At 43.7% G+C, this 62,253-nt stretch overlaps 1 protein-coding gene across 1 annotated transcript; it reads right to left on the reverse strand.

Moving 5' to 3' along the window:
* Window positions 1–40,898: 40,898 nt before the first annotated feature.
* LOC124653258 (putative cis-zeatin O-glucosyltransferase) lies at window positions 40,899–42,591 on the reverse strand. Its single transcript, XM_047192329.1, has one exon. The coding sequence runs from the start codon at window positions 42,548–42,550 to the stop codon at window positions 41,138–41,140; it is 1,413 nt and encodes a 470-aa protein (XP_047048285.1). The 5' UTR covers window positions 42,551–42,591; the 3' UTR covers window positions 40,899–41,137.
* Between the last annotated feature and the right edge of the window lie 19,662 nt (window positions 42,592–62,253).

Here is a 62,253-nt window from a genome sequence, read left to right on the forward strand (position 1 = left end):
AGGAGCGGGGCGCTAGGGTTTGGGGAGAGGGGTGGCCGGCCACTATAGGGGGCGGCCAAGGTGGTGGCTTTGGTGTGTCCGGCCCCCTCCCCTATGCCCCTCATTATATAGGTGGAAGCCCCAAGTGTTGGACTACAAGTCTCCGAATAAGACCCGAACCCAAAACCTTCCATATGGTGGGAAACCTTCCCAAGCTAGGATTCCCACTAGAGGTGGGAATTCCACCTACCATATGGGGGGTGGCCGGCCCCTTATGGGGGAGTCCACTTGGGACTCCACCCCACTAGGGTTGGCCGGCCATGGAGGTGGAGTCCCATGTGGACTCCACCTTCCTAGGTGTGTTCTTCCGGACTTTTCTAGAACCTTCTAGAACCTTCCATAGAACCTTCCGAATCATTTTAATTCACATAAAATGACATCCTACATATGAATCTTATTATCCGGATCATTCCGGAACTCCTCGTGATGTCCGGGATCTCATCCAGGACTCCGAACAAATATTCGAACTCCATTCCATATTCAAGTTCTACCATTTCAACATCCAACTTTAAGTGTGTCACCCTACGGTTCGCGAACTATGCGAGACATGGTTGAGTACTCACTCCGACCAATAACCAATAGCGGGATCCGGAGATCCATAATGGCTCCCACATATTCAACGATGACTTTAGTGATCGAATGAACCATTCACATACGATACCAATTCCCTTTGTCACGCGATATTTTACTTGTCCGAGGTTTGATCATCGGTATCACACTATACCTTGTTCAACCTCGTCTCCGACAAGTACTCTTTACTCGTACCGTGGTATGTGGTCTCTTATGAACTTATTCATATGCTTGCAAGACATTAGACGACATTCCACCGAGAGGGCCCAGAGTATATCTATCCGTCATCGGGATGGACAAATCCCACTTGTTGATCCATATGCCTCAACTCATACTTTCCGGATACTTAATCCCACCTTTATAACCACCCATTTACGCAGTGGCGTTTGATGTAATCAAAGTACCTTTTCGGTATAAGTGATTTACATGATCTCATGGTCATAAGGACTAGGTAGCTATGTAACGAAAGCTTATAGCAAATAACTTAATGACGTGATCTTATGCTACGCTTAATTGGGTGTGTCCATTACATCATTCATATAATGATATAATCTTGTTATTAATAACATCCAATGTTCATGATTATAAAACTAATCATCTATTAATCAACAAGCTAGTTAAGAGGCTTACTAGGGACTCTTTGTTGTTTACATATCACACATGTATCAATGTTTCAGATTAATACAATTATAGCATGGTATATAAACATTTATCATAAACATAAAGATATATAATAACCACTTTTATTATTGCCTCTTGGGCATATCTCCAACGAGTCTCCCACTTGCACTAGAGTCAATAATCTAGATTACATTGTAAGGTACCTAACACCCATGGCATTCTGGTGTTGGTCATGCTTTGCCCTAGGGAGAGCTTTAGTCAACGGATCTGCTACATTCGGATCGGTGTGTACTTTGCAAATCTTTACTTCTCCATCTTCGATGTACTCGCGAATCGAATGATAACGCAGCTTGATATGCTTCAGCCTCTTGTGTGACCTTGGTTCTTGTGCATTGGCCATGGCACCCATGTTGTCACGATAGATGACTAGTGGGTCCAATGCACTAGGAACCACACCGAGCTCTACAATGAACCTCTTCATCCATACAGCTTCCGATGAAGCCTCCGAAGCCGCTATGTACTCCGATTACGTTGAGGATTTCGCCACCATGCACTCGCTTCGAGCTTGCCCGAGCTTATCTGCAGCACCATTCAATATAAACACGTACCCGGATTGTGACTTAGAGTCATCGGGATCGGTGTTCCAACTTGCATCGGTGTAACTTGTTACAACGAGCTCTTGGTCACCTCCATAACAAAGAAACATATCCTTAGTTCTTTTCAAGTACTTCGGGATATTCTTGACCGCTGTCCGAGTGTTCCATTCCTGGATCACTTTGATATCTGCTAGTCAAACTAACAGCATGTGCTATATCCGGTCTTGTACATAGCATGGCATACATGATAGAGCCTACTGCCGAGGCATAGGGGATCTGACTCATCCTTTCTCTTTCTTCGCCGTAGCCGGTCCTTGAGTCTTACTCAAGACCTTGCTCAGTAACATAGGTAAGAATCCTTTCTTACTTTCGTCCATTCTAAACTTCTTTAGAATCTTGTCCGAGTATGTACTCTGTGATAGCCCTATTAGACGTCTTGATCTATCTCTATAAATCTTGATGCCTAATATATATGATGCTTCACCAAGGTCTTTCATTGAAAAACTATTATTCAAATAACCTTTTACATCGCTTAATAGTTCTATATCATTCCCAATCAATAATATGTCATCTACATATAATATCGGGAACGCTACGTGAGCTCCCACTCACTTTCTTGTAAATACAGGCCTCTCCATGACACTTGTATAAACCCGAAGTCTTTGATCACCTTATCAAAGCGTCGGTTCCAACTTCTTGATGCTTGCTTCAGTCCATAGATTGAACGCTGAAGTTTGCATACTTTGTCGGCATTTTTAGGATCGACAAAACCTTTGGGTTGTACCATATACAACTCTTCCTCAATGTCTCCATTAAGGAATGCCGTTTTGACATCCATCTGCCAAATCTCATAATCGAAAAATGCAGCTATTGCTAACAAAATCCTTACAGATTTCAGCTTCGCTACAGGTGAGAAAGTCTCATCGTAGTCAACACCTTGAATTTGTCGGAAACCCTTTGCGACAAGTCGAGCTTTATAGACGATAATATTACCATCGGCATCTGTTTTTCTCTTGAAGATCCATTTATTCTTGACGAGCCTTTCGGCTATCGGGTAATTCTACCAAAGTCCATACTTTGTTATCATACATGGATCCCATTTCGGATTTCATGGCTTCTTGCCATTTGTTGGAATCTGGCTCATCATCGCTTCTTCATACGTCGCAGGGTCTTCATCATTGTTATCCACAATCATGACATTTAGACAAGGATCATACCAATCTGGAGTGGCACGTTCCCTTGTCGATCCGCGAGGTTCGAGTAGCTATCTCATTTGAAGTTTCATGATCATTATCATTAGCTTCCTCTCGTTGCTGGTGTAGGTGGCACGGGAACATCTTCCGGCATCGCGCTACTCCGATCAACGAGTAGAGATTCTTCAATCTCATCGAGTTCTACTTTTCTTCCAGTCACTTCTTTAGTGAGAAATTCTTTCTCAAGAAAGGTTCCGTTCTTAGCAACAAAGATCTTGCCTTCGGATCTGTGATAGAAAGTGTACCCTATAGTTTCCTTAGTGTATCCTATGAAGACGCATTTCTCCGCTTTGGGTTCTAGCTTGTCCGGTTGTAACTTTTTTACATAGGCTTCGCAACCCCAAACTTTTAGGAACGACAGCTTAGGTTTCTTATTAAACCATAATTCATACGGTGTCGTTTCAACGGATTTTGATGGTGCTCTATTTAAAGTGAATGCGGCTGTCTCTAATGCATAACTCCAAAATGACAAAGGTAAATCGATAAGAGACATCATAGAACGAACCATATCTAAGAGAGTTCGATTACGACGTTCGGACACACCGTTTCGTTGCGGTGTTCCCGGCGGTGTCAATTGTGAAAGTATTCCGCATTTCTTTAAATGCATGCCAAACTCATAACTCAGATATTCACCTCCGCGATCGGATCGTAGAAATTTAATCTTCTTGTTACGTTGATTTTCTACTTCACTTTGGAATTCCTTAAACTTCTCGAAAGTTTCAGATTTATGTTTCATTAAATAGATATACCCATATCTACTCAAATCATCTCGTGAAGGTTAGAACATAACGATAACCACCGCGCGATGCTACACTCATTGGTCCACACACATCCGTATGTATGATTTCCAATAAGTCGGTAGCTCGCTCCATCATACCCGAGAATGGAGTCTTAGTCATTTTTCCCATCGGACATGCTTCGCATCTATCAAGTGACTCAAAGTCAAGTGATTCAAGTAATCCATCGGTATGGAGTTTCTTCATGCGTTTCACTCCAATATGACCAAGACGACAGTGCCACATATAAGTAGAATTATCATTCAATTTAATTCGCTTAGCGTCAATGTTATGTATATGTGTATCACTACTATCGAGATCTAACAGAAATAAGCCATTCTTTTCAGGTGCTCGACCATAAAAGATATTATTCATAAAAATAGAACAACCATTATTCTCGGACTTGAATGAATAACCGTCTTGCATTAAACAAGATCCAGATATAATGTTCATGCTTAACGCGGGTACAAAATAACAATTATTTAGGCTTAAAACTAATCCCGAAGGTAGATGTAGAGGAAGTGTGCCGACAGCGATCACATCGACTTTGGATCCATTTCCAACGCGCATCGTCACTTCATCCTTCGGTAGTCTTCGTTTATTCTTTAGTTCCTGTTTCGAGTTACAAATATGAGCAACCGAACCAGTATCAAATACCCAGGTACTAGTACGAGAACCGATGAGATAAACATCTATAACATGTATATCGGATATACCTTCTTTCTTCTTCTTGACAAGGCCGCTCTTCGGATCCGCCAAATACTTGGAGCAATTACGCTTCCGAGTGTCCCTTCTCCTTGCGAGTAATAGCACTCGAGCATCGGGCTTAGGGCCGGACTTAGGTTTCACGGGAGGCGTGGCAGCTTTCTTGCCACTCTTCTTGTTCTTGCCTTTAGACTTGCCCTGTTTCTTGAAGCTGGTGGTCTTGTTGACCATCAACACTTGGTGCTCTTTCTTAATTTCAATCTCAGCAGATTTTAGCATGGCAAAGAGTTCAGGTAACTCTTTGTTCATGTTCAGCATATTGTAATTCATCACAAAGTTCTTATAACTAGGTGGCAGTGATTGAAGGACACGATTAATCCCCGGTCCGTTAGGAATCACTATTCCCAAGTCACCGAGTTTCTTCGCATGCCCGGTCATGGCGAGCATGTGCTCACTAACGGAGCTGCCTTCTTCCATCATGCAGTCGAAGAAGTGTTTCGATGCTTCATAGCATTCCACGGCCGCATGAGTCTCAAAGATAGTCTTTAACTCATTGATTAACTCATGTGGATCGTGGTGCTCAAAACGTTTTTGAAGATCGGCTTCCGGACCGCACGGGATGGCACACCGAACTTGAGAGTACCGAGTTTTCCGAGTCACGTAAACATTCTTTACTTCATCGGTTTCGGTTTCGCAGGAGGGTCACCTAGCGGTGCATCAAGCACATATTGCGGGTTTCCGCCATTGAGGAAGATCCTCACATGACGGAACCGATCGGTGAAGTTGCTACCGTTGCTCTTAAGCTTTTCTTTCTCTAGGAACTGGTTAAAATTGATTGAGGACGCCATATCCACAACATATTTGCAATAGTTTAGACTAATGTTTATGATAAATTGAGTTCAAATTTTAATTTAACAAAATTAAAAACTATGTGAACTCCCACTCAAAACAATATCCCTCGCATTGTCTTAGTGATCACACGAACCAAATCCATCACACCTATGCCCGATCATCACGAGACAAGATGTAATTTCAATGGCGAACACTCAAAGTGTTCATCATATCAATCATATGATTCATGCTCTACCTTTCGGTATCACGTGTTCCGAGACCATGTACGTACATGCTAGGCTCGTCAAGGCCACCTTAGTATCCGCATGTGCAAAACTGACTTGCACCCGTTGTATGCACTTGTTGATTCTATCACACCCGATCATCACGAGATGCTTCGAAACGACAAGTCTTGGCAACGGTGCTACTAAGGATGAACACTTTATTATCTTGAAATTTTAGTGAGAGGGATCATCTTATAATGCTACCGTCGCGATCTAAGCAAAATAAGATGCATAAAAGGATTAACATCACATGCAGTTCATATGTGATATGATATGGCCCTTTTTTTTGTCTTTGCGCCTTTGATCTTCATCTTCAAAGCATGGACATGATCTCCATCATCAACGGGCATGATCTCCATCATCTTCGGCGAAGCACCAAGGTCAATGGCGCCGTCTTCATGATCGTCCTCCATGTAGCAACTATTACAACTACTTTGAAATACTACTCAACATGAAATTTAAAGACAACCATAAGGCTCCTGCCGGTTGCCACAATACAATAATGATCATCTCATACATAGTCATCATCACATTATGGCCATATCACATCACCAAACCCCGCAAAAACAAGTTAGACGTTCTCTAATTTGGTTTGCATATTTTACGTGGTTTAGGGTTTTCGAGCAAGATCCAATCTACCTACGAACATCAACCACAACGGTGATACTAGTGTTGTCAATAGAAGAGTAAATTGAATCTTCACTATAGTAGGAGAGACAGACACCCGCAAAGCCACTTATGCAATACAAGTTGCATGTCAAGCGTGGAGCAAATCTCATGAACGCGGTCATGTAAAGTTAGCCCGAGCCGCTTCATCCCACTATGCCACAAAGATGCAAAGTACTCAAGCTAAAGATAACATAAGCATCAAAGCCCACAAAAACATTGTGTTCTACTCGTGCAACCATCTATGCATAGACACGGCTCTGATACCACTGTAGGAAAACGTAGCATAGAAAACAAAAATTTTCCTACGACGAACACGCAATCCAAGCCAAGATGCAATCTAGAAGACGGTAGCAACGAGGGGATTATCGAGTCTCACCCTTGAAGAGATTCCAAAGCCTACAAGATGAGGCTCTTGTTGCTGCGGTAGACGATCACTTGCCTCTTGCAAAAGCGCGTAGAAGATCTTGATCACGGCGCCACGAACGGGCAGCACCTCCGTACTCGGTCACACGTTCGGTTGTTGATGAAGACGACGTCCACCTCCCCGTTCCAGCGGGCAGCGGAAGTAGTAGCTCCTCTTGAATCCGACGGCACGACGGCGTGGTGTCGGTGGCGGTGGAGAAATCCGGCGGAGCTTCGCTAAGCGTGCGGGATATGGTGGAGGAGCGGGGCGCTAGGGTTTGGGGAGAGGGGGTGGCCGGCCACTATAGGGGGCGGCCAAGGTGGTGGCTTTGGTGTGTCCGGCCCCCTCCCCTATGCCCCTCATTATATAGGTGGAAGCCCCAAGTGTTGGACTACAAGTCTCCGAATAAGATCCGAACCCAAAACCTTCCATATGGTGGGAAACCTTCCCAAGCTAGGATTCCCACTAGAGGTGGGAATTCCACCTACCATATGGGGGGTGGCCGGCCCCTTATGGGGGAGTCCACTTGGGACTCCACCCCACTAGGGTTGGCCGGCCATGGAGGTGGAGTCCCATGTGGACTCCACCTTCCTAGGTGTGTTCTTCCGGACTTTTCTAGAACCTTCTAGAACCTTCCATAGAACCTTCCGAATCATTTTAATTCACATAAAATGACATCCTATATATGAATCTTATTATCCGGACCATTCCGAAACTCCTCGTGATGTCCGGGATCTCATCCAGGACTCCGAACAAATATTCGAACTCCATTCCATATTCAAGTTCTACCATTTCAACATCCAACTTTAAGTGTGTCACCCTACGGTTCGCGAACTATGCGGACATGGTTGAGTACTCACTCCGACCAATAACCAATAGCGGGATCCGGGAGATCCATAATGGCTCCCACATATTCAACGATGACTTTAGTGATCGAATGAACCATTCACATACGATACCAATTCCCTTTGTCACGCGATATTTTACTTGTCCGAGGTTTGATCATCGGTATCACACTATACCTTGTTCAACCTCGTCTCCGACAAGTACTCTTTACTCGTACCGTGGTATGTGGTCTCTTATGAACTTATTCATATGCTTGCAAGACATTAGACGACATTCCACCGAGAGGGCCCGAGTATATCTATCCATCATCGGGATGGACAAATCCCATCGTTGATCCATATGCCTCAACTCATACTTTCCGGATACTTAATCCCACCTTTATAACCACCCATTTACGCAGTGGCGTTTGATGTAATCAAAGTACCTTTCCGGTATAAGTGATTTACATGATCTCATGGTCATAAGGACTAGGTAACTATGTAACGAAAGCTTATAGCAAATAACTTAACGACGTGATCTTATGCTACGCTTAATTGGGTGTGTCCATTACATCATTCATATAATGATATAATCTTGTTATTAATAACATCCAATGTTCATGATTATGAAACTAATCATCTATTAATCAACAAGCTAGTTAAGAGGCTTACTAGGGACTCTTTGTTGTTTACATATCACACATGTATCAATGTTTCAGTTAATACAATTATAGCATGGTATATAAACATTTATCATAAACATAAAGATATATAATAACCACTTTTATTATTGCCTCTTGGGCATATCTCCAACAGGTTAGTGCCGGAAAATGTATAATAATGCGGTAAAGTATGTATAAAACATTCAAGTATTGTCATAAAAGTAGCATGGAACATAAGAAATTATAGATACGTTTGAGACGTATCAAGCATCCCCAAGCTTAGTTCCTACTCGCCCTCGAGTAGGTAAACGATAACACATGCTACCAACATAATCTTGATCAACATTATTGTAAAGCATATGAGATGAATGGAGTGATCTGAACAAAAGATTGCTAACAAAGATAATGACTAAACAAATGAATCATATAGCAAAACTTTTCATGAATAGTACTTTCAAACAAGTATCAATAAGACTTGCATAAGAGCTAACTCATAAGAAATAAATTCTAAGTAGAATGCATTGAAGCAACACAAAGGATGATTAAGTTTCAGCAGTTGCTTTCAACTTGTAACATGTATATCACATAGATATTTGTCAACATAGAGTAATATAACAGGTGCAATAAGTAAACATGTAAGAATCAATGCACACAGTTAACACAAGTGTTTGCTTCTAATATAGAAAGAAGTGGGTAAACTGACTCAACATAAAGTAAAAGAATGGCCCTTCGCGAGAGGAAGCATGGATTACTATTTTTGTGCTAGATCTTTTATTTTGAAAACATAGAAACAATTTTGTCAATGGTAGTAATAATTCATATGTGCTATGCATAATACTTCCTACAAGTTGCATGTCTCATGCATAGAGTACTAATAGTGCTCGCACCTTGTCCTAATCAACTCGGAAAACACGGATTATCATCGCATAACATATGTTTCAACCAAGTGTCACAAAGGGGTACCTCTATGCCGCCTGTACAAAGGTCTAAGGAGAAAGCACACATTGGATTTCTCGCTTTTGATTATTCTCAACTTAGACATCCATACCGGGACAACATAGACAACAGAAATGAACTCCTCTTTTAATGCTTAAGCATTCAACAACAGTTAATATTCTCATAAGAGATTGAGGTTGTATGTCCAAACTGAATCTTCCACCATGATACATGGCTTTAGTTAGCGGCCCAATGTTCTTCTCTAACATATGCATACTCAAACCATTTGATCATGAAATCGCACTTACTTCAGACAAGACGAACATGCATAGCATCTCACATGATATCGAACAAAGGTAAAAGTTGATGGCGTCCCCAGAAACATGGTTACCGCTCAACAAGCAACTTATAAGAATTAAAACACATAACTACATATTCATCACCACAATAGTTTTTAAGCTATTTGTCCCATGAGCTATATATTGCAAAGATAAAGGAATGAAATTTTAAAGGTAGCACTCAAGTAATTTACTTTGGAATGGCAGAAAAATACCACATAGTAGGTAGATATGGTGGACACAAATGGCATGGGTTTTGGCTCAAGGTGTTTGGATGCACGAGAAGCATTTCCTCTCAGTACAAGGTTTGGGCTAGCAAGGTTGTTTGAAGCAAACACAAGTATGAACAGTACAGACAAAACTCACACAAGAACATATTGCAAGCATTATAAGACTCTACATCTGTCTTCCTTGTTGTTCAAACACTTTACCAGAAAATATCTAGACTTAGAGAGACCAATCATGCAAACCAAATTAAACAAGCTCTACGGTAGTTCTTCATTAATAGATTAAACTACATGATGCAAGAGCTTAAACATGATCTATGAGAGCTCAAACCATATGCAGCATTTTCTAATTCTAACCAAATAGCAATTTAACGAAGCAATTTCAGCCTTCGCCATGAACATTAAAACACAATTAAGAACACAAGTGTTCCATATGAAAAAGCGGAGCGTAATATCTCCAATATAAGAATGGTGGGATCCAACTTTATTCAAACCGAAACGAAAAATAAAAGCAAACCGACGCTCCAAGTAAAGAACATAAGATGTGATGGACTAAAATATAGTTTCACTAGAAGTAACCTGATAATGTTGTCGATGAAGAAGGGGATGCCTTGGAAATCCCCAAGCTTAGATGCTTGAGTCTTCTTAAAATATGCAGGGATGAACCACCGGGGCATCCCCAAGCTTAGACCTTTCACTTTTCTTGATCATAGTATATCATCCTCTTCTCTTGACCCTTGAAAACTTCCTCCACACCAAACTTCAAGCAAACTCATTAGAGGGTTAGTGCATAATCAAAAATTCACATATTCAGAGGTGACACAATCATTCTTAACACTTCTGGACATTGCACAAAGCTTCTGAAAGTTAATGGAACAAAGAAACTCATTCAACATAGCAAAAGCGGCAATGCGAAATAAAAGGCAGAATCTGTCAAAAACAGAACAGTCCGTAAAGACGAATCTGGCGGGGGCACTTAACTTGCTCAAACGGAAAAACTCAAAACTAATGAAAGTTGCGTACATATCTGAGGATCACGCTCGTAAAGTTTCAGATTTTTTTGAATTTTTTACAGAGAGCTCTGCGAGAATTCGTGACAGACAGCAATGCTGTTTCTGCGCAGCAATCCAAATCTAGCATCAACTTTAGCATAGAGACTTTACTTGGCACAAAAACATGATAAGGAGAGGTTGCTACAGTAGTAAACAACTTCCAAGACTCAACAATACAGTAAATAAAATAAAACATGGGTTATCTCCCAAGAAGTGCTTTTCTTTAACGCCTTTCAGCTAGGCGCAGAAAGTGCAAATCAAGTATTTTCAAGAGAAGAAGCATCAACATCATAACTTGTTCTAATAATAGAACCAAAAGGCAACTTCATTCTCTTTCTAGGGAAGTGTTCCATACCTTTCTTGAGTGGAAATTGATATTTACCTTCCCTCATATCAATAACAGCACCAACGGTTCGAAGAAAAGGTCTTCCCAACACAATAGGACAAGATGCATTGCATTCGATATCCAAGACAACAAAATCAACGGGGACAAGGTTATTGTTAACCGTAATGCGAACATTATCAATCCTCCGCAAAGGTTTCTTTTTAACATTATCGGCAAGATTAACATCTAAATAACAATTCTTCAATGGTGGCAAGTCAAGCATATCATAAATCTTTTTAGGCATAACAGAAATACTTGCACCCAGATCACATAAAGCATTACACTCAAAACCATTGAATTTCATCTTAATGATGGGCTCCCAACCATCTTCTAAATTTCTAGGAATATAAGCTTCAAGTTTTAATTTCTCTTCCCTAGCTTTAATGAGAGCATTTGTAATATGTTTTGTAAAGGCTAAATTTGTAGCACTAGCATTAGGACTTCTAGCAAGTTTTTGTAAGAACTTTATAACTTCAGTAATATGACAATCATCAAAATCTAAACCATTATGTTCTACAGCAATGGAATCATTGTCACCAATATTTTGAAAAATTTCAGCGAGTTTTATCACAAGCGGTTTCGACGATTTCGGGCAATTTTGCGTGCTTTGTACTAGGAGTAGAAACATTGCCAACACCAATTATTTTACCATTAATAGTAGGAGGTGTAGCAACATGTGTAGAATCAACATTACTAGTGGTGGTAATAGTCCATACTTTATCTACATTATTTTCTTTAGCAAGTTTTTCTTTTTCTTCTCTATCCCACCTAGCATGCAATTCAGCTAACATTCTAATGTTATCATTAATTCGAACTTGGATGGCATTTGTTTTACCAAACCTAGCATCTTTAACTTCCTCAGGCATAACTTTCAATTTTAAAAGATCAACATGAAGAGCAAGACTATCAACCTGTTGCCTGCCAAAACCCACCGGCGAGCAGCGACGAGCAACACGGAGAGCCGAGAGGCTCCTAGGACTGCTGGTGGGCCCTGGTCCCTCGGGCAACGGCCCGCAATGCTCCGACACACGTCCTGGTGATTGCAAGGGCGTGCCACCTGACCTATACCTGGTCAGGAAGGTGTTGGGTTGCTTCAATTAGTTTCCTGCATGGTAGAGACGTAAACATTAAATGAGCCTCGATCGGCTCTCAGGTTACCCTGTGAATCGGCTCAAAGAGCCGATTAACCCATGGTTCATAATGGATCTACAATAACATGGGGGTTCTGCTTCATCAATGCTCAGCTAAATCAATCTACGACAGTTTAGGGTTTTCACCGCATAACCGGAACATCCTACACGTAGTTGAGCCTGGCAGATACGAAAGATAACAGAAAACTAACCCAAAACGAGGCCTAAAAACCAACACGGAGTCGATTCCCGGAACATCCCTTCTTGGATCAGCAAACCGTACCTTACGCACTATTGGACCGTTCAACCCGTTTGCAAGGCCTAACCATGCAGATATCAAACTAATCCTCGAAGAACAAGGAACAACTATAACAGATCGAATCTACTAAACAAAGATAAAGCAAGATGCTGCCCTTACACCTAGAATAGGTGTAAGGACAGCTAGATATCCAAGGGCAGCACAGCTAAGTAAATATATCAGAAAAGCATCGATGCAAGCCCGATAAACAGTGTTACTCGCCATAAAAAAGGCTTCAGTACGAGCAACACCAAACAACGAATAAACCAATATTGCCTAGATCGCGAGATGCGATCTGGGCAGCATGACGCTTACCCGGAAGAAACCCTCGAAACAAGGGGTGGCGATGCGCCTGGATTGTGTTTGTTGTGAACGTGATCGTCCTCCTTTCTCAATAACCCTAGATACATATTTATAGTCCGTGGACTTTCTATCTTTGGAATAAACCTAACTGTGTACAAGCCAAACTCTATCTCTTAATTCTAAACTAACATGCGATCTACCATAATGTATAGATACACGGGCAATCCAGCCCAAATTCACACACGAGGCCGATTCAGAAACACATTATGTGTATATCCTTCAAGCCCATCTCCATCGCGGCCCATCTCCTGATTTGGCCAAAATCTGGTGATAACACATGCCCCCCTGGTTTTGGCAATAATAATTCCAAAACCACTCTGTTTTCCTTCACCATGATTTGACATAATAGAGCAAAACCGCGTTGCAGAGCCGAACCGCTGCAGTGCTCTTTCATCATGATGCCTTGCCTTCTCAACTTCTCCGTATTGCACGATTTGACAGTTTTGGCAACGCATCCTCGAAACTTCCACATCATTGAATCACCTTTCATTATATCCCCTTTATTTAAACTCATCCGGGCAGTTCGCTTCTTCATTTCCCTGTTCCGCACTAGCCATCGGCAAAAAACCCCTCCCTGCAGCCATGGATTCCTCTTCCTCCTCTGCCTCTTCCGGCCTTTCCTTCCACTCCTCCTCCTCCAGCGAGCTAGAGCCGGAGGTCAACCTGACGGCGATATACGAGGCCCTCGCCCCCGAGTATTGGGACGCGAGGGATTAGGACTCCTCCATCGAGTCGGAGGGCGACGAGCCCCTAACCGACGGGGAGGAAGACCTCCAGTTCCTCGTCGACGGGGAGCTGGAGGCGGAGAGCGACGATGACCTCTTCTCATGGGAGGCGGACATCTCCTCCGATGAGGAGGACGAGGAAGCGGAGGAGGACTCCACCTCCGAGGAGTACCCACCGGCCAAGCGCTTCCGCGCCGGGTCGGATGACAACGATGACGACGACGATGAGGAAGAGGAAGCCCCTGCCGGCGGCTTCAACAGCAGCGACGAGGACGTCGCCGGCAGCAGCGCCGACAGCGGCGAGGACAGCGACGACGAGGGCAGCGACGGCCCTTAGATTAGGGAGTAGTGTAGGGCTTAGTAGTAGTGCATTAGGCACTAGATCATCTTTTGAGAGCAATCAGCTCTTATTGTAAAATTCCTCTTTGAATCAATGAAGAATGTTCCTCCGATTTGGTTTTCCGATTATCCGATTCCAATCTTCCGATTGTCAAAGTTGGTCAACGCACAAAGAGCCGATGGCAACGCATCGGTCTTTATCACAAAACGCTAGAAAGGCCACATTCCATTAGAAAGGCCTAAGCGAACATTCCCCAAATTCAAACGGCAACCGGTGACCCTCATCCAAAGGACCAAACTCAGATCCCCAATTTCCCGACGAAATTCAACTCGCGGCAACGCGCATCTCAGATCCCCCGACCACACAGACTCATTCCCGCAAGCGAATCAGATGGCGGAATCGTCCAACGCCAACGCAACAGTCTCTGGCCTGAAGGTAATCTTTAACTGCCCCTCGTCATCCAAGCATAATGTTGGAATTAATAGCAAACACCTGAATTAATGCTTTATTTCACCATCAATTTTAGGTTGCAGACATTCTGTTGCCGCATCCTTCTCTTCCAAACTCTCTTTGTCTTGGTCCCCATACTGTCGAGGGTCCTGCCCGTTTGATTTCTTGCGAGGCTCGTAGGATCCCTTTCGTGAACCAGGATTTAGATCTAACTTCTGGGCCGGCCGCTTACGAGCACGGCCTAACCCTCCTGAAGATTGGGTTTCCTGGTACAGTAGAGTATCCAAAACTTATCAATCCACATGGGAAACCACAGGAATAGCTGATGCTCTGTCCTTATCATTGTCTCCCCTCGAGAAGCATGAAAATCTTCTGAAAACCATCGGCTACTTCTGGTCTGATGCTCTGAACTGCTTCATGTTTGGCCACGACCCCATGACACCAACTCTACTAGATGTGGTAATGATCACTGGCCTAGATATTACATCTTCCAGCCCCTCTGCTTTTATGCTTCCAAGGGTCCCTTTCAAGCTCTCTTCCAAAACAGAGTGCACGAACTGGGGTGCTTACCTTCGTCGGCACATGAAAAATAAAGGCCCTGTAACAGAGAAAGAGCACACGGCCTTCCTGAATTTCTGGTTGGAACACTTCATATTCTGTGGCCCTTCACTTGCTCCGACCAAAAATTATCTTCCCTTGGCCTATGAACTTGCCAGAGGTACCCAGCTCGGCATTGGCAAACTGTTCATTGGAGAGGTCTATCGATATCTCCAACTAATGTCCGTCAAACTATATTCCCAAAGAACAGTCAAAACAGGAGGCCCCTGGTGGTTTATTCAGCTATGGGCTCAACTGTATTTTCAGAACCATGTCCCGAACTTCCCACTCCTGGCTACTCGCACCTTTCCAGATGCTAACGGGAAGCAGATCCGATGCACTAGCTACGGCCAAGCCCTATATAGCCTTCCAGGTAGTAAACTGATCCCCAAAGAAGCTTCAAAGTAGTTCAGCATTTTCTTCGACGGCCTGGATAACCCTCTCTTCTTTCCCTACATGGAATCTGAGAATTTCGAGAACCCAGTCTCCTTCAGGCTAAACAGCTTTGCCGATGACACCAGCACTCGGCAATTGTATTCCACCATGATCCGTCCCTGCTTCCTTCCAGTTGGCATGAGCACCTCGAACAGGATCATCAAACCTGGTTATGAATCCTACCAGCCGGTCGTAGCAGTGATGTCTACGGGTGCTTCTATTCTTGTAGACAGTGTTGGGCCTCCAAGAGCAGAGGTTTGTAGAACAGCAGCAAGTTTTCCCTTAAGTGGATCACCCAAGGTTTATCGAACTCAGGGAGGAAGAGGTCAAAGATATCCCTCTCAAGCAACCCTGCAATCATGATACAAGAAGTCTCTTGTGTCCCCAACACACCTAATACACTTGTCAGATGTATAGGTGCACTAGTTCGGCGAAGAGATAGTGAAATACAAGTAGTATGGATGTATATGAGTGGTAATAGTAATCTGAATAAAATATGTCAGCGAGTAAACATGCAACAAAACAGTAAATAAACGGAGATTCGATGTTTGGAAACAAGGCCTAGGGATCATACTTTCACTAGTGGACACTCTCAACATTGATCGCATAATTAATAATAACTTCTCTCATTTGTGCTACATACACTCTTTTGTTGGATGACAAACACCATTCGTTGTGTAGGGCTACAAGAGCACCTCAATGCCGGAGTGAACAAGCTCCACAACATTCGATGTTCATATTTAAATAACCTTAGAGCATAATAGATCTTTGCAAAATAAACCGAGTACTAACATAGCATACACACTATCACCATTACACTATGAAAGGGGGAATAGATCACATCAATACTATCATAGCGATAATCAACTCCATAACCTACAAGAGATTATGATCATAATCTACGACAAGAACCACACGATGCACACACTGTCACCGTTACACCATGCAGGAGGAATAGACTATTTTAATAACATCACATGAGTAGCACATAAACTAGTAGCGATACAAAGCTCATCATATGGATCTCAATCATGCAAGCAATTCGTGAGATCATTGTATTGGAGTACGAGAGAGAGATTAACCACATAGCTACGGTAGAGCCCTCAGCCCCGGGGAGAATTACTCCCTCCTCATCATGGGAACAGCGATGGCGGTGAAGATGGCGGTGGAGATGGCTTCGGGGGCAATTCCCGTCCGGCGGCGTGGCGGAACGAGACTTCGTCCCCGAATCTTGATTTCGCGATGACGGCGGCTCTGGAAGGTTTTCTCGGGTTTCGTCCATCCCTCTAGGGTTTTCGCGACGGAGACCTTAAGTAGGCGGAAGGGGAGCCTCGGAGGGGCCCTGGTGGGCCCACACACTAAGGGGGCGCGCCCCACCCCTTGGCCGCGCCGCCCTGGCGTGTGGGGGCCCCCTGGCTCCTCTCCGATACTTCTTCGATGCTCTGGAACCTTCCGGGAAAAATAAGGTGTTGGGCATTGATTTCGTCCGATTCCGAGAATATTTCCTTACTAGGATTTCTGAAACCAAAAATAGCAGAAAACGAGAGCGGCACTTCGGCATCTCGTCAATAGGTTAGTTCCGGAAAATGCATCAAAACGATGTAAAGTGTGTATAAAACATGTAAGTATCATCATAAAAGTAGCATGGAACATAAGAAATTATAGATACGTTTGGGACGTATCAAGCATCCCCAAGCTTAGTTCCTGCTCGCCCTCGAGTAGGTAAACGATAACAAAGATAGTTTCTTAAGTGACATGCTATCATAATCTTGATCAATACTATTGTAAAGCATATGAGATGAATGAAGTGATTCAAAGCAATGGTAAAGATAATGACTAAACAATTGAATCATATAGCAAAGACTTTTCACGAATAGTACTTTCAAGTCAAGCATCAATAAGACTTGCATAAGAGCTAACTCATAAGCAATAAATTCTTAGTAAACAGCTTTGAAACAACACAAAGGAAGATATAAGTTTCAGCGGTTGCTTTCAACTTCAACATGTATATCTCATGGATAATTGTCAACCCAAAGTAATATAACAAGTGCAATAGGTAAACATGTAATAATCAATGCACACAGTTTACACAAGTGTTTGCTTCTAAGATAGAAAGAAGTAGGTAAACTAACTCAACAATAAAGTAAAAGAATGGCCCTTCGCAGAGGGAAGCATTGATTGCTATATTTGTGCTAGAGCTTTTATTTTGAAATCATAAGAGAGCATAAAAAGTAAAGTTTTGAGCGGTGTTTGTTGTTGTCAACGAATGGTAGTGGGCACTCTAACCCCCTTGCCGGACGAGACTTTCAAAGAGCGGCTCCCATGAAATTTTATTTTTGGGTGGCACTCCTTCCAACCTTGCTTTCACAAACCATGGCTAACCGAATCCTCGGGTGCACTGCCAACAATCTCATACCATGAAGGAGTGCCTTTTTATTTTAGTTTTATTTAGATGACACTCCTCCCCACCTTTGCTTTCTCAAGCCATGGCTAACCGAATCCTCGGGTGCCAACCAACAATCACATACCATGGAGGAGTGTCTATTTGTAAATTTATGAAAGTTAATTAGTTCGGGGCTGGGAACCCCATTGCCAGCTCTTTTTGCAAAATTATTGGATAAGCGGATGAAGCCACTAATCCATTGGTGAAAGTTGCCCAACAAGATTGAAAGATAAACTCCACATACTTCCTCATGAGCTATAAAACATTGACACAAATAAGAGGTAATAACTTTTGAATTGTTTAAAGATAGCACTCAAGCAATTTACTTTGGAATGGCGGAGAAATACCATGTGGTAGGTAGGTATGGTGGACACATTTGGCATAGTTTTTGGCTCAAGGATTTGGATGCACGAGAAGAATCCCTCTCAATACAAGGCTAGGCTAGCAAAGTTGTTTGAAGCAAACTCAAGTATAAAACGGTGCAGCAAGACTCACATATGAACATATTGTAAGCATTATAAGACTTTACATCGTCTCCTTGTTGTTCAAACACCTTAACCAGAAAATATCTAGACTTACAGAGACCAATCATGCAAACCAAATTTTAACAAGCTCTATGTAGTTCTTCATTAATAAGTGCAAAGTATATGATGCAAGAGCTTAAACATGATATATATGAGCACAACAATTTCCAAGTATGAAATTATTCAAGACATTATACCATTTACCACATGAAGCATTTCCCGTTTCCAACCATATGACAATAAACGAAGCAGTTTTCAACCTTCGCCATGAACATTAAAAGTAAAGCTAAGAACACGTGTGTTCATATGCAACAGCGGAGCGTGTCTCTCTCCCACACAAGCATGAATTTATTCAAAGAATGCAAATAACAAAACGAAAATAAAAGCAAACAGACGCTCCAAGTAAAGTACATAAGATGTGACCGAATAAAAATATAGTTTCAATAGAAGAAACCTGATAAATTGATGAAGAAGGGGATCCCTTGGGCATCCCCAAGCTTAGACGCTTGAGTCTTCTTGAAATATGCAGGGATGAACCACGGGGGCATCCCCAAGCTTAGGCTTTTCACTCTTCTTGATCATATATCATCCTCCTCTCTTGACCCTTGAAAACTTCCTTCACACCAAACTTAGAGCAACCTCATTAGAGGGTTAGTGCATAATCAAAATTCACATGTTCAGAGGTGACACAATCATTATTAACACTTCTGGACATTGCACAAAACTTCTGAAAGTTAATGGAACAAAAAAAACCTATTCAACATAGCAAAAGCGGCAATGCGAAATAAATGGCAGAATCTGTCAAAAACAGAACAGTCCGTAAAGACAAATTTGGCAGGGGCACTTAACTTGCTCAAATGGAAAAACTCAAACTAATGAAAGTTGCGTACATATATGAGGATCACGCTCATAAATTTGCATATTTTTCTGAGTTACCTACAGAAACTTCTGCGCGAATTCGTGACAGACAGCAAATCTGTTTCTGCGCAGTAATCCAAATCTAGCATCAACTTTAACATAGAGACTTTACTTGGCACAAAAACATGATAAGGAGAGGTTGCTACAGTAGTAAACAACTTCCAAGACTCAAATATAAAACAAAAGTATTGTAGTAAAATAAAGACATGGGTTATCTCCCAAGAAGTTCTTTCTTTATAGCCATTAAGATGGGCTCAGTAATTTTAATGATGCTCGCAAAAATAAGAGTTGAAACAAAAGAGAGCATCAAGAAGCAAATTCAAAGCACATTTAAACCTACCCCACTTCCTATGAAAAGGAATCTTGTACACAAATAAATTCATGAAGAACAAAGTGACAAGCATAAGAAGATAAGACACGAGTAACTTCAAGATTCTCAACATAAAGAGGGAAGCTGAATATTATTAAGATGCATACAACCGTGTTTTCCTCTCTCATAATAACTTTCAGTAGCATCATTGATGAAATCTACAATATAACCATCACTTAAAACATTCTTATCATGGTTCATATGCATAAAGGTATCATTATTTTTTATATAAGAGAAACTCTTCTCATTAATAGTAATTGGAGCAGGATCATTATTAAGAATTTGAACATGGTAAACAAGTTGCATACTAGGGGAATGGTTTTTGGCAAGCCCATCATAACTATGACAAGTTTCATAAGGATAATTGTAACATATGTCATAAACATCTCTATAGCGCTTATCTAAACCAGAATATGTAATATCATCATTTTCACTAAAAGTAGAGGTCTCAAATATAGGATCTTCAAGCACAACATCCCCAAGCTTAGAGCTTTCAATATCATCGTTTGAGGGGACATGAATAATTCTATCATCATTACTTTCATAATCAGTACCAAAGAGATTTCCAATATCAAAGATAGTGTGCTCTTCCAAATCATGATCACTAACATGGGTACAGGGCATAGGAAGATCATCGTACTCAGATTCATTATCATAATAATCATTAGGAGCAACATACTTACGGTTACCTATTGTTACCTCATACACGCGGGGATATGTTGTTACCTCTTTCTTTTTATTCCCCTTCTTCTTCTTCTTCTTCTTCTTCTTCTTCTTCTTCTTCGTTCCCTTCTTCTTCTTCTTCTGCTCCTCGTTCCCTTCTTTAGGAGGGAGAGGCTTGATGAGAGGCTTCTCCACATAACCTGCTTTATTTCCAGAAACAATAGAAGAAACCTTGGAGGATTCCTTCTTTTCATTAATAAGTTTAAAACACATAGCGATCCTATCATATTTTGGCAAAGTGTCATCTTGTAAAATATTTTGTATGTAAGTATTTGTATGGCAATTATTAATGCAATAAGAAAGACACCCATGCAGGACATCATCAATATAGAGATCGTTAATATCTAACAAAGAAATTTTTCTTGATAACTCTTCACACTTCAAAAATAAGGTAAGTTCATCATGCTGATTAGGAATAATTTCATCATCACAATACAAATTTGCAACACTCATGGGGTTCGAATTATCATTGGAGGAGCATTGAAAATTAAAATGACCAACTCTATGGCAAAGTTCACAAATAAAAGGATAGAGGGCACACACTTTTTCTCCAAGATCATCTAGAGCCCTAGACCACTTTCTAGTTTTTTCATTCCTATGATGGATACAATATTCTTCTTCGATTTGATTAATTCCACAAGGTCTATGTATTCCACAAAAATTAACATGCTTATAGGAAATAGCATTTTCAGAAGTTTGAACATGTTCATTGCAATCATTAATAACAGTTTCATCCTTCATGCAAGCGTCTTTAAAAGGTTCATGATACTTATCAAAATTCTTCCTAGGCAATTCAATGTGAGAAGCAAAAGCTTTATAAAAATTTGCAACAACTTGAGAGTCAAGACCATAGGTAGCACTCATATTTCGAAATTCATCAGTATTCATAAAAGTTTCAATGCATTCATAATCATAGTTTCTACCTGACTCTCTACCTTTGTCATTCTCCCAATCTTCAGCGTTCTCCTGAATCCGATTAAGAAGGTCCCATTTAAACTCTTCTTTATTGCGCGTGAATGATCCAGAACAAGCAGTATCCAGCAAGGTTTTATCCTGAAAAGAAAGTCTTGCATAGAAATTATCAATGATAACATTACCAGGAAACTCATGATTGGGGCATTTGAGCATTAAAGACTTCAATCTCTCCCATGCTTGGGCAATAATCTCTCCATCATGAGGCCAGAAATTATATATACGGTTGCGGTCTTTGTGAATTTCACTTGGAGGATAGAACTTGGAATAAAATAGAGGCACAATATCCTTCCAATCAAGAGAGCGCCCGTCCTTCGGCAGTTTATACCAATGCGCCGCTTTACCAGATAGCGACATAACAAATAATTTCTTCCTAACTTCATCCATTGAAATACCTGCACACTTGAATAACCCGCATAATTCATGCAAAAACAGTAAATGATCTTCAGGATGAACAGTTCCATCCCCTTCATAGCGGTTATCCATAACACGTTCAATAATTTTCATAGGTATCTTGTAAGGAATACTTTCAGTAGGTGGTTTTAAAATTTCACAAGCATCATTAGAGTTATCACATATGGGAGATAAAGTATTATCAGAGCAAATTTTCTCCCCTAAAGATGGGAGGCTAAAAAGATCACATAAACTAGCTTCCCCAAGCTTAGACTTCTCCATAGCATTAGCAGTAATTGCATTCATACTAATAACATTGCTACTAGCATGCAAATAAGGTTCCATAGGTTTTTTAATTTTTGCATCAAACAATTCTAAATCAGGAAAAATATTAAAAAGCTCACTAATTTTTTTGTTGTTTTCCATTATGCCTAACTAGTGAAAATAAAAACAAGAAACAAAAAGATGCAATTGCAGGATCTAAAGGAAATAACTTCGAGCACTTACAACGGCAACAGAAAATAACTTAGTTACCTGGGACCGGAGTATGAGTGCCTTTTACCTTTCCTCCCCGGCAACGGCGCCAGAAAATAGCTTGATGTCTACGGGTGCTTCTATTCTTGTAGACAGTGTTGGGCCTCCAAGAGCGAGAGGTTTGTAGAACGGCAGCAAGTTTTCCCCGAAGTGGATCACCCAAGGTTTATCGAACTCGGGGAGGAAGAGGTCAAAGATATCCCTCTCAAGCAACCACTGCAATCACGATACAAGAAGTCTCTTGTGTCCCCAACACACCTAATACACTTGTCAGATGTATAGGTCCACTAGTTCGGCGAAGAGATAGTGAAATACAAGTAGTATGGATGTATATGAGTGGTAATAGTAATCTGAATAAAATATGGCAGCGAGTAAACATGCAACAAAACAGTAAATAAACGGAGATTCGATGTTTGGAAACAAGGCCTAGTGATCATACTTTCACTAGTGGACACTCTCAACATTGATCGCATAATTAATAATAACTTCTCTCATTTGTGCTACATACACTCTTTTGTTGGATGACAAACACCATTCGTTGTGTAGGGCTACAAGAGCACCTCAATGCCGGAGTGAACAAGCTCCACAACATTCGATGTTCATATTTAAATAACCTTAGAGCATAATAGATCTTTGCAAAATAAACCGAGTACTAACATAGCATACACACTATCACCATTACACTATGAAAGGGGGAATAGATCACATCAATACTATCATAGCGATAATCAACTCCATAACCTACAAGAGATTATGATCATAATCTACGACAAGAACCACACGATGCACACACTCGTCACCGTTACACCATGCAGGAGGAATAGACTATTTTAATAACATCACATGAGTAGCACATAAACTAGTAGCGATACAAAGCTCATCATATGGATCTCAATCATGCAAGCAATTCGTGAGATCATTGTATTGGAGTACAGAGAGAGAGATTAACCACATAGCTACGGTAGAGCCCTCAGCCCCAGGGGAGAATTACTCCCTCCTCATCATGGGAACAGCGATGGCGGTGAAGATGGTGGTGGAGATGGCTTCCGGGGGCAATTCCCCGTCCCGGCGGCGTGCCGGAACAGAGACTTCTGTACCCCGAATCTTGATTTCGCGATGAAGGCGGCTCTGGAAGGTTTTCTCGGGTTTCGTCCATCCCTCTAGGGTTTTCGCGACGGAGACCTTAAGTAGGCGGAAGGGAAGCCTCGGAGGGACCCTGGTGGGCCCACACACTAAGGGGGCGCGCCCCACCCCTTGGCCGCGCCTCCCTGGCGTGTGGGGCCCCCCTGGCTCCTCTCCGGTACTTCTTCGATGCTCTGGAACCTTCCGGGAAAAATAAGGTGTTGGGCATTGATTTCGTCCGATTCCGAGAATATTTCCTTACTAGGATTTCTGAAACCAAAAACAGCAGAAAACAGGAACTGGCACTTCGGCATCTCGTCAATAGGTTAGTTCCAGAAAACGCATCAAAACGATGTAAAGTGTGTATAAAACATGTAAGTATCATCATAACAGTAGCATGGAACATATGAAATTATAGATACGTTTGGGACGTATCAAGCAGCCCGGCAGTTTGGTCTTGGGCAGGTGTCTCCCTATTTCTTCCTCCACCACTTAACAGAGAGTAGAGCTGACTTGCCCGATATCCTCACCGGCCAGAGGTGTTACTCCTTCTTTGATGCTCTGGCCATCCCAATCCCCAACAACCTCTCTTTTACCTCGATAACCGACGGTTTTGAGACTTGGTGGTCAATGTGGAAAACTCATGCCTTCAGGAGAGCTCTGGGACCGTTGCTGAAACAACTTGATACTGAATACAATATCCCCGCAGAACAGGTACTACCACTAGTAAAATTTCTTAAAGTGGCTTCCAATGATTTCTATAACCTTGCCCTGTCTCCTTGCAGCAACACGATGGTCCAGAACCTAAACATGCTGACGGCTCCCCATTTGAATTCTCCCCCCCCCCCCCCCGGCTCCTATGGTCCTTTTCTGCAAAAACTCAACACCCTTGAAAAAGGTCGTGATGCAGAGCCAGCCGATTTCACAAAAATCGGCTTCCAAAAGCAAAGTATCTTCCGGGCCAGCTGCTCCCCGAGCCTCAACTAAGGCGAGAACGGCAGTGAGGAAGGTAGCCATCAGGAAAACTTTGAAGCGCAGGAGCCCTTCTCCGGATTCAGAGAGCCTACACGTACGTTGATCCATGCCTCGACTGGTTTCGCTTGTCCTTACGGGCTCCTACAAACATGCTTGTGCTTGCTAACTCCTCCCCCTCTTTTTTATACATATAGGCATCCCCCGAAGACAGCTTCAGCGAAGACACTCGATCTAACCAAGGGGATTCGAGCTCGGACAATTCTGGGAAAGTCACCATGAAGAGCCAGCCAGGTTTGCCACCATCGGCTTCCAGGAAAAGGCCAGCTCCTGAAACTGCTGCCCCCACGGGGCAGGATGTGAGCACCAAGAGGACTCGAAAGGAACCGCAAGCTCCTTCTTCAAACCAAGAGGCTTCAAATGTAACCACCCTCAATACTTCTCTTCGGTTCATTCCTCATGCTGATCCACATTGCTGTTTACATCGGCTAACCATCTCCCTCACAGACTGATGACACTTCCAGTGGGGGAGTCGAGGAAGTACAGATGCCCTCCGCAAACCTGGATCCAGTAGCCCCTGCTATTGACAAGGTCGCCAATCTAGCCCAGCCCCCAGCAGCAACCCAGGAGCCGATTCCCTCATTATCGGCTGTCCCCCTGCTTTCAAGAGAGGTACACTCTTTTATTTGGCTAACTCTTCCTTTTTGCTGCATTCTGATGCTGTTTTTTCTTGTCAGGGTTGTGACCTCTCGGGCCTGCTCACGTTCGACCCTGAATCCATCGAACCAGCTCCTTCTATGGCATGCGACGAACCACGACCCAGTGCTGTCCAACATCAATTCCAGCGTCTCAAAGCCTTGCTTTCCTCCTCGATCGAGACGTTGGTTGAAAACCCCGAAGAAATAAAGAGCGTTCTTGACGAAATCAAGGACCATCTCCCGGTATCATTGCAGGTGAAACTTTGGCCGGTTGTGACTCTGTCTGTCTATGGGTCACGGGTGAAGCTAGCTCGTCAGAGAATCGATCTACGCCACGCCCAACTTCCATTGAAGGCCGACATTGCAAACAAATGCCAACGGCTTAATGAGAAGAAGGCGCCCATGGATGCCAAGACTGACACCTCTGACAGCACCGCTGAACTTGAGGCCTTGCGAAAGGAACTGGAGGCCCTTGAAGAGAGGGTTCGGGCAACCAAACAGCTTATTCATGATAAAGAAGCTCTTATTGCCCGCTCCCAAGAGGAAGCAGAAGGTCTCAAAGCTCAACTGCAAACTGATCTGGGAGAAATACGTGCTCTGCACAAACAGCTGGTGACGGGCAAGGACGAAGATGACGAGGCCGATATCGCCGAGGTGGATCGTGTCTGTGCTGATGCCCTCCGTGCCTTCGAGGCATTCCTTCAGTAGGGCTATCTATGTAATCTGATACCTGTTCGTAACAACTTGTATTTCCACTCGCAACAGTTTGTACCTCTATAGTCGATGGCTGCGCATCGGCTTTTTAGTCTAAAGTCGATGTCTGTGCATCGGCTGTGCTTTTTTATATATTTTTTTTTACTAGCCGATTTCATGCATCGGCCCCCCCCCCCTATCTCACTGTCCATCATCCTACATATTTGGGAATATTTCTTGAGATGCTGGCCATTGACAGCCACTGGGAACTTCGCACCCTTGTATCTTATCCGTTTAGGTGCCCCCCGAGCCGAATCTTCCAAGTAATTGAAGATATCGGCTCTCCAGCCATCCGATTCTAGGGACTGTACCTGACTGCGTGACATGCTTGAGGTGAGATCATTGGTTTTTATTTTTTGGGGCCGATCGCTGGGATCGGCCTTGCCACGTACGTCGATTGACTTTGGTCTTGCTACTCTGTCAGGCCGGTGGATAAGACCGGCCTCACCCCGTTTTTTGAAGCCTCGATGCGCTCACAGCCGTCCAAACTGACTCCAGAGATCAGCTCTTGGTCGTTTGCGTCCCAAATATTCATGCCAGCTATTGAGATTTTGATCGAGTCATCTGCATGAACGACCTCCACTTCATCTCCATCCCACTGTATCAGGCATTGGTGCATTGTGGATTGAATGCAGCAGTTGGCGTGAATCCAATCCCTCCCTAGCAAGACATCGTAGGTGCTTTTGCTGTCGACAATGAAGAATGACGTAGGGATGGTTTTTCGGCCCACGGTTAGGTCCACGTTCAGCACGCCTTGCGCCTCTGATGCTTGGCCGTTGAAATCGCTCAGTGTGACGTTGGTTTTGATCAGATCTTCAGTAGAGCGTCCCAAACGCCGTAGCATGGAGTATGGCATTATATTGACTACCGCTCCCGTGTCGACCAACATCTTGCCGACAGGCTGCCCGTTGATGTAACCTTTTAGGTACAGGGCCTTCAAATGTCTGTAGCTCCTCTCTCGTGGCTTTTCAAAGATAACTGGCCGCGGGCCGCAGTCAAACTGAGCTACCGGCACTTCTTCGGTCCTCTGAGCACAAAACTCCGACGGAAGTATGAACACCATGTTCGTGCCAGCCGATGCCTTTGCATCGGCTTTTGTTTGCTTGGGGCGCCATTCTTTCTTCTGTGGACGCATCTCTGTCTCCAAAGTTTGCTGAATTTTCACGGCCAGATCGGGCCGCGCTTTCCTCAAGGTATACAGGTACTGCGCCGCGGCTTCCTCCAAGCTACGTAGCCGCTGAACCCTGCGCTTTTGGGAGTGACTGAGTCCATCCGGGCACCACCTTGGTCGGTGGTATCTATCTTCTTCTTCATCCTCTGACTCCTCGAAATCTTCCCCTTGAGATGACTCAGCTCGTCTGTTCTGAGATGGGAGAGGTCCTAGACGCCTGAACACTGAAACCTCATTGGTACCCTTCTTCTGCTGTCTGCACTCCGGGTAGTTGTCGATTGTGGGCAATCGGCTCATTCCCGAATCCCAGCAATGCTTGAAGAAAGGGCAATCCCAGTGCATGTCCATGTCTTCTTGCTCTCTCGACTTCCCATTGGCGCGGCGCTCATAACCTTCGTCGTTTCTATCATATCGACGATATTTTCTGTTGTCCGCATCAGACCGACGGTATCTTTCGTCATCTATATCATTCCGCCGACGTCGGTCGTACTGATGCTCATATTTGTTAAGGAGGTGCGCGGAGAGTGGCCGTTGATACCGCACGCTTCTCACTTGCCCCTCGGTGACGTACCTCCTATCATCATATCGGGGCCGGTCACGTGGGCCGGCCTCCTCCTTTTCTTTGCCACGGGAGTGAACGATTTCTTCTTTGTCATTGCCCTGGTGGTGGACAGGCCCTGCCATGTTAACTTCGAACGAGAAACCTGGATGATGCCTCGTGGAGTGATTGAGTTCCACCATGTTGACGCCAGGGAATGGATGTGTGTCCACTTTCATGGCAAATTGACCGAGGATCAAACGGCCTTGTTCTATCGCCAACTGGATCTGCCGACGCAACTCTTTGCAGTCATTGTGACATGGGTGAATGAGTGATGCCACTTGCAGTATGGTCTCCCATTCATCTCTTGCGCCGTAGGGATTTTATGGCCTTCAGGTAATTTCAGCTGTTTCTCCTTAAGCAACAAATCGAATATCTGCTCAGCTTTGCTTATATCGAAGTCGAACCCTTTTGCAGGCCCTTGTGGTTTCACCCATTTGCAGGACACAGGGATTGCCACCCGAGCCCATTTAGCTACGGCTACTTCCTAGTCTTCAGAGTCTTCAACATCTTCAGTCTCGACCAGGCTTATCGGGCGTTTGGCGAACTTGTCTTGGTACAATTCTGGGTGGCGCTGTTTGATACGTCTCAAATGTATCTATAATTTCTTATGTTCCATGCTACTTTTATGACAATACTTGAATGTTTTATACATACTTTACAGCATTATTATACATTTTCCGGCACTAACCTATTAACAAGATGCCGAAGTGCCGCTTGCTGTTTTCTCGCTATTTTTGGTTTCAGAAATCCTAGTAAGGAAATATTCTCGGAATTGGACGAAATCAACGCCCAGGGGCCTATTTTTACACGAAGCTTCCAGAAGACCGAGGGAGGTACGAAGTGGGGCCACGAGGCGCCGATACAACAGGGCGGCGCGGCCTGGCCCCTGGCCACGCGGCCCTAGTGTGTGGGGCCCTCGTGCCGCCACTTGACCTACCCTTCCGCCTACAAATAGCCTTCGTCGCGAAACCCCCTATACCGAGAGCCACGATACGGAAAACCTTCCAGACACGCCGCCGTCGCGAATCCCATCTCGGGGGATTCAGGAGATCGCCTCCGGCACCATGCCGGAGAGGGGAATCATCACCGGAGGGGCTCTACATCATCATGCCCGCCTCCGGATTGATGTGTGAGTAGTTCATCCTTGGACTATGGGTCCATAGCAGTAGCTAGATGGTTGTCTTCTCCGCTTGTGCTATCATTGTTATAGATCTTGTGAGCTTCCTAACATGATCAAGATCATCTATTTGTAATGCTACATGTTGTGTTTGGCGGGATCCGATGAATATAGAATATTATGTTAAATTGATTATCAATCTATCATATATGTGTTGTTTATGTTCTTGCATGCTCTCCATTGCTAGTAGAGGCTCTGGCCAAGTTGATACTTGTAACTCCAAGAGGGAGTAATTATGCTCGATAGTGGGTTCATGCCTCCATTAAATCTGGGACAGTGACAAAAAGTTCTAAGGTTGTGGATGTGCTGTTGCTACTAGGGATAAAACATTGATGCTTTATCTAAGGATATTTGTGTTGATTACATTACACACCATACTTAATGCAATTATTTGTTGTTTACAACTTAATACTGGAAGGGGTTCGGATGATAACCTGAAGGTGGATTATTTAGGCATAGATGCATGCTGGATAGCGGTCTATGTACTTTGTCGTAATGCCCCGATTAAATCACATAGTAATCATCGTTGATATGTATTGAATCTTTATTTGTCAATTGCCCGCCTGTAATTTGTTCACCCAGCATGTTAGTTATCTTATTGGAGAGACACCACTAGTGAACTCGTGGACCCCGGTCCATTCTTTTACATCTGAATACATTCTATCGCTTTTACTGTTCTTTGCAAACAAACACCATCTTCCACTCGATACGCTTAATCCTTTGTTTTCAGCAAGCCGGTGAGATTGACAACCTCACTGTTACGTTGGGGCAAAGTACTTTGATTGTGTTGTGCAGGTTCCACGTTGGCGCCGGTTTCACTGGTGTTGCGCCGCACTAAATTCCTCCACCAACAACCTTCACGTGCTTCTTGGCTCCTACTGGTTCGATAACCCTGGTTTCTTACTGAGGGAAAACTTGCTGCTGTGCGCATCACACCTTCCTCTTGGGGTTCCCAACGGACGTGTACATCTACGCGCATCAAGACCGTTTTCTGGAGCCGTTGCCGGGGAGATCAAGACACGCTGCAAGGGGAGTCTCCACTTCCAATCTCTTTACTTTGTTTTTTGTCTTGCTTTATTTTATTTACTACTTTGTTTGCTGCACTTAAACAAAACACACAAAAATTAGTTGCTAGCTTTACTTTATTTACTGTCTTGTTCTCTATATCAAAAACACAAAAAAATTAGTTACTTGTCTTTACTTTATTTGCTTAGTTTATTTTACTACTGTTATAATGGGTACTCCTGAAAATACTAAGTTGTGTGATTTCACTAGCACAAATAATAATGATTTTATATGTACTCCTATTGCTCCACTCGCTACCGCAGGGGAATTCTATGAAATTAAACCTGCTTTATCGAATCTTGTTATGAGAGAGCAATTTTCTGGTGTTAGTACTGATGATGATGCTGCCCATCTTAATAATTTTGTTGAACTTTGTGAAATGCAAAAGTATAAGGATATACATGGTGATATTATAAAATTGAAATTGTTTCCTTTCTCACTAAGAGGAAGAGCTAAAGATTGGTTGCTTTCTTTGCCTAAGAATAGTATTGATTCATGGACTAAATGTAAAGATGATTTATTAGTAAATATTATCCTCCTGCTAAGATTATATCTTTGAGAAGTAGTATTATGAACTTTAAATAATTTGATAATGAACATGTTGCTCAAGCATGGGAGAGAATGAAATCTTTGGTAAAGAATTGCCCAACCCATGGACTGACTACTTGGATGATCATCCAAACCTTTTATGCAGGATTGAATTTTTCCTCGAGGAACCTATTGGATTCAGTCTGCCGGAGGTACTTTTATGTCCATCACCCCGGGCGCCACGACTAAATTACTTGATGATATGATGATCAATTACTCCGAATGGCACACCGAAAGAACTCCTCAAGGTAAGAAGGTAAATTCTGTTGAAGAAACCTCTTCTTTGGGTGATAAGATTGATGCTATTATGTCTATGCTTGCAAATGGTAGATCTCATATTGATCCTAATAATGTTCCTTTAGCTTCATTGGTTGCTCAAGAAGAAAATGTTGATGTGAATTTCATTAAGAACAATAATTTCAACAACAATGCTTATAGGAATAATTATGGTAACAACAACTATAGGCCATATCCTTCTAACAATGGTAGTGGTTATGGTAATTCTTATGGTCATTCTTACAACAATAATAAGAGTGTACCCTCTGTTGACGTCAGAAACCCACCGGCGGGCAGCGACTGGTCAACACCGTAGAGCCGGGAACAACTAGGGCTGCGGCTGGCCCCAGTCCCTCAGAGCGACGGCCCGCAAAGCCTCCTGGTCGCGCGCCGATGCAAATTGCAAGGGCGTGCCACCCGACCTATACCTGGTCGGGAAGGTGTGGATGATGCCTCGCTTAGTTTCCTCGCAGGGCACACACGTACACGTCAAATACGAGCCTCGATCGGCTCTCCAGGTTATCCTGTGAATCGGCTAATGGAGCCGATCCACCCATGATTCGTCCAAGGTGGCCGAATATATGGTGGTCCTGCTTGATCAAGATAAAGCATATGAGATCCACGACGATTTAGGGTTTTCACCGCATAATCGGATCATCCTACTCACGATTGGGCCTCGCGCTCGCGCACGGTGATCGTAAGCCGAACCTAGACAAGGCCTAAAAACCAACACGAGGTTGATCCTCGGAACTTCCTGTCTAGGGCCAGCGAACTACACCCTACGCGCCGCTGGATCCTCCAACCCTTTGTAAGGCCTAACTATTGCAGATGTTAAACTAATCCTTGATGAATCAAGGAGCAACCGTAACGGATCAGATCTACTAAATAATGATCAAGCGGGTGCCGCCCTGCACCCATGATGAGGTACAAGGACGGCTAGATGCGCAAGGGTTGCACTACAACAGCATGTGATACTAAGAACAATGCTAACCCTAACACATCTATGATAACTACGTTGCTCGCCATCAAAAAGGCTTCAGCACGAGCAACGCATGAACAACGTAGGCAGGCTCGTGCTGCCTAGATCGCAACATGCGATCTAGGCAGCATGGTGCTTACCGGAGAAACCCTCGAGACGAAGGGGTTGGCGATGCGCCGAGATTGGTTTGTGTTGAACGTTGGTTGTTGTTTATTCCATAAACCCTAGATACATATTTATAGTCCAGCGGACTTCTAATCGTGGGCGTGCACCAAACCGTGCACGAGATAAATTCTAACTTCTACATAACCTACTATAAAGATACACGGGCTAACTAGCCCAAACTTGGTAAACAAGGCCGATTCACATATCTCTTCTATATGTATCTCTTTAAATCCGTCTTGATCGCGGCCCACCTCTGGCTTGGTCAAATTCTGGTGATAACACCCTCTGGTCTTGAAGTGATGCTTAAAGAATTTATTAGTACACAAACTGCTTTCAATAAAACTGTTGAAGAAAAGCTTGATAAAATTGATATTCTTGCTTCTAAGGTTGATAGTCTTGCTCTTGATGTTGATCTTTTAAAATTGAAAGTTATGCCTGAGAAAGTTGAAGATGCTAGGTTTGCTAAAACAAATGTCATCCAAGTTAGGATTAATGATAATATTAGATTGTTGGCTGAATTGCATGCTAGGTGGGATAGAGAAGAAAAAGAAAAACTTGCTAAAGAAAATAATGTAGCTAAAGTATGGACTATTACCACCACTAGTAATGTTGATTCTTCACGTGTTGCTGCACCTCCTACTATCAATGGTAAAATAATTGGTGTTGGCAATGTTTCTACTCCTAGTGCAAAGCGTACAAAATTGCCTCGAAATCGCTGAAACTGCTGTCTGTGATAAAACTGCTAAATTTTTTCAAAATATTGGTGACAATGATTCCATTGCTGTAGAACATAATGGTTTAGATTTTGATGATTGTCATATCTCTGAAGTTATAAAGTTCTTACAAAAACTTGCTAGAAGTCCCAATGCTAGTGCTATAAATTTAGCCTTTACAAAATGTATTACAAATGCTCTCATTAAAGCTCGGGCAGAGAAATTAAAACTTAAAGCTTCTATTCCTAGGAAGTTAGAAGATGGTTGGGAGCCCATCATTAAAATGAAATTCAATAACTTTGAATGTAATGTTTTATGTGATCTTGGTGCAAGTATTTCTGTTATGCCTAAAAAGATTTATGATATGCTTGACTTGCCACCATTGAAGAATTGTTATTTGGATGTTAATCTTGCCGATAATGTTAAAAAGAAACCTTTGGGGAGGATTGATAATGTTCGTATTACGGTTAACAATAACCTTGTCCCCGTTGATTTTGTTGTCTTGGATATCGAATGCAATGCATCTTGTCCTATTGTGTTGGGAAGAACTTTTCTTCGAACTGTTGGCGCTGTTATTGATATGAGGGAAGGTAATATTAAATATCAATTTCCTCTCAAGAAAGGTATGGAACACTTCCCTAGAAAGAGAATGAAGTTGCCTTTTTATTCTATTATTAGAACACGTTATGATGTTGATGCTCCATCTCTTGATGTTACTTGATTTGCACTTTCTGCGCCTAGCTGAAAGGCGTTAAAAAAAAGCACTTCTTGGGAGATAACCCATGTTTTATTTTATTTACTGTATTGTTGAGTCTTGTAAGTTGTTTACTACTGTAGCAACCTCTCCTTATCATTTTTTTGTGCCAAGTAAAGTTTTTCTGTTAAAGTTGATGCTATATTTGGGATCGCTGCGCAGAAACAGCATTGCTGACTGTCACGAATTCTCTCAGAAGTCTCTGTAAAAAAATCGAAAAAATCTGCAAATTTACGAGCATGATCCTCAGATATGTACGCAACTTTCATTAGTTTTGAGTTTTTCCATTTGAGCAAGTTAAATGCCCCTGTCAGATTCATCTTTACGGACTGTTATGTTTTTGACAGATTCTGCCTTTTATTTCGCATTGCCGCTTTTGCTATGTTGAATGAGTTTCTTTGTTCCATTAACTTTCAGAAGCTTTGTGCAATGTCCAGAAGTGTTTAGAATGATTGTGTCACCTCTGAATATGTGAATTTTTGGTTATGCACTAACCCTCTAATGAGTTTGCTTGAAGTTTGTGTGAAGGAAGTTTTCAAGGGTCAAGAGAAGAGGATGATATACTATGATCAAGAAGAGTGAAAGGTCTAAGCTTGGGGATGCCCCGGTGGTTCATCCCTGCATATTTTAAGAATACTCAAGCATCTAAGCTTGGGGATGCCCAAGGCATCCCCTTCTTCATCGACAACATTATCAGGTTACTTCTAGTGAAACTATATTTTAGTCCATCACATCTTATGTTCTTTACTTGGAGCGTCGGTTTGCTTTTATTTTTCGTTTCGGTTTGAATAAAGTTGGATCCCACCATTCTTATATTGGAGATATTACGCTCCGCTTTTTCATATGGAACACTTGTGTTCTTAATTGTGCTTTAATGTTCATGGCGAAGGCTGAAATTGCTTCGTTAAATTGCTATTTGTTGGAATCGGAAAATGCTGCATATGGTTTGGCAACTTGGCAATTGTTTGAGCTCTCATAGATCATGTTTAAGCTCTTGCATCATGTAGTTTAATCTATTAATGAAGAACTACCGTAGAGCTTGTTTAATTTGGTTTGCATGATTGTTCTCTCTAAGTCTAGATATTTTCGGGTAAAGTGTTTGAACAACAAGGAAGACAGTGTAGAGCCTTATAATGCTTGCAATATGTTCTTGTGTGAGTCTTGCTGTACCTGTTCATACTTGTGTTTGGTTCAAACAACCTTGCTAGCCCAAACGTTGTACTGAGAGGAAATGCTTCTCGTGCATCCAAACACCTTGAGCCAAAACCCATGCCATTTGTGTCCACCATATCTACCTACTATGTGGTATTTTTCTGCCATTCCAAAGTAAATTACTTGAGTGCTACCTTTAAATTTCATTCCTTTACCTTTACAATATATAGCTCATGGGACAAATAGCTTAAAAACTATTGTGGTGATGAATATGTAGTTATGTGTCTTAATTCTTATAAGTTGCTTGTTGAGCGGTAACCATGTTTCTGGGGACGCCATCAACTTTATCTTTGTTGGATATCATGTGAGATGCTATGCATGTTCCTCTTGTCTGAAGTAAGTGCGATTTCATGATCAAATGGTTTGAGTATGCATATGTTAGAGAAGAACATTGGGCCGCTAACTAAAGCCATGCATCATGGTGGAAGTTTCAGTTTGGACATACAACCTCAATCTCTTATGAGAATATTAACTGTTGTTGAATGCTTAAGCATTAAAAGAGGAGTCCATTATCTGTTGTCTATGTTGTCCCGGTATGGATGTCTAAGTTGAGAATAATCAAAAGCGAGAAATCCAATGCGTGCTTTCTCCTTAGACACTTGTACAGGCGGCATAGAGGTACCCCTTTGTGACACTTGGTTGAAACATATGTTATGCGATGATAATCCGTGTCTTCCGAGCTAAGTAGGACAAGGTGCGAGCACTATTAGTACTCTATGCATGAGACATGCAACTTGTAGGAAGTATTATGCATAGCACATATGAATTATTACTACCGTTGACAAAATTGTTTCTATGTTTTCAAAACAAAAGCTCTAGCACAAAAATAGTAATCAATGCTTCTCTTCGCGAAGGGCCAATCTTTTACTTTATTGTTGAGTCAGTTTACCCACTTCTTTCTATCTTAGAAGCAAACAATTGTGTTAACTGTGTGGATTGATTCTTACATGTTTACTTATTGCACCTGTTATATTACTCTATGTTGACAAATATCCATGAGATATACATGTTACAAGTTGAAAGCATTCGCTGAAACTTAATCATCCTTTGTGTTGCTTCAATGCATTCTACTATGAATTTATTGCTTATGAGTTAGCTCTTATGCAATTCTTATTGATACTTGTCTTGAAAGTACTATTCATGAAAAGTTTTGCTATATGATTCATTTGTTTAGTCATTATCTTTGTTAGCAATCTTTTGTTCAGATCACTCCATTCATCTCATATGCTTTACAATAATGTTGATCAAGATTATGTTGGTAGCATGTCACTCCAGAAATTATTTGTGTTATCGTTTACCTACTCGAGGACGAGTAGGAACTAAGCTTGGGGATGCTTGATACGTCTCAAACGTATCTATAATTTTTTATGTTCCATGCTACTTTTATGACAATACTTGAATGTTTTATACATACTTTACAGCATTATTATACATTTTCCAGCACTAATCTATTAACAAGATGCCGAAGTGCCAGTTGTTGTTTTCTGTTGTTTTTGGTTTTAGAAATCCTAGTAAGGAAATATTCTCGGAATTGGACGAAATCAACGCCCAGGGGCCTATTTTTACACGAAGCTTCCAGAAGACCGAGGAAGGTACGAAGTGGGGCCACGAGGCGCCGACACAACAGGCGCCGACACAATATATGCTTCACGGTAATTAACACTATACCATCAATCTCCGATCTGCTGTCACGGATATCCGATCTCTGTTGTCCTACCATATGCATCGATCTTCGATCACTGATCATCTGCGATTGCAATCTTCTCGGGTAGCCTTATTATAAACTTCAATAGACAAACTCATAAATATTCCTCACCAGCCACTGCCTACAAATGGTAGTTAGCCTGAACATATTAAACGAACTCCTAAATATGCCTGACCTGCCAATATATCTTATTTTATAGTTAGGCTGGACAGTAGTTAAACCTCTCGTGAGCTATAGTATTTGTTTGCAGGGGCAATACACCACATCGTACCACGCACAAAAACTGTACCTCTAACAAATCATGTATGTAGAACTAATTTAAAGATTTCTACTACTCGTCTACTGAATAATTTCATGCCAGTAGTATAAACTGGGTCTATGAATGGCACACGGAATTTCACGCCCAAAAATTTCGATGTTCTACCCGGTCTAACCATGCTGTGACAAGAGACATTGCAAACGAAAAGCAACAGTCAGTGTGCATATTAAAACACGGTTGAGATAATAATATACATACACTAGTACAAATCAGGCCTTCGCACACAGCTGAACTGGCTCGTCACATCCGGTAAATCTAACTGTCACAAAGCGAGGATGGACGATACGCCAAAACAAAGCTCACGGTTTCTATAATCGTGTGCGACGGGATATAATGTCGCACACGGTTCATTACGTGAAATCGTGTGCGATAGGCTGGTCCGTCACATACGATGCTCTATATTCGACTGTTAGCTCATCGGAAGATCGCAAACGTTGTTGTTAATTTGGATGTATCCGTTCCATAGAGATGACACACGTTTATTTTAACCAGCCGTTTGGTTTCTACCAGCATCGCTGACGCTTCATATATGAATAAGAAATGCCCAGCTGTCCCCAGTAGCCCATAACTCAACATTGCATTCACAACAAAATATCAAAACTCATTTATATTTGATTGTACATTTCATATGCCACCTGTACACATGTATTTGGACAGCTAGCTATAGAAATGAGAGTTCTACAGAAATAGTTCTTGGTTACGTTGTTATCTCCATGCAACAAAAGGTTATGTTACAAATGGTCAACCTTCATTAAGAACCATTAAGAACTTTCAGTAGTCTTCTCGTCACCTTTGTGATATTATGGCAACACTGCATAAGGCACTGTTAACTAAAAGGTGTCTTATGCACTGCATCAAAACATTGCAATAGCGTCGGTTTGCAATCCTTATGACAAGATCCGATATCTCATCCAAATCAAACTACACAAATAAATTTTTGGAGTTAGAATATGAACATACCAAACACATGATAGCTAGACTTAAACTGGTTAAGAAGAAATAATTTGTGTTCTTACTGATTCAGAGTGAAACAGGAGAAAATCTAGAGGATGAACTGGCGGAGGTTACCGTAGTGCCATCGTTGCAGGAACTAGCGGGAGTGCATTTTCAGATTTGCCCCCAGGCGACGGTTCTTATTCAAGGCCGCATGTCAAAAGCAACTGTTTGAGGTGGTGGTATATAGCAACCGCATAAGAAGAACATCTGAGACGGTACTAATTTATAGACACTTCTAAACAGTCATTTCTTTGAGGCGGTGTTAATTTAGAAACCTCTCTAGATATCTCAGAGACGGTCAAGACCTTCTGATGGTTTCCAGCAGAGGCGGCTTTTATTAACTTGGGATAGAACCGCCTGAACTGGCAGTCTCTAATTAGTAATTTTGTACTAGTGTCTGCACGCCTCCTCCAAGCCAGAAGCCTCACCGCCACCTTCCCTGGCCAGGCTTAGCAAGTCATATATGATGACTAATAAACGAGTGATCCAAATGAAATGAAACTTTCTCGTGAAAACAATGAACATATATAAGACTAACTTGAATTGTATAACATGTGTGTGGGAAGTTTTAATTTTGAGTTGAAAATTTCGTTCAACTTTATCCTTTAGATATTGTTGGGACAAAGTAACTAGACCCAAGTCCATGGAAAAATCTTGGTTGAACCGGGCGGCACATCTCTCGGCGGAAATTAGCTTTCCACTGGTCCATGTAGGCAGCGGGGTCACACTGCTGTATATACGAACAAGAACACTGAAACGATTGGACCCGTAATTAAAGCTATATACACGTGGGAACGGGAGAGAGAGAAATCAAAAGGAAACAGTCTCATCTCTTTCTCCTCCAATATGGTCGCAGGACTGACGTGGACCAATAAACGTTCGAGCTGCGACGGGAGCAAATGTCTCCAGACATCCCTTGCATGGTCGACCTTCTCTCTCCTTTATTTTTTTACAGATTTTTTGTTAGATGGATTCTCTCCTCTACCACACTATTAAATTTTGAACCATAAATTTAGTGTTTGGACCATTTAAATATTTGAGTTTCTAGTGAAGTGAGCTTCATAATAAGAGTAACACTGAATATTTTTGGATTTTTTGTAAATTTTGACGTTTAAAAAATGATGAAACCTAACGAAATCAGGTGAAATTTTTCTTCAAAACAATTAGTTACACTCTGTTTTGAACTTAGTTCATTGGAGTTAGAAAATATTTTGATTATACCTTAGATTTCAATCTAGAGAAACTATTTTTTTTATCCAATTTTATTGAGTTTTATTATGTATCATTGTGTTTAAATATGTCACTAGTAGAAAAAGAGGCTTTGGTTTTTGGCTCCAAAGAGCTTTAGCACCGGTTGTGCTACGAACCCAGACTAAAGGTTGCATTACCACCGGTTCGAGAGGCCAGAGTTTTAGCACCGATTCATGCGGGACCTTTAGCACCGGTTCGTGACACGAACCGGTGCTAAAAGATTTTCTGCTCCCCACGTACCTCACACACCCCCACGTGGATCGCCTTTTTTAACTATGTAAAATAAAAAATAAAATGATAGAAAATTCAAAAAATAAAATCTTTTGAGATTCCTGTATGTTACGCAACCTACTATTATAGAAAATTAACAAATTTAAATTTTGAATTTTTTTGCATAAAAAGTTAAAAAAAAGGTAAAATGGCATTACCTTTTGCATTCAACGTCGAAAAAAGCTATAATATATCAAAATGATCGTGGGAAACCAAATTCACCCGGGTTTACCTGGTTAGCCAATTTTTAGATTCTAAAATTCCAAATGAAAATATGAAAGCAGGAAGATTTTAGTTTTTGCTAGAAATTTAGGATTTTTAATTTTTAATTTTTTTAAAAAAATTAAAATTAATAATTGCATCCTGCCTAAAGATTACTATTACTTTAGCAAATTTTTAGATTTTCAAATTTTCAGGTTCTAGGTTTGGCAAAAATATTAAAAATTAAAAACTATGCAAATTTAAAAGTTAACGTTTACTTATTTATTCAAGATTATTATTACATCATTAATTTTGTTTATTAAAAGAATTATTTGAAACTCAAACAATAAAGAAATATGACATCGACCAACATGTTAATACGATTGATATGATACAAGTATCACATACATGCGCGCGAAGCACTTGGAAGCGGGACAGGAAGGAACTCGGAAGTTAAGCGTGCTAGTGCTGGAGTAGTGGGAGGATGGATGACCTAGCGGGAAGTTTGACCACGAGTAAGTAATTTGACTAGAGATAAGTGTAGTTAGAGACTAAATTTTTCAAATAACTAAAATATTAAAAATACTAAAAAAATAGAACAAAAGAGGGAGTGGAAAATAATTGGAAAAAATATTGGATATAAAAAGGCACCGGTAGCGGGGTTCTGCCGCGGAGGCATTTTGGGGCGTTTTTCTGCCGTGGCAGACCCTTTAGCACCGGTTCGGGAAGAAAATCTTATACGACCTGGTCGTACTGGCCAGATCGGTGGACCACCTCCAATGCGTGACGCGTGTATAACCAAATCTCAGAGTACCCGAGCTAATTCGCAGTTACCAAATCAACTTTTCTTCCCCGCAATTGGACTGCCTAGGCCCTGATGTGCCGCCGCCGGATGCTCCTCTGCTGGATGTGCTGCCGCCGTGGCTCCTCCGTTTGATGTTTCACGGCGACCACCGGTGATTTGTCCCTGTTGTTCTCCACTGCCGTAGACTACCATGGTCTTCGACGCCCAGCAGCTCGCCCCCAGCGACGCGACCACCAGCGCTGCTCTCCCCCATGTCCATGACCCTCCTCGACGCCCTTGCTCCCGGCACTGGCGGCGGCCGGTGGCCGACGACCGCGCCATGTGGTTGACACCGTCGGCTTTGGTTTCTTCTGATTTCTGCTGAAATCGTGAGACATTGTTTCTTCTAAATTCTAATATTCTGCTGGACTAGAGGCTTGGTTTGGCCTCGTTGCTTTGAGATTCGGTTTGACAGGTGTCGTCCGCGGGAGTTGGTCCACCAACCTGGCCTGTGAGACCTTGGTCGTATAAGATTTTGTTCCGTGCTAAAGGTCCTCTCGCCCGGGCGCTCGGCAGACGCCACGTGGTGCCTCTTTAGCACCAGTTCGTAACTAAACCGGTGCTAAGGCGGGGGGGGGGGGGGAGAGGGGGGGGGGCGTTTTCCAGTACTGTGTTTTATAATTTAAAATTTGAATTTATGTCAAAATGAACCTTTTTAGGCTTATTTAAAAGATATCATCAAAAGAAATACACCTATTTAAAGGATAAAAGAGAGTACTAGGGTAGGGTAGGATACATACAAAGATTCATTTGTTGTGCTAATCTTAAAGCAAACACAACACTTGCACTGGACCTCATGTGTACGGTAGAGAAGCCATTCTCATTGAGCATTACATGGTTTGAGGTCTACTTTATTCTGGAGAAATAATTCAAATTCATCATGGTAGCAATCTGGTATGTTTCAGTAAAATCTCCACAATCACCTTGTGATGTAAGCAATGAATTTGTCCATGTCTTGGCTCGAGGAGCCACCTTTGGCCACAGATGCGCGAACGGCCTCACCAAGCACCTTCGCCCTCTGGCGCATCTCCATTCCATTTTTTGAAAGCATCGCTTCCTCAATCACCTCTTGGATGGCCTCCGCCGGTACGACCTGATCGTACTTCTTCCATGGCCTCACGAGGAGGCCGACCCTGAGGTACTTGCAGAGAAGCTCCGCGTCCCACGGCTGGTCGGAGTGCATTGGCCACGCGAGGATAGGCTTGCCGTGGCCCAGGCTCTCCAAGGTAGAGTTCCAGCCGCAGTGGCTCATGAACACCGCCGTGGAGCTGTGCGCCAGGATCTCCAGCTGCGGCGCCCACCCGGTAATCACCAGCCCCGTTCCCTCGGTTTCTGTAGTGAACTCGGCCATCAGCTTGTCGTGCCGGCTCTCGCCGGAATCGGCGAATATGTTAGCACGGTCAGCGTCGCGCAGCACCCAGATGAATCTCTGCTTGCTGCCCTTGAGCGCCGCGGCCATCTCCACGATCTGCTCTCCCCGGAAAGAAGACGTCGTCCCGAAGGAGACGTAGAGCACCGATGCCGGGGGCTGAGCGTCGAGCCATTCCATGCACTCATGCCGCGTCTCCCCCGAAGTGCGCGTGCTCCCGTCCAGCAGCGGGTTCAGTGGCCCGACGGCGAAGATCTTCTGGTCCATGGATGACGGGTGCACGGCTATGGCGTCGATGAAGTCGCCCTCCAGCTCGCGGCACGTGTTCATGACGAGGCCGACGGCCGAGGCCACGCCTCGCCCCCCTTCGTCCTGCAACTCCGCCGTTGTACGGAACATGTACTCCACGAACTCCTTGGACATGGTGACATCGATGGGGATGTACTCGAGGCCATGGTCGCGCAGGAGCTGGTTGCCGGAGTCCAGCCATGCCAAGTGATACGATATGGCCACGCACTGCAGCCCGTACGCCTCGCCGTTGTCCAGCCGCGCCGCCTCCACCGCGGCGAAAGAGTTGAGCCTGTCGTACACGACCACCACGCGGCGGTGGGTGGCCGAGAGGCTCCGGAGAAGGACGGCGAGAGGGGCGCTCGCGGCGGTGCTGAAGGCCTCCCACATGGGAATTAGGTGGTTGGGGAAGGGAGTCGGGGCCGTCGGGTCGGGCGCCGGTGACTCGTAGGCGGGGACGTCGAGGTCGTGGAATTGGATGGAGCCGAGAGCCTTGGGGTCCCAGCCGTGCACGCGCGACCGCGCCTGCCGGACTTGAGCCGCGGGCGCCGCGTAGTGCACCGTGAGCCCTCGCGACGCGACCAGCAGGGAGAGGTGCAGCAGCTGATTCAGGTGGCCCTGCGCAGGGAACGGCACCGCGACCAAGGCCACCGATTCCGTCCGCTCAGTCGCCATTGTTTCCCCACTGTGTTTTTACAGTCGTTATAGTACGCCAGCGCTAGCTATTTGTAATCGAACAGAGAGACCAAGAGATAAGTACTGTACGATAGTCAATGGAGCTTTGTGCAAGTGCAACTAATTCAGGCCAAGTTGTATCCGGGCAAAATTTCCATGGGAACGTCGCAATACTAGCAAGATTCAGGATCAGGGATATATGGTAGAATAGGAATGCCGTTAATTAATCAAGACCACATGGGAGCCCGGCTGCAAGAGAAAAGGAAGGCCACATCCGAGGCCAATTTCCATTGGTGAACCAACTCATATACTACTACTGTCCAAGAATAAGGGATATGCTAGAATATAGCGCGAATTGGCCGATTCGTATCAGCAATTCAGCATACATAGTGAGTAGTGACACGTGAACAACGACCAAGCTATGTACTGCTTCCGCGACCAGCCGCCTTCGTCAGCTAGGTAGCTATAGCTCAGTTTAATTAGTTTTAGTTGAAGTATTTGATCGTCAGATCAATCGTACTTCAGTTATGAAGTTTTTAAGTAGTTCCAGTACTAAGCATGCTGGCTCATGTGTACAACACTACAGGAATGATGCAAGACGTTGCTCGGCGTAGCTCCTCGGCGAAGGTCCTTTTCGGCAGAGCCACGTGGATTGTCAGCGTAGACCCGGCCCTCGGCGTAACCCGTATACGTCAACCGTGGCCGTCGCCGTCTAGATCCTCAATGTAGGTCACAATGTCCGTTAACTTTAAACTTTTTTTAATTGTTTAAAAATTCTTTTAGTCTCTCACATAGATTATTTTAACTTTAACTACACTTAATCTTAGGTCAAATTACACTGATGGTAAAATTTTTCAATTTTGTCACCCATCCTCACACTACTCCAATCCTAGCATGCTTAACATCTTCGTTTCTTCCGGTTGAGCTTCTATAAAAAAAAATGGAACATTGTTGATAATACTACCGTATCAATCCTATGAACCCTTTGAACATGATATCACAACTCTTTATTATTTTGAATTTTAAACAATTAATTAAATATACGTCAATGGTTAAGTAATAATAATCTTTGTATAGGATGCAATTATTAATTTATTTTTAAAAAATATATAAAATCTTGAATTTCTGGTAAAAACTAAAATCTTACTTTCATATTTTATTTAGAATTTTGAGAATCTATGGCAACCGGATAAATCCGGGTGAATTCGGCTGTAACTTTTTGAGAAGATCATTTTGATAGTTTATACATTTTTTCCGACTTTGTATACAAAAGATAATGGCATTTCACAGAGAAACAAAAAAAAATACAAAAAAAAGTCGAAATTCAAATTTGTCAATTTTTCCTAATAGTAGGTTGCGTAACTTACAAGAATCTCAAACTATTTTCTTGTGCGGAATATGGTCTTCTTCCTCCTCCACCTCCGGCTTCGGGACGAGGAGGGCGATGCTACCACGGGTGGCTCGCAGCTGGGGCACCGGCTCGCGGATCGATATTCCGCAGCCGCTGCCACGTTTGCGCTGGGGAGCGTTGTCTCGTACTTCTCCTTCACTTCGCGCTTTTGTAATGGGTAGGGGGGACGCGGTAGGACGACAACGATAACGTCGAGCGCGTGGGCCCTAACAAAGATCAATGTGAGGAGGAGGAAGGCGAGTTCGTCCCCCTTAGAAGCCAGCGCGTTGGTGATGGAGGCGGGGACGGCAACAATCTAGCATCTGGGCGCCATTGAGGATGCCGTTGAGGACGACGGAGAGGGTGCGTCTTGGCACGCCCGAGAAATGGGCGTGCTCGTCCTTGTTCCAGGAAGTGAGCGGCGCGATGAGCCCATCGACGCTGGGTGGCTCTTCGTTGCGGCACACGGTGAAGAAATCAACCCTCCAGGTGTCATTGTTGCTGGCGGCCCAGGTGGGATCCGCGCGCTCCTCTGGGCTCAGGAGGCACCGCTGAGCCCTAATGTCGTCGTGGCACCGATCAGTCCCAGCGCGAGCGCATGCGGGATGTCGATCCCGTTGACGGGCATCTACTAGCCACCGCTGCTCAGCAGGCGCATGTCCGGCGGCACAGGTTAGCGCGCCCCTTATAGAGCTCATGCCTCCCCAACGGTGAGGCTGTTGCGTTCGAATCTGTTGGAAGCGAGAATGTTTCGGCAGCTGCTAGAGACATGGCTAAGGTGTGTGGGAGCGGCGCGAATGGTGTGGAATCACGAAGACGGCAGGTGTGCCTTCTATACAGTGACGGTTGGGGAAGCGGCTAGGGGCGGTTGGTCGCAATAACACTGATGCGGATGGCCACGCGGCCATGCGCGAGGCGACGTTTCGTTGCAACGCCTGGGGAAACTACGTGTCCATTATGTGGATTGACCGGAGGTAGGCGGCGGGTTAATCAGCGCGTGCATGCATCTGTGTCGCTGACGAGGCTGACCTGTCACTCGCCACACGGGTTTTGGTTCCGTCTGGCGCCCCCGTAGCGTCCCTAGTGTAGCGGGATAGGCTCGAAGCGCCGGACACCGTATTGGGCTACGTATGACGGTATAGGGCTTCGCAATGCGTGGTTAAAAGCGGTCAAACGTCCGACGCGCCTCAAATATCTTTGAGACATGCTTTTGAGGAGGTAGCTGAAGATGCTTAAGAGCATCTCCACCCGCGTCCCCAAAGAGTCCCGCCAAGGTTTTTGGGGCGCGCCGGACATATTTTCGTTCCCAGCCGCGCGCCCCAAAGGCCCTATCCGTCCAGCGCGGCCCAATACGATGTCCGGCGCCCCGAGCCGTTCCCGGTCCACAGGGGACGCTCCGGGCGCGCCGGACATACCGAGAAGCGAGGCGGGGAGTGGCGGGCCCGGAGCGTCAATGACACACGAACGAAGTGTCGCAGCTTTCCCTTAATGGCGACGGAGGGGCAGGAGATATGTCTCGTCAGCGCTGCGCAACCTCCACGCGTCGCCGTTGTTCGCACGCCACGACGCGTTCCCGCTCTTTCTTCCCGCTGCAACTGGCCTCTTCCCGCGCTTTCTTCCGGCCTCTTCTCCCGACGTCGGCGTCTATAAAAGGCCTCCTCCATTCAATGGTAGCCACCATAGCCGCCACCATCCCTCTGTTCGCCACAAGCACATGCCTCGTCGCCTACGCACCACCTACGCAATGCCGAACCGCGCCGGCACTGCCCAGTTGCTTCCGCTACCGTCTCCACCTCCACCTCCATCTCCACCACTGCAGGAGGTCGACATCGACCCAGAAGCGTGGGAGGAGGTGGCGCTAGCGGACGCCATAGTGGTGTTCGACGACGCCACGGCAGAAGCAGCGCTGGCGCCAGGCGGAGGAGATGGCCGAGTGGTGGTGTGCAGAGCGGGCGTGCTTGCACATGGAGCGGGAGCTCCATCAACGTCAGCGGCGGGAAGCACTAGAACAACAATGGCGGGAGGTGCTCGAGCAGCAGCTGCGGGTGGAGGCGGTGGCCTGGGCGACAGAGGGGGATGCGTTGGCGGCCGGCTGCGGTGGCGCAAATGGAGGAGGAGGAGGAGGATGACGACTTCGACTGGTCTGACGACGACGGGCTGGACCTAGAGGAGGCGGAGACGCAGCAACTAGCGCTCGTCGAGTCGTCTGAGTCGCAGAAGACGCTGCAGGACGACGCCTGTGCACGCGAAGAGGAGCAGATTTGCGGTGTCGTCGAACTCTCCCTCCAGGCAGAGCAGATGGGGAGGGCCGGCGACGATGCGCTAAACGAGCACTGGCGTCTTCTCTTCATGCTCCGAAGGGAGAGGCGATGCGCAGCACAGGAACTGCGGCGGAGGGGAGGCGACGATGGGGCGGTGCCGTCGAACGCACCGCCGGACGGCCAGTAGGCCATAATCTAGCCGTTTTCATTCAAATTTGTAAAATATAATCAAATTTGAATGAAAACTTTTATTTTCGTGCACTTTTATTTATTTGGGGCGCGCGTTTGGGGGACGCGGCTGGGGAGCGACGTCTCCCAAACGTGGCACGAAGAAAACGTGTCCCCCAAATGTTCGATCTGGCGCCGTTTGGAGGATGATTTAGGGAACGCGGTTGGAGATGCTCTAAGGGGGCATTTGGTAGGCTGGGCCGAATTCGTGCACCACAGGTGCAGTGATACAGGCGCCCCTGCGCGTCGCGAATGGGCCACGTGTCACATTTGGCCTAACGTTTGGCAGCATGTGTTGCATCGGCCCGAACAGAAGTGTAGGTTGTTTGGATGCCTGGATACGGTGTTCCATCTCTATTCAGCAACAACACATGTGTTTGGTTGCCATTTTGGGCACCCAGGCAAAGCTTCTCCTCACCACATTCAAATATGGTGACCTTACCATCACATAACGGCACACAAAAGAGCTCAGACACGATCATATGCACAACACACAGTTAGATACAGAACGAACATAGTACTTAGTACCTAATCCTAGCGTCAGAGTGGTAAGATGCCTACTTAAACCTAGGGGCAGACTACCCAGGTCCAAAAGCAATGTTCAACAAAACAGTCAGATATGCACAAAAGCAAGTGTTTAACAACCTCCTAGAGGCGAGCACAACTACTAGCGATGACGATCAGACAGCAGCAGAGACAGGGATCAAGCGCCTGCACCTTGACAGTGAGGATCAGGATAAGGGCCCTCGCGATGCCTCTTGCAGCATGAAGATGCTAGAGCATGAAGTCTCCTTCCTGGAGACGTCGACCTTGAAGCCGTCGTCCTTAGGGTTGAAGACAATCGTATCGTCGACGTGGAGGCCAAGCCTGGCGGCGAACTCGCTCCATGACTTGATGAAGCCGACGCGCTCACTAGTAGGAAAAGCCTCATCAGTGGCGCACTAAAAATGGATTCTGTGGCGCATGGGGCGTGCGCCACAGAAACTTCGCCACAAAAATAAGGTTTCTATGGCGCACTGGCCCATGCGCCACAGAATTAAGTTTCCTGTGGCGCACTGGTGCTTGGGTGCGCCACAGAAAAGCGTGCGCCACAGAATTGATTTTCTGTGCGCCACAGAATTTGTTTGTATTATACACGATTTTGTGATGCCTACTATACACATGCAGTTTATAGACAGCAATATACAGGTTATATACAACAACATACAGAAATATGCAGATATAATATAAATAGCATGTACATTGCACAGATATAATGTATACATCATCATCATAGTACTTAGAGCCCGATCGAGATACATATATATTGGCAAGTGTCAAATGTTTTGCATACAACTCTTAATTCATACAAAATTCACAATAATTCACAATTTCGAGATACAAAGTAGTCTTCATCCGGCCGGTTCCTCCTTTTCTCCCTCCTCTCTACCCACCAGGCTCGCTTGCATCGGGGTCTTCATCCGGTTCCTACTATGATTAAAATGGAAGAAAGTGAGACCAACAAGTCCGATGCACAAGAGAAATGGAATAAATACCTCATACATTGTTGGTGAATACAAACATTCCGGGATGGCGTAAGTGAGACCAAGTCCGATGCACAAGAGATTGATATTTGTGCTATCTTACCAGGCTCACTTACGCCACCCCAGAGTGTACGGTGACCAAACATTTTAATCATCGGCATTTTGAAAATACCAAAGCAAATGGAATGACAAAATGGAAAAAGTGCCTCATACATTGTTGGTCAACAGAAATACTATGGTTAGAAACCATAGTTGCAGTATACGCCGCAGTATACTTTGCAGAAGGGCCCCCTTTCCCCGGCCGCCGTTCCGACGATCTGCGCTCCGGCGCAGAACCACGGCAGTCTCAGCCGACTCCCTTGTGGCCGTGTGTCCCGCGCCTTGCACTGTTCGCCTTCTAGCCCGGTGAACCAATAGACTGATCGTTGGAATAAGGAAACCGATGACGGCCGGTCGCAAGATTAGATTGCGATCTGCCGTCATCGGCTTCCTTATTCCAACGATCAGTCTATTGTTCACCGGGCAAGAAGGCGAAGAGTGCAGGCGCAGGAGACGCGGCCACAAGAGAGGCGGCTGGGACCGGCGTGGTTCCGCGCCAGAGAGGCAGGTCGGCGTTGTTGTCTCGTCAAAGACTCGTTCACGGAACGACGGCCGGCGAAAGGGGGGCCCGTCTACAAAGTATATTGCGGCGTATAGGTGACCAAATATTCTAATCATCGGCACTAAAATGGAAGAAAGAGCCAAGTGGTATCTCAACTAGATATCATATGCCTCATACTTTGTTGGTCGAAAGAAATATTAACATTCAGGGGTGGGGTCAGCGAGGCCAGGTAGGATGCACAAGAGATTGATATTTGTGCCATCGTACCAGGCTCAGTGGCCCCACCCCAGAGTGTACAAGTGACCAAACAATTTAATCATCGGCACTAAAATGGAAGAAAGGCCAATGCAATTAATAAGTAGCTAGTATGAACTAAATGGAATGCCTCATACTTTGTTGGTTGAAACAAATGTTAACATCCAGGGATGGAGTAAGTGAGGCCAGGTAGGATGCACAAGATATTGATATTTGTGCCATCACACCAGGCTCACTTGCTCCACCCCCGAGTGTACGAGTGATCGACCAACCATCTAATCATCGGCAAGTATAAAAACACCACCAGACCAGCAACCATGGTGACATAAGTCAAGATGCTCAAACACACATAGCAAGCATGGAGCAGATGCTCCAAAGGGATTATTCATCACTTGGTATATAGACCAAGTGATGCTGGCAAAAGAGAGGCCAATCAAGAACCAGTAAATCCAGGAAGTGATAGATATGCCTAAACAAGCAACAACACATAGCATATCCCAGCTACCAGATGAGACAAGTCCTGGTAGCCAACTTAATCACCTAGCACCACCTAGCCTTTTAAAACCATCAGAAACAGTCAATTTTCTTCAAAGGATACCACAGTGGCATTCATTTACATGATCCCCTACTGTGGATATCTCTATTTTCATCAAAGCCAACAAGAAAAAGAAATTTCTCATTACTAAATTGAGTTCAAAACAAAGCTGTGGTCCATAAGGGATTACTCATCACTTGGTAGTAACAAAGTGATGCTGGCAAGAGAGAGGCCAAGCCTGAGCTAGTCAATCCAGTAGAGATGGATATGCATAAGTAAGCAAGAGCACATAGCCTATCCAAGTTAACCAGATAAAACCAACCTTGACAGCCAACTTAATAACCTAGCATCACCTAGTCTTTTAAACCATCAGAAACTTCCCATTTTCTTCAAAGGATACCACAGTGGCATTCATTTACATGATCCCCTACCGTGGATATCTCTAATTTCATCAAAGCCAACAAGAAAAAGAAATATATCATTACTCAGCTTGAGTTCAAAACAAAGCTAGGGTCCATAAGGGATTACTCATCACTTGGTAGTAACAAAGTGATGCTCGGCAAGAGAGAGGCCAAGCCTCGAGCTAGTCAATCCGGTAGAGATGGATATGCATAAGTAAGCAAGAGCACATAGCCAATCCATGTTAACCAGATAAAACCAACCTTGACAGCCAACTGAATAACCTAGCATCACCTAGTCTTTTAAACCATCAGAAACTTCCCATTTTCTTCAAAGGATACCATAGTGGCATTGATACGTCCCCGACGTATCCATAATTTCTGTCGTTCCATGCTTGTTTTATGACAATACTTACATGTTTTGCTTGCACTTTATGATGTTTTTATGCGTTTTCCGGAACTAACCTATTAACAAGATGCCACAAGTGCCGGTCCTCGTTTTCTCGCCGTTTTTGGTTCCGTAAAGGCTGTTCGGGCAATATTCTCGGAATTGGACGAAATCAATGCCAAAGATCTTATTTTTCCCGGGAGGCTCCAGAACACCGAAGGGGAGACGGAGAGGAGGCCCAGGGCCCCCACACCATAGGGCCGCGCGGGCAGGCCCCTGGCCGCGCCGGCCTATGAGGAGGGCGCCCTGGTGCCCCTCTGACGCCACCTCTTCGCCTATTTAACCCCTTTCGACCTAAAAACACCGTACCACTTGACGAAACTCCAGAAAGACTCCAGGGGCGCCGCCACCATCGCGAAACTCCAATTCGGGGGACAGAAGTCTCTGTCCCGGCACTCCGCCGGGACGGGGAAGTGCCCCCGGAAGCCATCTCCATCAACGCCATCGCCTCCATCATGCTCCGTGAGTAGTTCCCCCATGGACTACGGGTTCTAGCCGTAGCTAGTTGGTATTCTCTCCCCCATGTACTTCAATACAATGATCTCATGAGCTGCCTTACATGATTGAGATTCATCCGATGTAATCGGTGTTGTGTTTGTCGGGATCCGATGGATTGTTACATTATGATTGTCTATCTACAAAGTTTATGAAGTTATTGTTGCTGCAATCTTGTTATGCTTAATGCTTGTCACTAGGGCCCGAGTGGCATGATCTTAGATTTGAGCTCTATAATTATTGCTTAGATTGTATCTACAAGTTGTATGCACATGTCACCGTCCGGAACCAAAGGCCCCGAAGTGACGAAATCGTGACAACCGGAGGGGATGGCGGTGATGTGAGGGACACATGTTTTCACGGAGTGTTAATGCTTTGCTCCAGTACTCTATTAAAAGGAGTACCTTAATATCCAGATAGTTTCCCTTGAGGCCCGGCTGCCACCGGCTGGTAGGACAATAGATGTTGTGCAAGTTTCTCATTGCGAGCACGTACGACTAAATATGGAAAACATGCCTACATGATTAATGAATTGATATTCTTTCTTAATGCCTTATCAATCCTATCAATTGCCCGACCGTAATTTGTTCACCCAACATTTGTTATTGGAGAGTTACCACTAGTGTAGATAGCTGGGAACCCCGGTCCATCTTTCATCATTATATACTCGTTCTACATGTCAACTATTTTCTGGTACCATTGCTCTCATATTACTACTACCGCCGCCGTGTTATCTGTTACTATTGCTCTCATATCACTGCTACTTTCACATCACCCCCGTTGCTAGTGCTTTTCCAGTGTGCAGCTGAATTGACAACTCAGCTTGTTAAGGCTTATAAGTATTCTTTACCTCCCCTTGTGTCGAATCAATAAATTTGGGTTTTACTTCCCTCGAAGACCGTTGCGATCCCCTATACTTGTGGGTCATCAAGACTATTTTCTCGGCGCCGTTGCCGGGGAGCATAGCTTTATTTGGAAGTTCACTTGGATTGATATTGTTCGCTGCAAATTCTCCATTATGGGTAAACCTCGCGATACTAAGATCGCCATATTACCATCCACTACAAGAAAAGGTACAACTCTGAGTACCTCTGCTGCTCTTGATTCACCATCTGTGATTGATAAACTTGTTTCACCGCCACATGCTTCGCGTGCTGGTACTTCTGCTGAATCTGAAAATTCTCATAATATTGATAATGTTTCTGCTGTGCTTGATGATAGTGGTTCATTGGGATCTTTTCTAGATGCTACAATTGCTAAGTCTAGACAAATTGAAAATACTGAAACTCCTAATGCTGCTACACCCGTTAATTCACCCGAGTCCGTTGATTATTCTAGTGATGATCTTGATGAGGATTATGTAGAGCTTGATGATGCTTTTATTGAAAAATGCAATGCTACTACTCGATGCAAGAAAAATTAAAAAGTTGCTTGCAGTAACATGCTCGTTAGATATAAACCATCTCCCGATCCTAAATTTGCCACATCTCCTATAAACATTAGGGATAAAGATTATGATTTTTATCTTGATCTATCTCATATAGCTATTGTTGAGAAAACACCCTTTTGTGGTACCGAAAAAGAAAGTGCTCGTTGAACACTTGACTGAGTTATCTACTCTTAGTGGCGTGTTTTCTGATGATGTCAAGATGCGTACTTATTTTGTCGCTAAAATTTTTCCGTTCTCATTAAAGGATGATGCTAAAACTTGGTATAATAATTTGCCTCCTGGTTCTATTAAAAGTCCAACTGATTTGCGTGATGTTTTCTTTCGAAAATACTTTCCCGCTAGTGCTCAACATGCCGCTTTGCGCAGAATTTATAATTTTGACCAGGAAGATGGAGAGAAATTGCCTGAGGCTTGGGCGAGATTCTGTTCTCTTATTAGAGCTCAGCCTGACCATGATTTAGAAAAGCATGATTTACTTGATATATTTTATAGTGGACTAACTATTGAGTCTAGGGCATACCTGGATAGTTGTGCTGGTTGTGTTTTCAGGAAAGAACTCCGCACGACGCCGAGGAATTATTGGCTAAAATAGGCCGGAATCATGATGATTGGTCTACACCCGAACCAACCCCGACACCGATAGTGAAGAAGAGGGGTATGATTAAATTAAATGATGAAGATATGAGGGAAGCCAAGAAGTCTCTTAAAGAGAAGGGTATTAAACCCGAAGATGTGAAGAATTTACCTCCTATAGAAGATATATGTGAGACAATTCCCCCTTCATCCATGATTGAGGTACACTCGCTTCAACACTTTACTAGGGAAGATATTCCGTATTCAAAATCTCCTCGCTCAATGCTTAGATGAATTTGATAATTATATTGTTAAGCAAGAAAACTTTAATATGAGAGTAGAGAATCATTTAATGGAAAATTCCCGAGCTATTAGTGAATTGCATGGTATTGTGGAGAGAACCTCCAATGATGTTAAGATACTTGTTAAACATTTTCAAATGGTTCAAACTCAAATTGATCAACTTACTAAAGTGCAAAATGACTTGTTGGGAAATAATTCTAAAGAAAAACATGCTTGTGAAGTAACAACTAGAGGTGGTGTTTCTACCCAGGATCCTCTATATCCCGAAGGGCATCCCAAAAGAGTTGAACAAGATTCTCAACTAATTAAAACTAGTGCTCCATCTAAGAAAAAGAAAAAGAAACATAAGAATGTTGTAGAATCCTCTCGAACCCGTTAATGATCCTAATAGTATTTCTATTTCGATGCCGAAACCGAAAGTGGTAATGAACATGAGGAAGATAATGATAAGAATGATACTCCCGATAAAGAAGAAATTGAAAAAGAACCCGAAAAGCCTGCTAAAAATAAAAAGTACACTAAAGAAGACTTTATTACCGAGAAGCATGGTAATGAAAGAGAACCTTGGGTTCAAAAGCAAATGCCTTTTCCCGCTAAGAAACTAAAATCAAAGGAAGAGGAACATTATAATAAATTTTGTGATTGGATGAAACCTTTATTTTTGCAAATTCCTTTGACCGATGCTATTAAATTGCCTCCTTATTCAAAGTATATGAAAGATATTGTTACTAACAAAAGGAAAGTCCCCAATGAGGAAATTTCTACTATGCTCGCTAATTACTCCTTCAATGGTAAGATTCCAAAGAAGTTGGGCGACCCGTGTATACCGACTATTCCTTGTTCCATCAAGAATAATTATGTTAGAACTGCTCTATGTGATTTAGGGGCAGGGTGAGTGTGATGCCTTTCTCTCTTTATAAGAGACTTGATTTAGATAAATTGATACCTACCGATATATCTTTGCAAATGGCTGATAAATCTACCGCTATTCCCGTTGGTTTATGTGAAAATGTTCCTGTTCAAGTTACTCAAGCATTGCTTGATATTAACCGATTTTGTTGTGTTGGAAATGCCCGAAGATGATAATATGTCCATTATTCTTGGAAGACCCTTTCTTAATACCGTAGGGGCTGTTATTGATTGCAATAAAGGCATGGTTACTTTCAATGTTGATGATAAGGAACACACTCGTTTATTTTCCCAAGAGGATTGATAAAGTATATGGAGTTAATACAATTTTTAATGTGAAAACTATCAAAGTGGGATCCATTGATTGTCCTATATATGAGCCTAAAGAAGAATATCAAACTCTTGTGATTGGATCCATATCAATTCAATATAAGGTAACATGATTGATTTGAGGTTTATTTCTTCTTATGCCATATAAAATTTATTTGATAGCAAGACTTGATCAACCTTGTTAACAAGTATATTTTATTGCATAAAAGAGCTAAACAACACTTCTTTCTTTCTTTCTCCCTTCACCTATTTTATTTGCTGTAGCACTTTTGTTTTGCAATATGCTTTAGTCATTTAAGATTTTAGAAATCATTTTCCTGCACAGTAATCATTAATTTAATACCCAGAAATGTGCATTTTTCGAAGTTCTCTAAAAATTACAAAAATTACACCGTTGGTCCTATTTTTCGACGAGGCACCTGGGAGCAGCAGAGGATGACACGTGGGGCACCAGGGGGTGCCACACCATAGGGCGGCGCGGCCAGCAAGGGGGCCGCGCCACCATGTGGTGTGGGCCACCCCTTGCCCCACTACACCATCTCTTCCTCCCAAAGACCTTCTCTCTCCCGAAAAACTCGTACCAAGTTTCTCTCACTCGTGTTTCGCTCAAGAACTCGCGATTTTTCGATCTCCTTGCTCAGCCCAGATTTCTGTCCGAAATTTGGCACATTTACTCCTTGGTATGTGACTCCTTTGATTGTCCAATTAGAATTTCATTTGGTTGAGTATATATTGAATATTTTGCTGCTGTAGATAACATGTTTAGTGAGCTTGCATGCTTGTTCTAAGTGGAAGAAATTAGTTTTGATGCATGTTTAGTACTCTAGCAAGTTCCTATAGTAGTTCCCTTCAATTACACACCTTGAAATCAAATTTTATAATGATTGTTGAAAAATTTCAGAAAATGGAAGGGAATGTGCACCAACTTAACCAAGAAGAGTTGGAGGTACAAGCACGTTATGAGAGTCCATCGTGAAGAGGGAGTATACCCTCTTATTACCCATGCATGGACTTTATGCGGAATGCGGGAATCCCGCAAGATGTGCAAACACTAATTTCCAATGCAGGATTGGGAAATTTTGTCGTTGGTGAACCTCACCAATATGCTAAACTAACGGTGTCGGTTGTGCAGGATTTCGAATTTCACCGGTCTCGAACTGACCCCATGGTCCGGTATAAAATTTATAACAAAACTATTGACTTGCCTTTCAGTGATTTTTGCACAGCGATTAGAGTGCCGCAGTGGGGATCCCGCGAGAAGATCAGGGGAACACCGCGAGAGCTCTCAGATCTTTATACAAGGATTTGTAATGGGAGGAGCCTCTCCAATGATGGTGGTAAGATTAGTAGCATTCAACATCCAGCCATCCGCTACTTCGCCTATTTCATTACAAAGTGCGTTCTTGCAAGAAGGACTGGAGGTAAATTATCCGTCCCGCACTTGGCTTTCTTAGCTGCTCGCTTTGCAACAGGATAGGACTTATAATTTGGGTGCTTTAATAGCTTGTAGACTTGCTACTAACCGTGAGAAAGGAGGAATTTGTGGAGGTCTTATCGCCTCTCGCTTATTAGCTATGCATGGTGTAGAACCTCACCATTTAGATATTCCGCTTTCTATAGAGAAGCTTGATGTTGTCTCCATGATCAGACATGAATTTATTTCAGATGCATCTAATTTGAACAACCTGCATTATAGGATAACTTTGTATAAGAAAAGTTGGAGTATAACTAAGAAAATTGAAAAACTAGTACGATTGCCTGCACCTGCTTTGTTTAACCTTGATGCCAGGAACGGGTGGTCGATCACGAGAAAATGAGCTAAATGCATACATAGAAAGAGAAAGCCGTCGTGCGAGGGAAAATGTGGAGGAGACCGAGGAGCATCCCGACTCTTCATCCGATGCAGCAAGCTCCTCATATCAACATCATGGTCATGTGGAGCCTCCACGATATTCTTCCGCACAGGGGCCCTATTACCACTCCATGTATGATCCACCGGCGTGGAACTCCGACCCTCGTTGGGAATGAACTCCACTTAGGCCAAAAGCCTAAGCTTGGGGGAGGTATACCGGCATCACTCATTCTTTGCATATTATGATTGCTGGATACTTGTACATACTTGTTTAGTCTCTAGAGTGGTTTTCTAATGTGAGGGAGATGATATTTGGGGAAGTGCTGTCCAAAAACAGATTCTGTGCTGTTACCAAAAAAATTCGTACGCACAGCCAGAACGTTATTTTGAGTTGCCAATTTTTGAGCATGTTCCCCAGGTTGTTATCTAACTTTCATTAGTTGAACACTTTTTGGTCTGAGCAATGGAAGATTTTTGTTAAATTCGATTTCTGTACTGCTGTCAGGATTTGGCAGATTTCTGTCATCCTGCTTTTCTGTGTTCCTGTTAGTTTGCATTCTTTTGTCTTCACTTTGTTTCTTTCCTAAAACACAAAAAAGACCAAAAATATTTCTGTAGTTTCTCTTCACCATTTGTTTATTTGGTACCTTGCTCTTAGTTTGCTTTATTTGCTATCGTTAGTTTGCTATAAGAAAACCCAAAAAGATTTTGCTTTGTTTGCTTGTTTTCTTTCGTGCTTGTTTCTAATTCAAAAACACCAAAAATATTTGCTGTTCTTCTTTGGTTTGTAAAGTTTATCATGAGTTCAATGGTCTTCGGTGGCTGGAGCGTGGTTTTCATTTCATATTATCCAAGCTACACAAGTGAAAAGGGCATTAATGACGATCTACGACAATCTGATTGTGGTGAGAGGCTGGTATGAACTCTATTTGCTTTCATTTTTGTACATATACTCATCCATATGAGCATGCTTAGTTGGTTCATGTGAGGTATATGTTATTTGAGAAAGTCTAGTAGCTCATGATCTCTCATGTTTAGTTTCAATTTATTAATATGAGTAGCATGTCATAGATGTTTGCTTGCATTGTTTTATTCATAAGTAAGTATGGCATTGTGGTATCCTCCTCTGAATAATTCATTTATATCGACTTGGCACATGCTCACGCATGCATATGACTGAACAAAAAGTCAATTAAGCCTCGATGATTTATATTGCTTCAGTAGTTCTTGTATCACTTTTATGCCTCCGTTAATTTATTTTGCCGCAAGCATGATTATGACGAGTCATCGCTCTCTTGATTTGTCGCTCCCTAGTCTTTTGCTAGCCTTCACTTGTACCGAGCGGTGACGCCGCTCGTGCTTCCAAACACCTGAAAACCAAGTTGTTCCAAAAGTGTCCACCATAAATACCTATGCATGGCATTTCAAACCATTCCAAGTAAATTCTCATGCGCTACCTTTAAAACTTTCAAAATGCTTCTCAATTTGTGTTAATGTTTCATAGCTCATGAGGAAGTATGTGGTGTTTAGCTTTCAATCTTGTCATTTACTTTTGACGGACTCTCATATGGACTAGTGGCACATCCGCTTATCCAATAATTTTGCAAAAAGAGCTGGCAATGGGATTCCCAGTCCCAAATTAATTAACTTAAATTTTATGCTCTCTTTATGTTTTCAAAACCAAAGCTCTAGCACAAATATAGCAATCGATGCTTTCCTCTTTGAAGGGCCATTCTTTTACTTTTATGTTGAGTCAGTTACCTAATTCCTTCCACCTTAGAAGCAAACACTTGTGTCAACTGTGCATTGATTCTTACATACTTGCATATTTGCATTCATCATATTACTCTATGTTGACAATATCCATGAGATATACATGTTGAAAGTTGAAAGCAACCGCTGAAACTTATATCCTCCTTTGTGTTGCTTCGATGCCTTTACTATGAACTTATTGCTTTATGAGTTAACTCTTGTGCAAGACTTTTGATGCTTGTCTTGAAAGTACTCTCCATGAAAAGTTTTGCTATATGTTATCTACTTGTTAGCAACTATAGATCATTGCCTTGAGTCACTTCATTCATTTCATATGCTTTGTAATAGTATGATCAAGGTTATGTAAGTAGCATGTCACTTCGTAAATTATCTTTGTTATCGTTTTACCTGCTCGGGACGAGCAGAACTAAGCTTGGGGATGCCGATACGTCCCCGACGTATCCATAATTTCTGTCGTTCCATGCTTGTTTTATGACAATACTTACATGTTTTGCTTGCACTTTATGATGTTTTTATGCGTTTTCCGAACTAACCTATTAACAAGATGCCACGATGCCGCTTCCTGTTTTCTCGCTGTTTTTGGTTCCGTAAAGGCTGTTCGGGCAATATTCTCGGAATTGGACGAAATCAACGCCAAAGATCTTATTTTTCCCGGGAGGCTCCAGAACACCGAAGGGAGACGGAGAGGAGGCCCAGGGCCCCCACACCATAGGGCCGCGCGGCAGGCCCCCGGCCGCGCCGGCCTATGAGGAGGGCGCCCGGTGCCCCTCTCGACGCCGCCTCTTCGCCTATTTAACCCCTTTCGACCTAAAAACACCGTACCACTTGACGAAACTCCGGAAAGACTCCGGGGCGCCGCCACCATCGCGAAACTCCAATCCGGGGGACGAAGTCTCTCGTCCCGGCACCTCGCCGGGACGGGGAAGTGCCCCCGGAAGCCATCTCCATCAACGCCATCGCCTCCATCATGCTCCGTGAGTAGTTCCCCCATGGACTACGGGTTCTAGCTGTAGCTAGTTGGTATTCTCTCCCCCATGTACTTCAATACAATGATCTCATGAGCTGCCTTACATGATTGAGATTCATCCGATGTAATCGGTGTTGTGTTTGTCGGGATCCGATGGATTGTTACATTATGATTGTCTATCTACAAAGTTTATGAAGTTATTGTTGCTGCAATCTTGTTATGCTTAATGCTTGTCACTAGGGCCCGAGTGGCATGATCTTAGATTTGAGCTCTATAATTATTGCTTAGATTGTATCTACAAGTTGTATGCACATGTCACTCGTCCGGAACCAAAGGCCCCGAAGTGACAGAAATCGGGACAACCGGAGGGGATGGCGGTGATGTGAGGGACACATGTTTTCACGGAGTGTTAATGCTTTGCTCCGGTACTCTATTAAAAGGAGTACCTTAATATCCAGTAGTTTCCCTTGAGGCCCGGCTGCCACCGGCTGGTAGGACAATAGATGTTGTGCAAGTTTCTCATTGCGAGCACGTACGACTAAATATGGAAAACATGCCTACATGATTAATGAATTGATATTCTTTCTTAATGCCTTATCAATCCTATCAATTGCCCGACCGTAATTTGTTCACCCAACATTTGTTATTGGAGAGTTACCACTAGTGTAGATAGTCGGGAACCCCGGTCCATCTTTCATCATCATATACTCGTTCTACATGTCAACTATTTTCCGGTACCATTGCTCTCATATTACTACTACCGCCGCCGTGTTACTCGTTACTATTGCTCTCATATCATCGCTACTTTCACATCACCCTCGTTGCTAGTGCTTTTCCAGGTGCAAATTGAATTGACAACTCGGTTGTTAAGGCTTATAAGTATTCTTTACCTCCCCTTGTGTCGAATCAATAAATTTGGGTTTTACTTCCCTCGAAGATCGTTGCGATCCCCTATACTTGTGGGTCATCGAGCATTCATTTACATGATTCCCTACTGTGAATATCTCTATTTGGATAACATAAGCAATCCACACCAAGAAACAAGTCCTCATCACCTTATACAGGTTCAAACTTTGGATTTGTTTCCAACAAAGGTTGGAAAACAAATCAAATCCATTTAGTTTAACTCGAATCATCACCAACACATGGTTCATTAATAAGAAGTGACAAGCATAGCACCAATTAATCAAGCAATATAGCAGCATCAAGTAACAAGCATAGCACCAATTAATCAACTATAGCTCCATCGGTAACAAGCATAGCAGCAATTAATCAAGCAATAGCAGCATGACTCTGCACATGACACTTTACTAAAGCCAAAGCTTCAGTAAAGCAATCAAGGCTTTCATGCGGTTCTTGACGAGCAACAACTGCAAGCAATGGGATCATAATTCAATCCCTGTGCACATACAAGGTGATAAGCGAGTAAATTACAATTGCATTAGACATCAATTGCAACTCTGGCACATGTGAAGATTGAATCACCCAATGTCCAGAACCAAGCAATTGCATGGATTCAGTTACCATAGCAAGACAATCAAAGTAGCAGATAGCTTCACTTGGCTGCATAGAGGAGATACTGAGTAACAAACCAAGCCAGCAAAGGAGGGGAGAGAGTTCTCCCCCCTCTCTATAATTAACCAAGTTATACAGAATAAGAAAAGGGGGACTCGAGCAACAGTCATGGGAGTCTGACATCATGCTACCAACTAGCAACGCTGCAACATCAACATCTAGAGCACAACAGCATCCAGAGCATTTCATCGAGCACCTTGTGCTCGCGCGGGAGAGGAAGAGGGAGGGGAGGGCAGAGGTGGAGCTCACCGAAAACAGGGGTGGAGGAGGAGGTTGACGACGATGGCAGGGGTGGAGGAGGTGGAGGACGCGGCGGCTCGGCCTCCTCCTTGATGCGGCGGCGCCGGATCCTCCTCCTGCACGCCTTGGCCCCTCCTCCTCCACGCCGCAGCGGCATGTGCTACTGGTGGCGGGGATGGGTGGAGCGTGGGGGCATGCGTCCCTCGCGGAGGAAGGCGGCGGCGACGGCGATGGCGACGGCGACGACCATGGCGGCGCGCCTTGGTACGGATCGGAGGGGGAGAAGGGAGAGAGGCGGCGCGGGTAGAGGGGATGAGGGCGCAGGGAGGGGTACGGGGATAATATAGTTCCCCTATTGTCGTGGCGCACCGGCTCAAGTGCGCCACATAATCAACAACTTCGTGGGCTGAGCGGTATAAATGCGGTAAAATAGTAAACAAGCGGCGATAGCGATGATTTAGGAACAAGGCCTAGGGATCATACTTTCACTAGTGGACACTCTCAACATTGATCACATAACAGAATAAATAAATAGATGCTAGACTCTACACCCTCTTGTTGGATGATGAACACCACTAGCTGTGTAGGATTACACGAACCCTCAATCGCCGGAGTTAACAAGCTCCACAATATTCAATGTTCATATTTAAATAACCTTAGAGTGCATAACAGATCAACATAACCAAACCAAGTACTAACATAGCATGCACTGCTCTGTCACCTTCACACTACGAAAGGAGGAATAGATCACATCAATACTATCATAGCAATAGTTAACTTCATAATCTACAAGAGATCACAATCATAGCCTACGCCAAGTACTACACGATGCACACACTTGTCACCATTACACCGTGCGGGAGGAATAAACTACTTTAATAACATCACTAGAGTAGCACACGGATAAATTGTGATACAAAACACATTGCAATCATAAAGAGATATAAATAAGCACTTCACTATGCCATTCATAACGGTGAATAAGTATTACGTGAAATATAGCCTAAGAGACCCACACGGTGCACACTGCTTGTCACCTTTACACACGTGGGACAAGGAGTCTCCGGAGATCACATAAGTAAAACCCACTTGACTAGCATAATGACATCTAGATTACAAGCATCATCATATGAATCTCAATCATGTAAGGCAGCTCATGAGATTATTGTATTGAAGCACATAGGAGAGAGATGAACCACATAGCTACCGGTACAGCCCAGAGCCTCGATGGAGAACTACTCCCTCCTCATGGGAGACGAGCAACGTTGGTGAAGATGGCGGTGGTGTCGATGGAGAAGCCTTCAGGGGCACTTCCCGTCCCGGCGGCGTGCGGGAACGAGAGACTCCTGTCCCCCGGATCTTGGCTTCGCGATGGCGGCGGCTGCGGAAGGTTTCTCGTACCGTGGCTTTTCCGTATCGTGTTTTAGGTCAGGGACCTTTATATAGGCGAAGAGGCGGCGTCAGAAGGTCAACGAGGCGACGACACAACAGGGGGGCGTGGGCCCCCCCTTGGCTGCGCCAGCCTGGTGTGTGGTGGGCCTGTGGCCTCCCTCTGGAGGCTCTCGGGTGTTCTGGAAGCTTCGTGGAAAAATAGGAT

Source organism: Lolium rigidum, chromosome 5 (assembly GCF_022539505.1).
Source record: "Lolium rigidum isolate FL_2022 chromosome 5, APGP_CSIRO_Lrig_0.1, whole genome shotgun sequence".
Lineage (NCBI taxonomy): Eukaryota > Viridiplantae > Streptophyta > Magnoliopsida > Poales > Poaceae > Lolium > Lolium rigidum.

Bases quoted from the DNA above. Each gene is read 5' to 3' on its own strand.
- LOC124653258 (XM_047192329.1), bottom strand. From the start codon at position 42,550: ATGGCGACTGAGCGGACGGAATCGGTGGCCTTGGTCGCGGTGCCGTTC.